Source organism: Melozone crissalis, unplaced genomic scaffold (assembly GCF_028551555.1).
Source record: "Melozone crissalis strain CALT ecotype California unplaced genomic scaffold, PUWL_Pcris_2 ptg000039l_1, whole genome shotgun sequence".
In the NCBI taxonomy this organism is placed as follows: domain Eukaryota; kingdom Metazoa; phylum Chordata; class Aves; order Passeriformes; family Passerellidae; genus Melozone; species Melozone crissalis.
This window is the reverse complement of record NW_026535817.1, coordinates 894,967-967,055: the sequence shown is the minus strand read 5'-3', so window position 1 is coordinate 967,055 and position 72,089 is coordinate 894,967. Positions and strand designations below refer to the sequence as shown.

The window sequence follows — 72,089 nt, the reverse complement described above, 5'->3', positions numbered from 1 at the left end:
AGCAGCACCCAGAAGTGCATTCCTCAGTGCAGATGTTAGAGATAGGAGTTGGCATTGCTTTGGTGAACATCCCTAAAAATATAAATCTAACTGACACATTAAAATATGAGGGAAGAATTGCAAGTTGCAGAAGTTATTTTGGGAAATAAAGTGCCAAGCACCGGAGAACACTGCCCAGTGACAGGACAGAATGGCAGCGTATGGAGGAGACCCATACAGGTCACAGGTTTGCAGTGGGTGTAACAATACAGGTCCCAATAACCAGACATGTCATGCTTGATTTCAGACCAAATTCACAAAAGTCATCAAGAATTATAAAATACTCATAAACACACTTTTCTTCATTGCTCCTTAAAAACAAAATAAATGCACACTCCTCACTCCCTAAAAAGCCACTAACCTGATTCTCACCCACTTTACCTGATGTAGTTTCACAGATAATTTCTTGCATTTCTTCTGCTGGTGCATTTTTAACAATACCTGATGTATCTTGTCATTGGGTTCTTTTTCTCTAAAACTGTTACTGTGCCAGTTTGAATTTGAAAAAAAAATAACTTCATCAGAACACAAGTTCTTTGCTAACTTCCTCCTGAATGATTTTAAAATGCACCTGTGCTCATACAGAACCATAGCAGTACCATGGCACCTCTGTTCTCCAGAGGCAAGCTGTAGCTCATGAGCTAGTTGGCAAGTCTGAAAGCAGCCCACAACCACAGCACAAGTGCTCTTGGAATCCAATGATGAGGCATCATTCCATGAAGTAAGAAATGCTTGTGACAAAAAGTCTCAGATCCCATGAACCGTAAAGCCAAGTGTCTGTGGAAGTGCCTCTGACTCTTCTTTCAATCAACTCAGTATTTCTTTATAAGCAATCCAATCAGTCTTTTGATATTTATGCTGTCCTGCTGCTATGGGATCACCCAGCTTGGCATCATCTGCCCTGAGACAGGAGCAGCAGGCATTTTGCATACCAAACAAAGTAATTCCTCTTCTCATGTTCTTCCCATTTAGTAATGTAAACTACTTCCTGAGTTGGTTGCTCTCACTGGGGCCCTGCCAGTTCTGTCCCAGGTATAAAGGGCTATCCATATGCAGGTGGGTCCAAGGTAGGGCTCCACAGACCAAAGGCAGGTGTCCCTAAGCTGTTTCCAACAGCAAGTGAGTGAGAACTGTTCTGTTAGCCATAGCAGAGGTCAGTCACCAGGTTAAGAGCATCCTCACCATCACTGTGGTTACCACTTCCCTTCCCCTTCTCACTGCAACACTCAGAAAAGGTTCTAGAGGCTCACAGCTTCCAATTTCTTTTCCTCCTCTGTCAAATCAAATCCATCAGTGATCTTTAAACTCCACAGCCCCTTTCATTCTATAAGCTGAATTTTGTTTGTCCTTACCCTGTTGGCCTCTTGAAGCCTTTTCCCCAACACTTCCATTATGAAAACACCAAAAACAAAAGGTCACATGTTATATGTGTCTATTGCATTTCCCAGGGCAAGAGTACACTAGGAAACCTACTCCAGTATATAATTTGGTCTTGAACCAAAAGTTGATAATCTTAATGAAAAGCTAACCCTAGTAAGAGCAAAGGAACCAGCCAGGAGAGGTGAACTAATTGACTCCAAAGTTATATCATCAGATGGAGTTATTCCATTTCTAGCCCAATGACTCACACCACAGAAACTCAAAAAAGCACAGCCTTTCTGGAAAATCACTCAGCAAACAGAACTAGCAAGTCACCATCATCTTGATTCTTCTGTTTTCCTACTACTAGGTATCAAAAGCTCCATAATGTGGCAGCACCAAGCCTACTGGCTGCAAGTTCAAACCTGCTTTTTGTCTGCATTCACAGCTGGAAAAAAACATCAGCTGTGCACCTTCACCTGTGCCAAATATCTTTTGTAAGCAAGCCAGACAAAATGCAAGGCACAACCATGGAAGTTTGGTAGCCTAATTACTAAAGCAAATCTCTCCTTGTGCCTCACTGCAGAAAAAGAAATGGAAAAAATCCAACCAATAGAACAACATTAACTTTAAAAAAAAATTAAAAATTCAACCAATAGGGCCACATAAGTCCCACTAGTCCCGGTGACAGTGGCTTAGAGTTCTACGTAAAAATTACATAGAGGGTGAACATGAATGTGTAGATATGTAGCAAAAGATCCGTCTCAAGGCAGTGTAATAAAATAAGGGGGGGGGAACCTCAAAGTAATCTTAAAGCTTTTCAAGAAATAATAAAAAAAATGAAATCCATTACCTAGTCCTTAAACTCAGATACAGCCTAAAATTAACTTTTGCCCATTAAAGTAAATGTAGTTATAGGCTGGGAAATTTAAACTGTATTACCCTAAGAGATCAGAACATCAGCAATAAGTACCAACATCTCATGTGTTCCATTGGCTCATTTCATGACAGAAACTGGGCTTCAGACATACACATCACATTTACAATTTGGTCCCCATTAGCAACATAATACAGCCCAAGTATAAGGCAATAATTTAACCTCAGTGCACAATTCTCTCTGTCTCTCATGGATACACACAAGAGAGAGGGATGTACTACAGCAATAGGCTCTTAAGTAACTCATAACTTGTGTGACTGATGCCTAAACAACAAATAACACTTCTGTCCTCCTTGCATCAACTCCACTGCTTCAAAGCTGATTTGCAGACTAAATCCCATTAGGAAAAGAGTAGCAAACAAATGCAGACTGTCATGGGGGAAGAAAGCTACCAAGTGCCACAAAGATGTGCTAGTGCTCACACCAGAGGGAATGCAGTAATTCCACTAGAATAGGACATGTCCAACTACTTCAAAATGTTTAGGCAAATACTATCAACATAGAAATTGATGTTAATTACATTACCTTATGTATTCCACAATTTTTAGTGCATTAAAGGATTGCAAAGAAAAGAGCTATAAGAAAACTCTTTTTGGCAATGAGTTGCACTATTTTTAACAACTAACAAGAAAATCCTTGCTGTAGGGGAACAGCACAAGAAGTTCATCCATCTGCAGGGTTAGGTACACACCTCACTGATCTACAGTGCTGCATTCCCCACTTCCCACCTCAGCAGTGCTCCTTTTTTTTTTTTATAACAAGCAGCACACTGGTAAAGCCCATTTGAGACAAACTCAAGTGTTTCTTATGGTATTGATTTCATACCAGACAATACAAGCACACAGGAATGTCATGGTCACCTCTCCCTCAGCAGTACCCACATGGCAGGAACTGCTACTGTGCTTGCTCACCACGGCTTCCTGAGAGACAGATGATAGTCATTCACAAAGGAAGTTGCATCCACTTCTGCTCCACTCTTATGCTCATCTAATTGCCTGTTACTCAGGAATTGTTCAAAGGACATGCTTACCCGTCACACTTGCACTGTGATCCCAAAGAAGCACCCTACAGCAGTGTTATCTCTCTTCCTGTATTTAAGTTCACGTTTGTAACATGTGAATTGCAGCAAGTTACAAATGAAAAGGCTTTCAATCAAACTTCTGCAGAAAACAGCTGTAGGAGAAATTCAGCACATGAGCTCAGACCAGAAAGGGATTTAAGAGGATCATCTTCTGAGATGTAAGCTGTCATGCTTTTATTTGCAGTGATGAATGACATCCAAACTGGATTGTGTATTGCTGCAGTTTCCATAGGGAAGGGACCTGCTCACACATAGCTTTGTTTGATTTACAGCACACCAAGCAGAGCATACAACACCAACAACAATGCAGTCCTGTAAATAAAAAAGTTAAGTGTGAAAGGGAGAAGGAAAGAATAAAAGAAAACTGTATGATTTCATGTTCAATCTGTTTCTCCCCTTCAATGGAGGGCACGGATCTCTGTGCTACTTGAATGCTCAGCTACCATTTTCCAAAAGCAATTGAATGAATGCTGAAGGACAAAGGTGTTGTTCTGGAAGACACAGCTTTTTGCAGCACAGTAGCCCTGAAATGTTGATTCAGTGTCTCTTCAGCTCAGATGAGTGATAGGAAATCCAGCTGTCAACAACTCTGTGACTTCATCTGTACTGCCAAAGCAAGGAAGGGAGGAAGTGAGTGGAACCCATGGACAGTCCATATCCTCGCTACTTAGGGTACAACCAGAACAGGATACACTACTAAATGAGGTAAAAAGCTCTCATACCCAAATTCACAGGCTGCAGTCTGCTTCCACTTGCTAAATTGTGCTTTTGAAGGAAAACTAGAGGCTGACCTCCAGCTGCTTTATTGTTTAGATGACCCAGATTGTGTTTTTAAACACATTTGCTCAGCTGAGCTATGAACGGGTTTCTTTGGGAAACAAGAATTATGCAGAGCATTAAGACTGATTATGAGACACCTCCTTTCATTTCAGAATTCAGAGAAGTCCCACAATGTTAAGAAAAACTGGTCATGAAGATCAAAGGAGAAGGGAAGGCAATTAACAGATTGTTCCTTTTGAAGAGGGATAAGTGCCAGTTTCCCAGCTTTTGTTGATAAGAATAAGCAACAGCCATATTTCAAGGGGCTCATAGGAAACCTCTGCAAATCACAGGGACATCAGTTTGAGGACTGTGAAAAATTTCTGCATACTCTAAAATCTGAATTTGTGTGAAGTATTTGCCTATTATAGCGAGGCAAGAAACTCAATATTCTAATGAACAGATACAATGCAAAAACATCAAAAGGACAGTTCAGTCTGCACAGAGTAAGTTTGGAAGGCTGACACTAAAGAAAGGACATAGTAGGCATTGACTGCTACTTTCCACTGAAAATAAACCAAATATAGCAAATTCTATACCCAGTCCATCTTTCTTGCAGTACAGATAAATATGTTTGATATTGAGGATTGCACTTATGCCTGAAGATGCATTTGGCAATGAGTCAGACAAGGAGGGCTTACCTGATTTTATACATTCTATAAAGCAGCAACAGCACTCCAGTTGTTACTGGAAGAAAGAAGAGCTGCAAAGGCATGTAGTGACTAAACACAGGTATTACAGAGTGATAAACCAGGACAAGGTGCAGAACCAGAAACAGCTGATAAAAAAAGTCTTGTTTGAAACATCAAGCACCAAGTTGTGGCCAAGGGTGTTGGTGGTAAAGAACACCAAGACATGACTGGGTACCCCACAGGGAAGTTTTCTGGGTGCAGGAAATCGCAGCTAAAAGGGAACAGGACGGTTGTAGCTTGTGCTGTTTCTGCACTCTCTCCTCAGCACCATCAGATGAATGACACTACAGCCAGGAGGAAATCTTGGCTGAGTTTTAGGCTATACTCAAAGGATTTAAAAATGTATTCAGCCAAGCTAAAATACAGCTGATTCTATAAGACAATATGCAAATTGAAGCAGAAATGCAACTACCCCTTACTAGCTAAGTGCTCGGTCTTCAAACATATGGACAGAAATGAAGTTCCTAATTATCTTTTTGAGTTTTGTCTCCAAGAAGAAATTTGTGGATATATTGGATTGAAAAATAGTAAGAAAATAGGTGAATTCATTATGCAGGAAAGGAAAAGGCAATGTGGAATACAAAGCTGAAGTTGGCACTTGCTATCTCAGGCACTGAAAAACATTATACATAGAAGACTTTTGGATTTCAGTTAAACATATATCTATGTAACAAAAGCAGATAATAGAATTTATGACACTATGTGAGATAGAGAAGAGTACTAACTTCTGAAAAATGTTATCAACACAAAACTAGAGTTAATAGACATCAGCTGCTAACTTTCAAAGTAACAAATTCACCTACAACTAAAGCGCAAAAAAGATCACAAAGGCTACGGGAGATGCACTCCAAGTGTTTGATCCAGGGTTTCTCAGAAAGGATCCCCAACAAATTGTCAAAAAGCTCCAAATAATATATTCCAAAAAACCAACTAGCTACCCAACACAGGAACTCACTCCAAAAATCCTCAAACCAACAAAACCAGTCCAATTCCAGCCACATTGCTCTTTTGTCCATGAAGTTGTAAATCAGGCCACAGTCCTTCCTTATTTATTTGTATAGACTTTTAATGTACCCTGATGAACAGCAGCTTTTCCATCGGGTCACCAGGCAGAGCAGCTTGTGCTGTCACATGACAAAAAGCACTGCTGCATCCACTAGGATGACAGATCTAACACTGTGCTCCCACATTATCTGTGTAATGCAAAGGGCAGCACCAAACCAGGGGATCATACAACAGAGTAACCACTGTGGGACAGGTAAGGTGCCAGGGCCAGGTTTTTTGACTTTGACTTGTGAGAAAAGTTAAAAATAGAGAGGATGTTTATTTTCACATCATTACCTTAGCAAAGGCCAGCAGCCTTTGCAGCAAGAGAATTACATGCAAGGGTAGAAAAGGGCCCAGTCATTGATGTCTGAGACAGATTCTGACTACTTGAGTGGCTTCAAAGATCACAGCCTTCAAGCCGCTGCTCTCTTCACTCCCACTGTTCTCCCAAACTGTCACAGTTCTGCCAAAAACATCTGAGGTACAAACACATACGTTTTTTTGTTTAATATGAAAAGTCACACAGGCTCAGTTTGGGCAAACAATCTGTACTGTCACAAAAAAAAATAATTCACGTAACTTGTTCCCAGCAGTGCTTCTCTCATCTTTCCACACAGTAACTGTGGAAAGCATGCAGAGTCATAAATCAAGAACTCTTCCAACTTGGCACAGCAGACTCACAACACAAGCACAATATCCCATAGCACTGAAAGCAAACAGGTGATGTTCAATGGAGTTTGAACATGAAATACATTATCTGTATGATGCTTCACTCAAATAACTCCATCAAAACACCTCAACCACATTACTGGTAACCATGAACAACACTTGCATTTTGTTGTTTTGAGGCATTAGCAGCAACATGGCTGAAAATGCACCTAAAACTCCCAGTTTATGGAAAACACCTAAGGTCTCCAACTCCTGGCCTATTCTAGACAAAGTGCATTTGACAGGGGAAATCCAAATAAGTATATTGATGGACAACTGGCCAACATGCAGTTGTTAATCCAGCTTCAGTTCAGGTGTTACCTTCTCATGACAAATGAGTTCAGAGCAAATTTAGGTTTGGAGGCCCACACTAGAACTGCCCAGATATAAAAGCTACAATACATAATAAAAAATTTAGCACCCCACTTATGTCGTAGGGCCCACACACCTACAGGATCCATATAATTTGCATCTGTTGCTGAAAGTGGTCTTTTCAGTTTAGGTATCTGGTTTAAGGATCAGGAGACAATTAACAATTGATGAGCAGCTCAAATAGCTCACTTGATATCTCTGTCTCTGAGCACACTCCCACACTGTCAGTGTCTCAGTTCACTCTCTCAGCTACACTGAACAATAACTCCAAATCAAAACAGAGGCAGCTGCACTAACAATGTCAATAAGAAAACTGCTTCAGTGCTGCCTTAAAAAACACAAGCAAATAAATCAGCATTTATTGGCTACATTTCCATTAACCTTGAAGCCTTAACACATACTCTTATAAACAAGTTATTAGCAGTAGATGGTGTTCTGCAATGCTTGTGAAATGCTGCTTAAATGCATTTTAATAATTGAGAATGGAAAATTTTGTCACTGTGTACTAGAACCTTGTCAGGATGTAATGCTGAGGAGCCAAAATTTGCTTTAGTTTGGTGTTTTATTTTAGAATAAGAAAGAATTCTAGACCTTTAGTTTCTTCTAATTGAATTACTTAAACTAGCTAATAGGCTTTTTAATTTTTTAAGGGCAATGCACAAGGTAAGTAACTTGTTAAAAAAAGGCCAAGTCAGTTGCCACAGAAATGACATCAGGGACAAATCCAAAGGCAATGTGTACATCCATCGGAGTCACAGCTCAGGAAACAGCAGACTGCAGTGTGCCAAGCAGCTTGGAGGCCATGGCATCTCCTGCATACACCTCTTCCCTCCTCCATGGGAATCAGTGTCTCACTTACTGAAAGGATGCAGCTTTGTGGAACCTGACGACCACATTTCTAGAGGAGAGGTTCAGAACCCGCTCTCCCAATGGACAGTGGTAAAGCACACGAACTGCCCCTGCTGTATAATTTTCCTCTCTTCACCCGTCATCACTCAATAAAATTAAAACACAAATAGTATTGATGTCAGTGATCAAAAAGAATTTAAAAACACAACCTGCTCTGATAATTAAAATTCCTCTAAACACGTACCCACTTGTCATCTCCCATTTGTTTTCCCTTCTGCAAGCCACAGACATCTTCCCTATGAGTCTTCCTATTTGATAAGGCAAGAGTCATCCCTTTTAGGAAATAAATTGCAAATAAGAAATGCTTGGATTAACCAGGCCTTACTGACCTTCCTTCATGAATAAACAATGAGTTTTTCCAGAACTGTGAGAGAAATGCATTCCATAAAATGAATGTGTTTCTTTGTTGTCAGACAAAAAAAAAATCCAGCACAGAACCAAAGCACTTTGTTCTAGGCTACTTGCACTTAGCATGGGTTTTAAATCCTGAACTTCTGGAGAGAGGAATTAACCCTGCCACACAAAGGAGCCTCCACACTCCACACAGGAGTCTCAAAAATGACACTGAAATCAGCTATATGGAGCCAATTTACCTTGCTGGAGCTCTGAAATGGGGTGGATTTAACCAAAAGAGGAGTACACTTATTTTTTCTCTCCTAGCTTTGGAGATTTTCAAGAAAGCTCAGGGCCTTTTGCCTTTTTTTCCTCACCTGAATTAAAGTGGGAAGGTGTTAAAACTAAATAATCCAATTATATTCATGACTCAGAACCTTGGATACAAGCAATGCAAAACCCAGTAAAAAGAAAACACAAGAGTGTTTTGGCTGCTTCTGTCATTAATAGGTTTTAGGCTATTTTCTAATGTAAATGAAGTTGCTTATTAATTTTCTTCTCCTCTAGAGTATTTAGAAAAAATTGTTGAAATCAACTTCTCACACAACTGCAAACAAAATTTTTTCTCTGAATATTTCTCTTTCAAAATAAAACTGTGGTAGAGAGGCACTACCTTCTCTGAAGGAAAAAAAAACACTGCTCAGCAGAAGGTGCTTTTCATGAAACAGTGAAACAAGGAGTGCCCAGCTCTTTCTCTATCAAGTCCCATGGCTACAAATCAGCTGTGATTCATGGAGCAACACTGACTTGCAGTGAGGATTTAGTCCCAAAGGACACAAGAAGGCCTACCTCAAGAACACCCAGCAGGATATGCAGAAACATACCCCAGGGTTAGTCCATGGTACAGCTTCCATAGCCTCACCCTCTACCTCCATGCTTGACATGGATTTTGAGGAGTCCTTTTTGGGGAGGTGTAGTTGGGGGGGTGGCAGAAGGAGGAATGAACAAGTATCATCCTGTTCTACCAGCACCTTCTGTTACTCAGATGTTCTCATCATCATCTAAAGAGCAGAAATGAAAATCCCAGCCTATACTTAGTGCTTGAATCACAAGCATCACTCAAATGATTAGACAGAGAGAACTGCATCAGGGAATATCAGGATGAACCAGCTTCTTGCAGAATTCATCTTCTATTTAATTCATATCATTCAGAGCTTGACACATTTTTACTCCTAATAAAGTAGTACTGCTGACATGCCACGCTTCATGAAACTCTTCTTCCATAATTACATGGTTGTGATAAATACAACAGGGAAAGAAGACCAACTGATTTTGTATCAGTAATTTGAAATGTATTCATAAGCAGTGCTGTAAAAAATAGATTCTGCAAGTTCCAGGGACTAAGTACATAATTCTATACATAACAGTTCTTCAGTTAATAAGCTATTTTTGGACTATGCTGGTCCAAGTTACAACAGGCATAAAAGGCAGAAAAGGACAATCTATACCAAGATACGACTGATTAGAAATCTGTTTGTCAAATCAAAGTAGAATGACAGGCAGCACATGTGCCAGAAAAACTGCACACCAGAAAGTCTACCTCAGGTACCCCCCATTAGTAACAGCAAATCTAATCCCCAGTTTCTATGGCAACAAACATGCAGCTTTCCTTTCCCATTTCTATCTGCAGGTTTTCTTTTCCAGGGCCATTCACTACACATGTTTCATCTTAGGACTCCAATTTCCTCTTGACGGATCATGAACCATGAAGAACAATTCTTGGGTCCTGGCCACTGACCATTTTTAAGTGCACAGTTAAAAACAGCACTGGGAAATCATTGTGAACTAAGGTTACAGCTGATTCACTTCCCCATTACATAGGGGCATCTATCAGCAACAGGCTGAGACTCTGGCTGGGAATTCCAGGCTGATGCTGAGCACACTGGAGCTGGGTTCAGTACTTCAGTGCTTATGGTATAATGGCATTGTTGCCAGAACACACTTGCACAATTTCAACTATTGCTATGGCCTGTACACAATTAGTAAGAGACCATGAATTATCTTGGATTGAATATGAGTCAGAAGAACACAAGTGGGCTTCCATTACAGCTCAAGTAACTTATCAATTCAAGAAGTAACTATTGCATAATTTTATCTATGGTTGTCTGGTTTTAAATGTGTGATGCCCAGCAGATTATGCTTTTCCTTATAGAAATAGCAGCTTAACATCTTCATTCCTGTCTTAGCTTCCTTGTAGAATGTACAGACCATGTTCTACATGATGTATTGTTATCGCTAATATTTTGTGTACACACACAGAGAAGTATTTGTGTATAGAACATTACCAGAACACAGCCTCTTTGGAATGACAGTCATTTTCCTATCCAAGAAGCAAAAGCCATAGAAATGACAAGCTGTTATTTTTAACTACAATGCTAACTCCTATTCCTCAGCAGCCTCTATTCCATCTGAGTTAGGCTGGAACAGATTGCATCTTAAAAATGTAGTTAACGCATATTTGCTGTGGAGCACTAACAGTGCAACAAGCTCTTTGAGCCTCCTTCACTTGCTGAATCTTCCACTGCCAGAAGAGAAGGTAGACAATACAGAGCATCACTTTTTATCAGCATGTCAGACATTGAATTAAACAGCAAGAAAATCTGAGGAGATGTCGGTTTTTCTCCTTTTCACAGCCACATAACTTGCAGTTGGACACCCCCATAAGGATTGAGAATTATGGAAACAACATTTGCACAGGAGCACACAGCAGTTTTAGCTCTGGAATGACCACATACTTTTAGGAAATAAGAACTGTATCTGCTATTAGTGCAATGATAACATTAATAAGATGCAAGCCCAAGATACGTGCTACAGAAAATATAAACCAAATAGCTAGTAAAAATAATTAAATCTTGAACATTTACATTGATCAAGTACTTTGTATACTAATAAGTTGATCATATCGCCTCAAGCCTTCAAGTCTTTTAAATGTGAACTAAGTATGTTTATTCTTCAAATAACATCTTTTGCTGAAAAAGGAAATTAAGACAAACATCATACCTTTGCTTCTCTAAAATGGATTAGTTATTGCTCTCATTTGCGTTTTCAGACACTCCTGGAACCCAGATACTGCTTTGCTAAGATACAAAAACACAGTTGAGAAGAAATGCTTCTATTTTAGGGTTCAAATTCTACTTAATAGTGTAATACTGGCTACTTAATGACAGGAAAAACAACTTCCATGTAATTGTTACTTTGCAACATTCTAAGTCCTTAATACCACATAATAGCAGAAATAATTAAATGCAATTATGTCAGTGATTGTTGCTGATAGATACAAATCACACATTAATCACAATTGTGACCAATCCCAAGTACCTCACCCTGGACAGCATGGCAAAGTTTATAATTAAAAGAGAAAATCCAATTGCAGAAAGGCAGCCCAGAGGCTGCACAGAACAACTTGAGGTCCTTGGAATCACAGAATGGTTTGGGTAGGAAGGGACCTTTAAAGATCATCTCATTCCAAGCCCCTGTCACATGCAGGGAAGACTTTGACCAGATCAGGCTGCCCCAAAACCCATCCAACATGGCCTTGAACACTTCCAGGGATGGGGTATTGACAGCTTCTCTAGACAACATGTCTCATCACCTTCATAATGAAAAGCTCCTCCTCATATCCCACCTAAAACTATTCCCATCAGTTTAAAACCATTGTTCCTCCTCTCCATTCCCACAGCCAGCCTCTTTCTGCTCTGGAACCACCGATACACAACCCTCAAGGAAGAATTCAATTTTCTGTACAAACAGCTTTTCTGAAAACTAATAAATTTCCCAATTGCTATTAATACAGACAGTACAGAAAAGCTCGCATACACATCATAACTCCTTGGAAGAAAAAGCCCAACTACACAAGTGGTGCTGAGAGACCTTGAGGAGTGACCTCGAGGCTGCTGCAATGCTGTGAGCAATTGTGCTACTCAGGCTGTTCAAATTAGGCTCTTCTTGCTGTGACAGCAGTTCCCAGTGCATGCCTGACTGAGCTTTCAGAAGGGATCTATTTGTTGTTTCAGGGTGGACCCTTTGGAAGCAACCAGGACTTCCAAATCCAAAATGCATCATTTTTTCACTAATCTGCACATTGCTGCTGGTGCTTGGAACCAGAGTGCAGCTGTACCTGTAATTTCCTAATAACTGACCTACACTGGTTTTATAGTAACTCTGCAATAGTAAGAAAAATTTCTGGACCATAAATCAAGGTCCACAGCTCAGAAGTTGACCAACTCACAACAGAGAAAATAAGGCATTTTTTAGTATTTCTGTCTGGGATAAGACAACAATTTCTCACATATGATAATATATTCCACAGAAAGCTCTTCTCTTTATTTCCCCAAACTAACCAGTAATAAAATACAGCACACCACACACAGGGTGTACATTCTGTGATGCAATCACCTAGATCTGTCATGTTCCTCAGGCTACTCTTCCAAACAAGAGCAAACACCTGCCTCCCCTTGTACCAACACAATATCTGTATATGCAACAGTGAACTCTGTCACTACGAACTGAATTCTGGTTGGAGACTGAGGTTCCCCAAAACTGAATATGCAAGGCATCTGTGACTGTAGAAAAAGAAGATAACACTTCTGTACAATTATTTTGCCATTCAGAAACCTGTTTTGGACAAACACAGAAGTAACTAAGCTGATCAATAAAACTAGTATCAGATCAGAGACTCAGAGCTGCCATACTGAAAACCAGGAGTTGTATTTTGGTTTTTAACTGAGAGATTATTCTCTGCTAATAACCATAAAGTGTACAATAAATTACTCACTAAAATGAGATCTTACATCTTCAGTGTAATAACATCTCTACTCAACTTCTAAGCACTAACATGGGTGGGAATGCAAACACCCCAAACTCATCAAGTACCAGGAAAAAAAAATCCAACATTAAACTAACAAAGTAGAAACAGTTTAGTTGTGTCCCAATAAGTCACCTTTAAGGTTATCTTGCCCTTTTTCTTACCCTTACACACGACCTCCCAAAACCACCCCATCCAACTCCCCAAATGCCAAGGAAAAAGTTGACAATTAAATCTATGCAGTTCATCAAACAGATAAAATGCCTTTCGATAGCTGTACGGGCACCTGCCTGAAGCATTGCATCACTTAACTGCATCACTTTCTACCCCGTGGTTACAACCTTGATTTTTTTCCCCATGATCATGAAATTTGGCTGAAACTAAGCTAAACACATGGCTTCCCCTGTGGAATAAAACTCCCTTTTAGGACGAGGCTGTCTTTGATCTGCCGATAGCAGGAGTGCAGCCGCAGTGCCTCCAAGCATCTCTATAGAGTCTCATGCCCGTCTCTCCCAGGACGCGGAACTCCCTGGCTAGCCCAGAGGCCGGCCCTCGGCACACAGCTTGCCCTCAGCTGGTGCCGGCAGCTCAGGCGGATGCAGGAATTCCCCAGGCTGCAGTTTCCGTGCCCTGGGGCCCCGGGTGACACTTGCTGCTCCGTACAGACTGCAGAGTGTATTACAAGCCCCACTGGCTCACGCATAAGAAAGGAACTGGTTTTTTTCTCAGCCTCACCTTCTGCACTGTTGTACCGTTGGAATCAGCCTTGCCTTGTCTGACAGCAAGCACAAGATAGCACCCAGGTAGTGACAGGGCAAGCCAAGCCAAGCTTCATACCACAGTGTTCTGACATTTTTAAAAGCAGCTTGTGGTCCCAGGAGGGGTCACCACAGTTTTAACAATGGGCCCTATTCACAGGAAATAGACCCAAATCTGGTTACTCTCCATGGACAGGGAAAGCTAGGACTTGCTGTCATCCCTGCTTAATTTCTTATTTAATTCTACATCTCTATTTCCCACAAAATGATGCCTAAAAGGGATACTTGCCAACAGCGTGGGACTCTCAATGAGGCATTAGCACCTCCTTGGCCACTGCGGGAATTGAGTAGAGGGGACATATTCATACTTGCCAACAGCAATAGCAGACAAGGAAATTACTTCTATTGCACAAACAGTACCTTTTGTTTGCATGGGGAAAAGATGCAAAGTGGAGGTACATTATTCAGAAGAATCCTATGTTTATAGTGCAACTTCTTTTACTAGATGTGACTGCCCTGCTCATCAGAGCAACACTTTTTATAAAACATCTTTTCAGGACCACATGAAAGGACAAGTTGATAATATTATTGGTACTTAGAGGTCTAACAGCAAAACACTTCAAGCCAAGAGCACGTTAAACTTTTCTGCTTAATTGAAATCTTTTCTGCTAATTGAACTCTAAGACAATCTAATTTACTTCATAGCAAAGCAGGGGCACAGGAAAGCTCTGTTAAAAGTTTTGGTATTGCCCCAAGTTGTACAATGTGTGTGGATCTAGCATCACCAATATCTACATTCCCATCTTTAAAGCACATTTTGAGATAGCACTATTTCAGGTAACTCCCAGAACTAGACCTGAAAAGGAAAGTACAGTTTAAGAAGTAAATGCATGAGATAAGAGAAGATCCCTTAGGGACTTACACTGCTGTGTAGTGGGCAACACCCACGAAAGTTCAGGTTATGAACAGTTAAGTTCAGGTTATACCTTGGAAACCACAGTTTGATTTGCTTCCCTCCAACAGCTCTAAATTCTGGAGAGAAGGCTAACTGAGCTCGTCAGAGGTTTGCATTAAAACCAATGGTGTCCTAAAAGCATTAATACCTACAAAGAGCTTTAGAAGCCTTGCTAAGGCAAACAGAGAAGGCTTCTCTCCTTTTTTTTTTCTGGAGGGAGGAACAGAGCTTTCCCAATAGTCAAGATGACCATCAGATGTCAGAAGTTGTGAACACAAGGTGTCCTTGGTCAAATTGTCTGAACAGGTGAGAAAGTTCAACATCTTTTTATTCTAAGCTATATTTTGGTAATTTTTAAAAACTATTTTTTTAACCATTGGGACAACTCCTCATCATAGCTACCTATATTCCCAGGTTGGTATTTTCACTTCCAACTTACTATCCCCCAAGCCTGTTACTCTTTTAAGAGGAACGTGGGCATGCAACAAAACTTTTTCCTGAACATCTGTAATCTTGAATTACAAGGAGACATGATCATAAAGACCTCATATAAGAAATCAACTTGCTGGGGAAAAAATAAATGTTTTCTTATTTTTAAACTAACCTGTCAAATAATTTGAAATTCAACAGTCATTCTGCTGCAAAAATCATTTTACTGATTTTCCTTTAGTGGATCCAGAGTATTTGAGACTAGAGTAGCAAAATCTGTATCTATAGAGGGAGAGAAAACCTTAATATCAACATTCTTAGAAGCTTCTCCATACCACAAAGTTCAAACAATATTTAATGCAAGGCCAGAGACACAGCTGTGAAAAATCACACAGCATAGGCCTAAAGAAACCAAAATCTTCAAGATTATTTAATACCTTTCCCCCTGATGAGTTGCTGCTAAAACTGTGTCTAGACCAAATGTGCTTGTGGTCTTGTGGGCACTGTACACCAGTCAACTAAAACCAGGCAGGCTGCCACAAAATATCCTGAAAGAAGGGGAACTCAGTGTAATAAGGAAAATAGATTAAAAAGTCTCAGTACATTATGTTCCCAGTTTTGTGGTCATAAACTCTCTTCATAAACCCGATTTCCCCATTGCATAGATAACAAGTCACCACGACCAAAGCAGCCAGTGGCTTAAGTTGCTTGAATCTCACCATCATAATTTACTTCAGTTTGCACTGGAACCTCCTGGCAAGCTCAGAAACAAGGAGAAACTAGCGATTTCAAGTACTCGATCTCTGTTTTGATTGTTCGTCCTCCCACTAAGTGTGCCTTTCCAACTGAGAAAATTGAGGAAGCTGCTACCTCATATGTATTTACATCCATTTGGAAATCTTCAGGGCTGCTACTTCACAGATGTTACACAGAAAGATTTTATTAGATCAGCTGAATGACTTGCCACTAATAATTTCCTAAGGTGACAAAAAAAGCCAGAAAAGAAACCTTGTTTTTTCCCATGATATCTGGATGACATAGTGCTATATAGTCTCTCCTTTGCAGAAGGGATTAAATCACCATCAGTTTGGGATCTGTGCAAATATGAAGCACCTCCTGTAAACAATGTGCAAATAAAGCTCTTTGACTTCCCAAATTGGTAACATGCAACAGAGAAATCTACTACATAAGAGGCAATATGAGAATGAAATCATGAAGCCAGGCACCTAAGGCAGCACCACCACAACACTTCAGACAATAATTGCCCAAAGAAAAACTAAACAGCAGTCTTCATTACCTACAAACAGCCTGACTAAATAGCCCATTCTGAGGGGTTTCTGATCAGAGTAATGATAATACCTATTATTTCACCTAATTAATATGTATTATTTCCTATGTTTGCAAACCTAGTCAAGGTTGTAGTCTTTATGTAATAACCTGTCCCTTGCCAAGCACAAACACTAAAACACCAGAGACTGCTCTGTAGAGCCATAGCTAAGGTAAATTCAAGTTTCTAAGAGTCCTGCTTAGGAGAAGTAGTGCTGGGAAAACGGCAAGTGGCCTTTTAATGGCTCATAGGACTGGTTAATGAGTGACATTTGAACACATCTGTTGTTTGGAAAACCTTGAGCAGTGCTATTTCCTTGTATCTAGTAAGGAATGCAGTGTTCAACAACATAGTGAAGTAAGAGACCAGACAGATCCAACAAAAGCCTTTCAATTAAACTAAAAAAAAATCCCATTTAGTAGAAAAATCTGAAATAGTATGACACAGATGGGATTTTAGATTTTGATTGCACATTGGATTATACTACTCTTACTGTTATTCTTCATAGGCCTAAAGACTACATACAATTAACAGCAGCAAGAAGAACAAAGAAGTCTCACAAGTTAAGGAAAAGATTGCAGACCTCCAGACACAAGTCCTTTGGAATCCCCAAAGAGGACTGACAACAGCCCTCTTCACCCGAAAGAACTTCATTTTTTGTCTGATAAGCATCATTAGAAGTGTTTTTCCATAAACATACAACCTAACTGGGTGACAGATTCACAGAAGTGAGCCAACTTGACCACACATTCCCAGTCCTAGTACCATTTTAGCTATAGGTAGTAGCTAGGTCACAATTTCCTACACTAATGCATCAACTTAGCAGAGCTATGGCAGAGAGTCAGATATCAAACCTTCAAAGCATAACTGATTTGGTCCTGTGATGCCCCTGTTCATGAATCATTAACATCATCACAGGCTGAAGTTGGAAGGCAACTCCTGGAGTTATGCTCTGATGCCTTTGGAAGGCACCTGCTGCTGTCCCAGCCTTGCTCTCAGATCTGGCTGTGACTTAGTGGATGCCATGCCTCTCTGGCCAACCTGCGCTGGTGCTCGATCACCCTCACTGCAAAAAAAATTTCCTCATGTTCAGAGGCAAACTCCCCTGTTTCATTTTGTGCCCGGTGGCTCCGGTTCTGGCACCCGGCAGCAAAAGTGGCCAAGTTCTGTCTCCTCTGTACCCTCCCCCTCCAGCTATTTATCCACTGATGAGATGCCCTGGAGCCTTCTGTTCTGAGATAAAGAAGCACAGTGCTCCCAGCTGCTCCCTGCAGACAGGATGGTGCTTTTCTTTGAACACCTTCCTGGCCCTAGGCTGCACACTCTCCTGTACCTCCCTATCTCTCCTGTGCTGAGGAGCCCACATTATCCAATGCATGGTCCCACCAGTGCTTACCACCTTGAAAAAACTGCTACAAGGTCAGGAACAGCTCTGCACAGGAAGCGTGCAAAACTAATTCAACTTCTCTTAAAGCATACCAGCACACAGAAGGTTTCCTGATACTAAAGATTACTATTGTCTGACACAGCTTTACAGTTTCAACCACATTCCTGACCCAGATTTTAAATTAGAAAAAAAAAATTTATCCTTAACATTATAGTTCAATAGAGAAAGCCCAAGATGTAATACTTTAGCATCAAGTTGCTTTCCAATAAAAGAGTTCTGAAAACACCCTGGATTCTTAGCTTTGGCCACCTTACATTTTAAACAAATAAAGGTTATTTAGCACAGAAAACATGAAGTTACTACATATTTAGAATCTCCTGATGTCGAAAGCAGACCTCCAAAAGGTCTATTCCATAAAGTTTACATAGCCTTTGATTTCTGGGGATCTCTTCCTGTTGCACACTGACAAGAATAACTATGCAATACACAGATGATGATACAATCTCTACTTTTGGCATTTGTCTCCTCAATAACTTTTCTGAATGACACCACAAAGTTAATAGCACTCCTTCCCAATCCTACTAAAGAGAACATCTGAAATTAGTCATTATCTTTTATGCCTCCACAATGGCTGGAAAAAGTTTAGGGAAGAAATAGGTGGGTTTATGTTAAATTCCAAGGCAGTAAATTGAGACAGTGAAAGATCAAGTAATCTGAATGAGTCACAAAAATTTGTCAAAGGAAGAAATTAGAACTTCATTTCCTGAGTTATGACCTGAAGCCTTTTGAACTTAAGCTACAAGCTTGTTGATTTTACCATCTGTATTCCAAATGCAACACACACAGAAGGACATGGAGTCAGCAATTTGAATTATGCATAATAATGTAGCTTCTACCAGAAACACATTAATGCTTTCCTAAGCTATGATTGTACTGCAGCAGCACTTCAGGCTTTGCTCTAAGTCCTCACCACGCTTTGGCACACAGACAAGTGGCTTCCAGAGCTTACCTGTGCATGAAGAGGTGCAGACGCAGGCACACACTGATGACCCTTGCCTTGGAGCTGGGCTATGAATGCAGCAGAGATGCCAATTGCTGCACTGACATCACCACACCCATCTGGGGCAGAACCAGCCCAGGCACTGTGGCCACAGGGGCACTCAGTGCCAAGGCAATTGCCAGCCTTTGACACAACCCAGCAGTTCTGCCCAAGAAGAGGCACCTCAAGCGTGAAGTTGAACAGAACCACATTTAGCATGCTTCTGTTCCCATACCATAAATAAAAGGAACTGAAATATTTGTCCAGAACTTCCTTGTGACGCACAGTGAGTTTCCCCAGCAGACTGGGTGACAGTTACTGAAAAGCCAGAGCAATGTCTGTGGTACCCAGTGCCTGATGTCCTGGAACATGGATTGTACAGGCAATCTGAACGCCCAGCATGGCTCACAGGACCTTGTTGCTGTAGTGTTCATTACACAGTGTCACATATCAGCCCTTGCCTTCCCCTGCAGAGTCTTACAGACTTAAAACAATGGATTAAGGCAGGAAGTTTGCCTCTGGTCCAAACCAGAGTTAAGCCCACATTTAACCCTCACTGAAGCCCTTGTGGGATCTCACAAAAAAGTCACCATCAATTTTAGGATTCTGTAATGAAATTCTCATCCTAATTTCACTCACCAGAAGGTTTCAGAATGAAGGGAGAAAAAGACTGAACACTTGTATCCAGATTTTCTTAAATATATACATATACTGATTCTCACACATATAATTATAATTTGTAGCTGATAGATAAGTTATAAACAAATTAAAATGGAAGCAATAGCAAGATGGATTGAGCTGGAAGAAGAATAAAGTGACTAAGTAAAAAGCTAGTGGCACAGAGATATAATAAAGGGGTATCTTTATTATCACAGAGAATAATAAAAAGAGGAATTGCATAAGAATGGAGAAACCCCATAGATAATGCTTCACACATTTGACAGCATTCCTCTTAAGGAGAAAAAGAACAGATGAAGATATTTTTCTCATTTACACCAGGATAATATCAACAACTCTGACTGGAGAACTTGTGAAAAGAATCATTTTGCTTTTCTTTAGTACATCTAAAAACATGTGAGACAATCACATACTAAAGACAATGACCATGGACCTACAAGCTTACCCTGAAGAATTACATGCCGGAAACCCCTGCACTAATGAATTCATTGTAGAGTTCTGTTCCTCAAATTACTGTAAAGAGCAAAGTGCATTCCCAAAAACCAAACCAATTTATGCTGCCCCAAATCCCTTGGTTGAACCTAATAAAATTTCCAAGTTAATTTTTGTGTTCTCCTTAATTGCCACCAACTTGTAAGGCAGTGCCTCAGACAGCTAATGGGATCTTCAGATCAAGATGTGCAGAAACATGTCCCAAAAGCTGTGCCAGTCAAGGATTTTCACAATAAATTGAGATAGTAATTCCATAGCTGTGGTCATCTAAGAGAGCTCACGCTCATAGGGACAGGCAGTCTCCTTAGGCAAACCCTTGGGCACACAGTCACAGAAAATTCAGTGAAAGGTCACCTTGATGAACTTAACTGAACACACTGAAAATCAGCAGAATAAGATGACTGAGCATGCAATGAATTCTTGCCTAATGTGAAACTTAGTAGTAGGGCCACTTGTAAGGTTGGCTCTGTATGTAAAAAGGAGTATTCATGTCCTATCAGCATTACAATAAAACTACAGATGCAGATGTTCTGGAAGCTGGAAAATGAAACCCTTCGCATACAATGACACACATGCAAGATATCATCTATCATATGTGACTTTTGGGTACAAAACCTGAGACTCCTTCAGGAGCCCACAACTCAAATGATACTTTGCTTACCAATTAACTTCTCATGGCACAAACGCTGCTTTCTTGCTGCTCACATGTGTTTTCAGTGCATTACATGGCAAATAGCCCCAAGCTATTTCTGGAAATTCACCCAATTTTGAATAGAAATGTATAGATATATTGCATGACTGTGCTTTGAAATATCAATATATGCACTTTTTATGTCAGTCTGAACACAACCACCACTAAAAACTACATTTGGGAAGCCCTTTGCCAATAAACACACTGCTTTAAAAGCTATCAGGTCACACAGCCAGATTAGTGGACAGTCAAGACTTCTGTTAGTCCAGCTGCATTGTAGTAGAACAGAAATCAGGGGCATGTGTCACATCTTCCCTTCCAAAAGGAGATGAGCAGCATTATGCAAAGAAAATAATTTGACAGCCATTACACAGAACAGTCCAAGAAAGGACAAGAAAAAAACCCCAATACACTGTTGTCATCATATTGCAAAAGTCACATACCTTCTCTGTGGTTTCTCACGGACATCTCCTCACAGCACTGGCTCCTCCTTCACAGCACAGCCAACCAACTCCAACTCTCCCCTCACCCAGCTAACCCACCCTTTTGTAGCATTCATCTGATTGGACACAGCTGTGGCCTGTTAAGGGCAGGCCTGTTCCTAATCTTTGGTGATTGGTACAGCTGCAACTCCGCAGGGTGAGGCTACCTTCTGCACTATTCTTTTACATTCTATCTCTCCACAACACACTAATACAAGTATGATTGGGAAACTCATTTATTCATCAACTACAATACCATGGCATAGAGGCCAGTGAGATACTGAAAATTCCACCACACAGATGAAATTCAACTCAGACTAAAGAAATGAAAAAAAAAATAATTGATTGACTTGCAAAGAGACGTAACCAAAGACAGCAGCAGTGATTTCTTCACCTTATTGGCATAAAAGGCCTTAAAATTACTTGTTTTATTTAGTCTTTAACCTGGTCAGAATCAGCAAATAGATAGATTGTTAGCTAGAAAAAGTAATTCCACCTTACAAAGCAAGTTTTTCTGGTATCTTTGGTGGGTTTTTTTGGGGTTTTTTTGGTTTGTTTTGGGGTTTTTTTGATTAATTGGTGGTAGGTTTTTCAGTTTGGGTGTTTTTGGAGTTTTTTTTGGGTAGTGCTTGGGTTTGTTGGTTGGTGCGTTGTTTGGTTTTTTTGTTTGCATTTTTCTTATTTGGGATTGGAGTGTTTTTTGTTTAGAGTTTCTGCGTGTATGTGGTGTACCAAGAGCAGAATACCAGCACAATACCAGTAGAGGTCCTTGGTTTTCAGGGCTAACCTGCACTGCTCCAGGCCCCAGATGTTCTCATACTTGACCAGGTAAATATAACCTGTATATAACAGGAAGTCCCAAGCATGAACTGTAACTTCCCATCTCATACAGTTGGTATCTAAATCAATACCTTTTCCTCACACATAACTTGACACCGCATCCTTCCATGGCCCTTTCATTAATGTAAATTGAATCCCACCATATCACCCAGCTTTTAGCATGCATTTCTTTCTAGTTGTGTCACTATTTACAAAATGCTTTATCTACCAGGATGTTGCAATTTTGGAATAGGAGCTGGTAACTTATTTTGGCAAGCTTCACATGCTTCAATTTCACTTACCTCAGCAACCTTCTAGGAGTGAAGCATTTCCACAATTTGCCCACTGTCCTTGCTGTTCCAATCTGTAGACTTTCTCCTCCTGTGTTTCCTTCTGGGCATATACTGTCACAATATGGAGTAAAACAGGATGTAATTTATGTTGCTAATGCCATGCATTAAGTGGTGGTACTGCTATGTACCGCAGACACAAAAAATTAGTTCTGTTTCACCTTCATTATCAGTCTGTAGTCATTCCCTCTATAGTCAAAACAGCTGCTCCCTCTTGCTTATTAAGTGTATCTTTGAAGCTAAGCTGCCTGTTTAAAAACCATCTCAGCTCTGTTGTAACCAGGAGCTTCATAGGGAAGCCTAACTCTGACAAGCAGCTTGTTTCCTTTCATTTCTAATGGCGGATTTTACCACAAACCTCATATCAATTGGTTGAAAACTGAATGAAGTTAGGCTGAAAATATTTCTAGAATCAAAAACATTAAAGGCATTTTCATCTTGGTAGTTATAGGTCATTTTCATGGGCCAAAAACCACAGGACTTCAAATCCCTTTCTATTTAAAGATGCTCAAATTCAGATTTTGCTCTCCAAATGCTCAAACAAGCAGGTTGTACCACCCTACAGGGCAAGTCTTTTATGATGGATCTGTAAAGATGCCACCCTTACATATTCACATATTTACTGGGCATCAGTAAACACTTTTTCCTTGATACTTTTAAGGAAATTCAAAGATGGCTCTTCTGCTCTATATTGGGACACTAAAAAGGGCAGGTAGTGTTAATCTGGGAGGGAAAAATAAATTTTCTAAGAGAGATTTTCCCATTATTAGTCACAAAGTGTTTAATCCAGGCAAGACAGCAAGGTGTGACACCATCTGCCCATCACTGTGGTTGTCAATGGTAATGAAATTTAGCTGTTCATGAACATTTCATCTGTTTTCAAGAATGAAATATGAATAATTTTACAGCGCTGCATGTATTTTTGTTTTGTTCAGTGACCAGAACAAATAAGTTATTGGCACAATGATGTCCATCCTGTTAAACCCAGGCTGTCATACGGACACAACACAGCAACTACTGCCAGCCCTGTCACCAACACATGCAAGTCATTTCACAAATTCTTTGATGACTTGTCCTGACTTCTCAATGGATTCTTCACACTGTTGTATTCACTGACTTCTCATTCAGATTCTCCATGATTTACCGCTCCTTCAGTTCCCCAATTTCCAGCTCCTGGTCACTTTCATACCTGTATCCCATGGCGTTGTCTGCTCTGCAATGGGTGGCAAAAGTTGTCTCTGTCTCTGCAGCAGCCTTCCTGGTCCTTGTTTCACACCCTGCTTAAGTGTGCACTCCTTGTTCCTTCAATGCCATCCTTCTTGCTGCAGAGAGGGCAATATCCTCCTTACTACCTGGCTGTATCCAAAATATGCATAAACCCCTGGGGGAAAACCCCAAACAGTTGGAAGAACAGCAGCTCTCCTCCACCTACCCCTCCTGCAGACTCATGTCTACCTCTAGAGCAGACCACAGTGCAGTACCACCTGTTTCTCTAATACAGCAACCATCTCTTTTACTTATCATTGATCACTTCTTGGAGATCAATCCATTTGATTTAAGCTCCTGTCAAAAAAGTTTTTAAAAAGGCGCCATAAAGGTGGGAGGATGCAGCCAAATTTTTCCGAAAGTGAACTAGGCTGGAAGGCAATCTGGAGAAATGTGCTTGAGCTTTATTTTTAGCAAAGGCAAAAGAAGAGACAGATTTACCCCAGAAAGAAGCTACATAACCTATTCCTTAAGGAGCTTGTACCACTAGATGGTGCTTTCTAGAGAACCAAACAAATCAAGTCAAAGAAGCAGACAAGCGCAACACACCAGAATGGAGAGAAAAAAGCACAGCAAATCAAACTACAAACATTGCCTTATGGTATTGAACTTGTGTTCTAGGCCAGGCTGTGGTTCCCTGGCAGAGAAAGGGAGCCTGAACACACCCTGCCATCACAACAGGGACATGACGAGCAATGACATAGTAATAAACATTCCAAGCTTCCAACTGCTTCCAGCAGAGGATACCAGGGCATAGAGAGAAGAAAATAGACTGGAGCACCCTCTGGGCAAGCAGATGTCCTTTTCAGAAAAGGAGATGAATTACACTCAAAGTGACCTGAAGCCATCTCACTTACCACCTGTCACAGTCCCTCCAAGCATAAGACTGGATCACTGGGCTCAGCGGTCTGAGAAAAAAAAAAAAGGAAAAAAGTTGGTGTTTGTCCTTAAGGATAGGCATGAATTGAGAACTTTTCTGATTATTTCCACCACTCAGAAGCTCATTAAAAAACCATAAGAAAAGCTTGGCAACTGCCTTGTTAATCATGTTTTAAAACCATGTAACATTGCTGTACAGATACACAGCTCAGCCAGCTGGAAGCTTCAAGAGGTTTTGTTTTGCCTCATGCTCCAATCAGGTAATGAATAGAACATGGCATAGAACAAATATATACATTTTAATTTCAGCCTTTGCACTGTTTTATTGTTTGTTTAAGCCAGCCCAACTGAGACTCCTTGCACTATACGCCCCTGGTTGCATTCCATTGGAAACAAAGGCATATTTGAGGGAAGTACCTCTCACAAAGAGGTATTGATGAACCAGAAATCAGAGTCTGGACAAATAACCATTTTTCTTCAAACACAGCTCTATTGTTTCAGCTGTTCTTCTCCAAGGGAATAAATATTTCATTATTCAAAGCAGTGGCTGAAAAAGAAGAACAACTCCTCCCCCTTCAACCAATAATCTTCCCCTCTACACTCTAGGAAAACCAAACTCCATGATATCCATGATGCTCCTCTTGCAATATTTGTACTCATTTTTTCACTCTGAACTTGCCCACAGGCATTATTGCGATATTAAAAAGAGAAAGTCTGAGCCAATTAAGGCAGTAGTGTCAGCAATCCCTTGCCCACCACAATTCCAACTTGCTCTTTGCATCTGCACCACCTACATTTAACTCTTGGTTTTGCTATTACCAATGCCTTCATTTTCATTAATCCTCTTTTTTTTGGCTTTCCTCCATCTGTCAAACTGCCACTTCTGCAATGAGTTCCTTCCCAAGTGTGCTCTCAGCCATCTCACAGATACAAAATCAAAGGGAGGAACCAGTTCTGTCTTCCCTCCAGCCCTAGCAGACTCCAAGAACTAATCCCAATCAGGAACACTTTCTTTTTGGGAATCACTGTTTCTGATCCACACAAACCCCACAGCACCAGAGTTACAAAACAAGCCAAGATTTCAGTAGGGGTAGAGGGATATCTCCATACTCTCACACAAAATCCCCACTCCGGCAAGACTGAAAAAATGCAGGTGATTAAATTCTTTAGTGTCCTATATCTCAAGGGAGCTGAGATGAGAACTCATTACCATCCTCAGCTGTCCAGTGGAGTTGGGTAAAGGAACAGCAAGGCTTTTTGGGAAGTGCTCAGCGATAGCATGAAAGGCAGTGGACACAAAGGCCAAGAAGAGCTGCCTAGATACTTGAAAAAACCAACATAGTTGTCAAACACCAAAAGAGGTTGCCCAGAAAGGCTGTGGAACCCTGATACTCTAATGTTCCAGACTGAGCAGAGCAGGCCCTAAGCACTCAAAACTAATATGATCAATTCCTGCCAGGGGTGGGACTAGACCTCCAGACAACTTCCAACCTGGATTATTTTAGGATTCCTATGCTCAAGGATAACTGTATATCCAAAACAGCGCTCCCAAATTTCTACAAGGGCAACATGAAGCAGCAGACTTCTACAGAAGGAAGATGAATTAAGGCTCCCAAATATTCAACTCTACATATGACAGTTCCATAATGGATTTTAGCATATCGCTCCATTCACAGCACACAAAATCAAAAATCTAAGTCTTAGTTAAAAATCACATGTAGAAAATATCTAAACTCTCCCTCAACCACAACAAAAGGAGAAAATTACATTAACTGCAAATTGATCAGCATTTACCATGCATTATCAATAAAAGAATCAACTTTCAAAACTGCTGGTAAAACAAGAGTGTAAGGGGAGAGGTTAATCACGAAACAGCAGATTTTTACTACCCCAAACATGCAGTTGGATCAGCTGCAGTTCAGCCACTACAGTTAGAGTAACAGGAAAATGGGACAAAGGGAAGTGTAACAGTTCACTGCTCCAAACGTTCTCATGCTTTTGCATATGTTGAACACACTCTCGATATGAAATAGGATCCAGGTTCTCTTAGCAAACCCTTCAATGCCTTATTTAATGCTCCTACAAGGGCATTAACATGGATGTACTCAGCAAAGGACAATAGCATCAATTAAATCACTGAGGGTTGAGTAAAGGACGAGGTCCTGCCGAGGAAGATCATTGATACAGGAGACAAACAGAAGAAACACGTCAAAGATCACTGATATGAGGAGACAAACACAGGAAACACATCATTATGTGATGGTATCAGCCCCAGGCTGTAGGGAGACAGGAGAGCTCTGTACTGGGACACAGCATCTGCTCTGCCCCACATCACAAGCTGGGCCAACACATCTGTCTGCAATTACATTTTTCCTAGCCAATTTTGGTGTACCTGGCACATCAGAAGCACAGATGGGGTTACATAGATACCCACAGATACAAGACACAAGCTAGTTAGCTCCATTTTCACACAACTATATGAGAAGGTAGTAATGAAAAAACAAAGCAACAAAAATAAACAGTGGATTTAACAGAAGGCAAATTTCCCTGCCAAGAGAAAAGTTTGCTAGAAAATAAAAGCAGATAAAAGGTTTATTTGAAAAGGAGAGAACAGATTTTCAGTGATAAAAAATATTAGTTTCCTTTTTCTGCAGTTGTTTAAAACTGACTTCCTAGAGCTGGTATAAATCATGTTGCTGATATTCTGCACAAACTTGCTACTTGCTTAAAGATATTTCCCCTGTTCTATTTAACACTGTTATTAGAATGCAGCCTTTAATGTTACATTATTCAGAATTACATCAAAATTGTTAAATGTGCTAAAAGTCCAAAAGTCAATACATATACTCATGAAGAACTTGGACAAATATACATATGATGACTCATTTGAGACCTTTGACTTGAAAGAAACTAGTATGTCACCAGGGGTACGACATGGCACACCAGTAGATTTCTAATATCTACATATATAATTAGAAATTTCTTTTCAGCTTGTTGGAGCACTAATTTGTTAAGGCTATTCTTTTCCCTAGTTTTGGGAGGAATAGAAATGGGTTCCTGACATTCTTAGAAATGCCTTTCCCATCCTTTTCTTGATATTTAGCCCATCTTCTAAATAAAAGGGAAGAAGAAAGGCTACACTGGGAACTAAATTAACAAGAGCAGTTTTGAGAGAAAATGACTTTCAATTTGTTCTCTCTTCCAAAGCCGATCGCCTGCCCTAAATGATTCATTCTGCACTTCAGCCTGCAAGCTCTCTGGTTGCCTTAAGCACAAGGGCAGCATGAATTAATTGAAACCAACCAAAAAGGAAAAACTTGACATTGTAGGAAATGGTACCGGACATACTCCTTAAAAACAGATAAACCAGTAAGAAGTGGTAAGGCCACAAAAGGGACAATGTAAAATGACTCAGGTATTTAGGTACCGTAAAAGGTGTAGCTATGAAAGCAAAACAACTTCAGCTGCAAAAGGCTGTGGTCTCAGACTTTGATGGTGGAATTGCACAGAAGGGATACATTTCTTAGGGCTGAGCAGAAGGGACACCTAAGTGAAAAAGGCTTCTGCAGCATTCAGAAAACAGATTGTCAGAACATTTTTATTACTAGGGCTACTTAAAAAGCACAGAAGAAGGAAAACAATTTGTAAGGCAGACAGAAATGCATAAAGATGAAAGTCTTACTGTAAAGATCAAATATAAAAACAGAAGATGTTCCTGGGAAGCCCGCTTCTCCACATGAAGCACAAAGAGGTCCTCTGATATTGGGTGCAATGGTTTCAGTATGACAGTCTCAGTATCACAATGCTTGCAAAACAAAACACAGACACGCACGCAAGGAACTAGTTTGGAAGATCTGGCATGAGGATGTGGTGGTGGCCACCCAAACATTGGGAAACAACTTCTTGGCATGTGGTAGGTACATAGAGTGACTTTGGCATGCTTCCCCATCACCCCCAACAGCAGAGCTACAAACAAGATGAACCAGCACTGCTGCTGAGGGCCCACAGCTGTGCCATGAGTTCCATGTCCCAAGTTCCTGCCTTCCCAAAGCACTGCAGATCTGAGACATGCTTGTGGAAGCTGCAATGCCATAGTCTCTCCCCTCTCTCCAGACTCACATCAGGGGCCATACTTGATCCCCATAGCAGACTGCATTCACCAGACTTGGGTTGCTCTGCTTCTTACCCATTGCTGGAAGTCACTGTCCCCAACCCCTCCCAGCTTTATATCCAAGTGTATTTACATCAGTCACCTGGCACTGGAGCTTAAACTCAGGACCTCTGCCCTGCTCCCAAGCATCCCAAAAAGAAGGCTGGAGAGCCCTGTTCCAGATCTTAATCTCTCACTTCTAAATATCTGATCAGCAATTCAGGACTGAAAGGGACCTCCTGGGCTGGGACTATTAATCACATAGAACCCAGCCCTACAATGGCTTTCACAGACCCATCAAACTGATCTTAAAATCAGAGAAGATTTCTGACAAAGAAACTGGTAGAACAGGTTAGGGTCATAATTAGTTTACCAAGTAGAACTTAGCACTAGTTGAGGAGACAGAACACATCCAATGAAGGAAGGACATGATGTCTTTTCAGCAGGCATGTAATACTGTTTAACAAGTATTTTCATACTGCTGCTTAGTGTCACCTTTGACTAAAAAGGCTCCAAAATGCCAAGGCCAGTAGGGCTTGACAATGGGAGGAAGAAAAGGAAAAAAGAAGGAAAAAGAGAAAAGGAGCCAATTGCATAAGACACAAAGGAAATGCAGAACTTCATTTGAAGAGTTTCACAACTATCTTTTGTCAAGCTTTTACCGTGCTATAGCCAAGGCTGTGAAGACTGTCCTACAATAATTTATGAATCAGAAAGCCAAACATGCACACACCATGCCACACCCCTATCACCTGTGTCACTATGGGATTACCAAGCAGATCTCAGTTCACTTAACTATTCCCTTGAAGCCATTTTGAGGTGCCGCCCTCTCACTCTGTCCCTTACTGCCCAGATGGGCTAAGGAGAGCAAACAAGATGCACAGAGCTTTGGCATTTGGTGTTTTGTTAATAGGTGCGGCAAGAGCCCTTTTATCAATGAGAAATGGTTCACAAGCCAAATACAATACACTACTGCTGGAGCAATACATTTGTTTGCTTTACTGCTCTTTTTATTCCTTTCAGTCAAACAGCAACACCTTTCAGTGGAGTATCCAGGCACTATTAATTATTTTACTTATTATACACAAACTAACCTTTTCTGCTTACACAGGAAAGATAGACAAACTATAGCTCATTATCATGGATGATTTAAGTCAGAACCACAGATGCAAAACTAAGCAGTGCTTCCTGAAGCCGCTCACAGGGAAGTGTAGAAACAGAAACAAGCATCTTGTTGGATTGGCTCACTTCTCTGCAGTCAGGTTTTGAATGCAGTACTTGCTCAAAGATATACATAATGTCAGTAGGGGCTGAAAAAGCCTCTTGCAAAGCTGGGCATAAAATTAGTACTAGCTCCAAGCTCGGGTATTTCAGCAACTTTTTTGCCTTGTGAAATAAGACTATTGCAGTAGCCTTTTGTAATTACTTCTTCCTGTCTAATGAACTAACTAGAACAAGCAACCCCCACCAGTTAACAGATTTGGAACACCTTTTGGTATCTTAAGCTGAAAAAAGACTATGTCCAATAACTACTTCATGTTATTTTCCTCAAATTTAAAGAGATGAAGTCCTAGTGCCTCTTTGAAGGATGATAAAGAAAGCTCATCATGATGTTATTTGCTGAGATAAAAACCTATAAAAGAGCAAACTACGTGTGCAAACATTTCTAACAGCAACTAAGAGAACACTGTTCTCACATGCAGGGTTTTTACACACTTAATGACTAATTTTATGAAATTGAATTTAAAACAGCTTTCACCAAAGCATGAACAGAAACATTAATACTGCTATTTCCATATTCCTTTTTAAAAGCACACTGAGGAGTATGTTACCACACAATTCAAGAAGTGACTAAGCAATTGGGGAGCAACAGTCAGGACTGAAACAGGGAGTGGCACAGGTTTTGAACCTCCTTCACTAAACCACCATTAAGCATAGGAACAAAACCAAATGAACAAAAAGTCACAAGAACAGCTGACATAAACAAATTTATTCAACTAAGAAGCACCTACCCCATACCTAATACTTCCTGCCTACTTTTGTTTTAGGAGTACCTAGAACTTGAAAGGGTTCTGGGATAAACACAGCCTAAGTTTCCAGAAGCAATTTCTGTAAAAACATGTTATCACCACTTACTAACAGGAAAGCCACCTAAAGGGTCTTTCCATTTTCTGGCTACATTTGCACATTTAGAAAAAGTCCTCTGCTTAAAGCAGTAAAAAAATACAAAATAATAACTTATTGAGAGTACCTACTCCTTGGACTATGGTTCTCAACACAAGAACTTCTATGAGGATTAATAAAGTTCTGGCAAGCCACTAATCAGCTTCTAACAGTGGGAAAAGAAGACACTCTCAAAAAACAGCACAACCCCTTCTGCTAACCCACTCCCTTGCTACTCACTCACAATGCTCAATTATTGCATTTGTACCACCACAGGATCAAAGGCAACCTCCAGAGCTGAAAGAGAGCACCCTCGGCCACAAACTGTTCACCCCACAACAAACCCTCCTCACCCAGCCTGCCTTTTTAACTTCTCGGGGGTAATCAAGGAAATCAAGGTCAGCTGCTTGTCATTAAAATCTTCCTCTCCTCTCTTCAACCTGCTTTGGTGCTCACTGCCCTGTTCTTGAATCACAGCTTCTAGTGAAAAGCAGCCGTGTAGCTGTCATCTCTACCCTCTTCATGCTTTTGCAGATCTTGAGCAAATCCCCTCTCAGCTATTCCCTTTCCACACAGAAGAGTTCCACCTTCTTTAGCCTTTCCTCAAAGGAGAGATGCTTGATCTGCTCAAATGCTTGAAGTGCTCCTCCCTGTGCCTTCTCTAACCACAGAACATGCCTTGCAACAAGGCAGAGCAAAGTGGGATTTTATGGTTTTAACATTTTTCTACATTAAAGCCTCCTGGCCCCATGGTCAACAAACCTGCTCAGAAACTTACTGCCAAGCAAGGAATAAACAAGACATGAGGTCTCACCTAAATTTGTCCATAAAGGATTCTTTCTTCCTTTGCTCAAATTTTTGCCCCAGGAAATAGAACGTTGTGCTTTGTAATTACACGGGCTGCACTGAAAGAACAACTGCAGGTGCATCACAGATTTCTCACCTAGGAGAAAAGCTGTCTGCTGCTACCCAAATGACATCGGCCAAGTAGAAATTACCATTTCACACCTCCACGAGCCACAAAGCATGGGGTGGTCGCTTTAGTTCTCTGTTGGGACCCGCCGTTTACAGCTGTAGCACACAGTTAAGGGCTCGCCCTTTGTGAGATTTAACCTCAGGCAGAATTAACTCGTGTGTTAGTGCCACTTGTGGCAGGCAATAAGGCCAACACTTGCCTACTGCAAAGGCAGACTCATTTGTACATTTTTCCCACTTTTGTGGGGATCTGTGAGCAGGTTCCAAAGACCTGACAGGCAGACCCAGAAGTGCTGGCTGTCTGGTAACACTGCAGTTAAATTGGCTATACATTTCCGATGATCAATTCCTTCTGGCCTATTTGGAAGGCTAAAGAACTACAAGCCCTATTTAAATAAATAAATAGGCTCCTTGTGGTTTTGGCTGCTTGTGACTGCATACCAAGTAGGCAGCAAAGGCAGCTAACACTGCCTTGGGATCTGAGTTACAAGGAAGGTGATGGTTGTACTTTGCTCTATAAAAAGGTGTGTGCATGTATAGCCAAAACAATCAAGGCTGAGGACAAAACACTTGAAGAACGCCATATGAATCATCATGATCCAGCAATCTATTGGAGAAATTCCTTCCTCTTTGGCCAGACCTGTGCAAATCAGCAGAAAGGCACGAGGGACATAATCTTCAGTATACCCTACACATAATGTCCAGTTCAATGAACTGGATTTGCAGAATCACAAATCTGGAATTAACAGTGTAGCATTTCTTGATTCTTATAAGCATGATAAAAACTTCACCAGGACAAAAACATGACAGGGAGCCATTGTCTTCCTCCAACACAAGTTCTAACCTCATTCTCTTGGATGAAGGCACTCTACAACCTCAGAGAAATATGTCACATCAAGAGGCATTTCTTGCTCCTCAGCGAGTAAAAATAGCTTTGATGACATCACTGTCCAAATTAAAAGCAAATTAATTAAATTCCTCCCTTGAAATATAATATGAAGGTGTCCCTTTGGACAACAATTGAAGGTTCTTCAAAAATGCTTTGAAGTGTTTATTAACTCTGTAAAACTTTAACAAAAATTAAGAACGCTTCATATTTATAGCATTTTGTAATTTTAATTGTTTTTATTTGAATGTGATTTCTGTATCACAATTTCAGATTTCAAGACTCCAAAACTTTTGCAATACAGAATTTCTTTGACAGGGTCTGGAACATACTGGAGAGCAAAAAATCCCTGTTTCAGTATTTTGCTGGATGCCTTATACACCTTAGAGTTATAATCATACCTTAGCTAATAATGAATGCCTCAAATTTACTTTGAAAGAAATACAAAATTATACACGTATCTAGAGTTGGAAATAAAATCAATTTGGCAATAGCATGGAACCATAACAGGTAGAGACAGGACACTATGATGTACATGTACCTAGAGTTGATGGAAACTCAAGGCAAGTTGCCATTAGAAGGCAAAGAAAGATGTCATAACAATAAGTGTAGGATGTTATGAGAAAATCATTAGTGTTATGAACAAAAATTCGGGTAATATTTTTTTGTGAGAAAAAGTTACAAAAAAGCAGCCAGACCACGGGTAGCTGCTGAAGTTCTTCGTGTTTTGTTATTGTAATCACGAGTCGTTGTGGCTAATCGCTCCTTTTGTATCAGCAGAGCCTCGCCCGAGGCTAAGTTGTACCTTTCCCAGAAGGGTGGGAACCTTCCCGAACAGTAGAAGAGACCTGAGAAGGTGAGGGGGGCTATGCAAAGTGACTCCAAGACCACAATGCAGCATGGGTCCCCCGGTGTACAGAGAAGACCCCAAAACAACGAGCCACCTAAGAGTTGAGAGACTGGAGTGATGTCTGGACGTGAGGAGCCGAGTGCTGAGCCTGCAGAGATGCGGAACACCTTCGGACCCTCTCGCCCTGACCAAGAGAAACGACCCCGACGGTGAGACCAGGCCGACTGAGTGAGTGGGACAACATCTGGCGGGGAATCACGCCATTAAGGCTCCCACGAGGCCTGGATTCCCCCAGCTCTGCCCCTTGTGGATAGAGCTGCGCATATCCTCCTCCTCTGAGTCCCCCGGGAAGACGACGGAGACTGCAGACCCGTCGAGCCACCCAATCCTGAGCTGATCACTTTTAATAAAGGCATTAAAAAGGAGAAGAAGTCTCCTGGCCCTTTGTTTATTTCAATTAGGTCTTGAACACTTTAATTTTTGGCAAAACATTGTGTCTGACCTATTCTCATCTGCTCAAGACAGGAAAGTGGGAAGGCAGAACATTGACAAAATCAAGCAAGTCTGATGTACTGACAGAAGAGTGGGTGGGAAATAATACAAAAGGTTTTAGAAGTAACATTCACTCCTGAGAATTAAATAGCAGTCAGTAATTAAATTCAATATGCTACCAGCACTGTGAGACATCTTCAGTACAATATTCCATGAAGAAACCTTTAATTTTTTACCAAAGTCTGGTAAATAATTGTAATAGAATTCCCCAGGTACCTGCACCAATTGCCACTTTTAGAGATTTGAGAAACTTTAATGATTTGTTCCATGTGTAAGAGACAGAATAGCTCTTAAAAAGCTGTATAACGAATATAGAGGAAAACTATATGCCCCAAATAAATTGGATTAATTTGAATGAAAGTTGAGTTTCATTTTCTTTTGTGAGCCATCTTGACTAAAATGGAAATCAATTTAAAGCTTATGCTCATTTTTCTTATCATGCTGTTTCATTAACCTATCATTCCAATTTCATTAACTTTTTTGTTTTGTCTGATGAAACTTAAACCTTCACTTTTATTAAAGGAGTAACCTGATCTGTCAAATCAGGAAGACAATCTGACACTTCTTGTCCTTTAAAGCTCATTGCAAGAACTGCAGTGAACGTGAAAGTGAAAAGAAACAGGGAAAGTTTGGACTTTGGAGTGTGTGAGAGGTGAGCGGCAAATCTTGTTGTTTTTTAAGAGCTTTACTGTCTGTCAGCTATGCGATAACAGCTTTATTATATTTTGACATATCATTATTAGATAACGAACAAATAACACGGGAAAAAACCCCAAACCCGCATCCACCCAAACCACACAGACGTGAAACCAACAGGGTAATTAGTGCTTGTATTTAAAGACGGTCGGGGAAGCGAAATCGCGGTAACTACATTAAGTTGGTGCTTAATTGGCTGAACAGTTGAACGTGGCTTGGAGCAAACAGGTCCGGCAGAAGGTATCTCGGCCCCCAGCGAAGGGCTGGATCTGAAGGGCAGCCGCGCTGGGGCCGATTGGTGGAGGCGGTCCCGGTCCCGCCCGCCAGAGGCGGGCCCAGGGGAGCTGCCCTGTGCCGGGAGCTGCCCGCCGTCCCGGCAGCGGGGCAGTGCATGGGGCGGGAGGGCAGCCGAGCCTTTCCCCGGACGCGGGGGCGAGCAGCAGCGCCGGTGCATGCGGTGGGGCGGAGCGGGGGCGGCCTGGAGTGATGCGAAGTTGAGGGAGGACGGAGCCTCCTCTGCTCGCAGGGCAGCCCAGCCCCGCAGCAGGTGCAGCAGAGCCCGGGCGGAGGCACCGGCGGGCCCGGCGCTCTCGGCGCCGCAGCAGCGCCGCAGCCCGGGCCGGGCGGACCCGGCTGAAGGACAAGAGCCCCGAGCGGAGCTGCGCTCGTCGGCCCCTTACCAGAGGCAGCGACGCGGAGGAGCGGCCCTGAAGGGAGAGCGGTGAGGGGCCTCGGCGGTACCGAGGGGGCCCAGAGGTCCCGGCTGCGTTGCGGAGCGGAGGGTCCGGGTGGGGAGGTGGAGAGGCAATGTCGTTCTACCTCGCTGCTTGTCCTAGCCTACCTTCGCCCTCTTCCCTTCCCGCAAGGGGAAGGGTGCCTGCGATGGAGGGTCTGGTGTAGCGGGAGGAGGGAAAGCCGTTCAAGGGGATGGGGTGGGTGAGAGTCGAGGGGCTGAGCGAAAGAGCTGTGGGAGGGGGAGGAGGGCTGAGGGGAAGAGCCGTGGAAGTCGGGGTGAGAAGTGGGGAGCTGAGGTGAAGAGCCGTGCCGTGGGGTGAGAGCTGAGAGAAGGAGACGCAGGGGAGCCGCGTCGATGCGGTGCCTTCGAGCGAGGGGACGGTGTGACCTGAGGAGGGAGTTGAGGGGTGAGGGGGAACGCCATGTCCTGAGGGGCGCCAGAAGGACGCGTCCCTTCCCGCCCTTTTCGTGAGGGGCGCTCGGGCGGGGACACTAGAGGGGCCCGGGGGCGGCGCGCAGCTACCTGTGCGGCGCGGTAGGCGGGCGCTCATTAGCCGGGCTCTGGCGTGCGTGGTCCTTGTCCGGCGCCGCAGCGGCGAGTGCGGGGAAGCCCGGCAGGTGCTGCCGCTGCTCCTTGAGGGAGTTGGAGCGCCGTGAGGGAAGAGGGAGCCGGGGGGGGGGGGGGGGGCTGAGGGGGCGCCCGCCTGCCCAGGGGTCCCTCAGCGGCGGCTCCGCAGCCCTGAGGGGAGGCGCGCGCGAGGGGCTCGGCGCGCGCGGGGCGCTGAGGGCGGGAGCGGGGCCGGGGGGGAACGCGGGCAGGCGCCGCTTTTCGGACGCCGAATTCTGGCCGGTCTCGGCGGGTCCCCGTTTACTATTTGGTGTCGCCGTGAGGGGCTGTCGCCGACAGCGGCCCCGCGGTGGTGTCAGCGCGGGCAGCACCGCGCAGAGCCCCCCCTCCCTCCCTCCCTTGTTGGGTTGCCACCTGGCTTGGGGACGCGGTGTGAGGGACAGCGGGGACCTGGGATGGCTCCCAGAGCGCCTGAGATGCAGTGCCCTCGCTGGATGTTCGCTCCGTTTCCGTCCCAGCCGCTTCTGAAGGAACAGCGTTGCGTAATTGCTGCTGCGCCTCCCGGTTGGGCTCAGAAAGGAGGAAAACGGTGAAGCGTGAACTTTTTGGGCGACACATCGCTGAAGTTGTGGTATTTAAGCGGGTATCGAGTGGCATCTTGTCTCTTATTCTCTAAATAACCTACTCGTTTGAGCCCTGGCTGTGGAACAACAGGGAATTTTTGGGAATTGCGTAGCCCGTTTTGCGTGCTGTTCAGAGTTCCCTGGGGATGGACAGCAGGGAGCAACTCTAGTAGTAGGCATCCTTGAAGGTCTTCTCCTCCAAAGCAAACACCTTGAAATAAATGGTTTTTTATGTCTTTTTCGTGTTATGGCCAAATTACTTAGTTTTGGGAATAATTCACGTGATATTACTTATTTCCAGACTTTTATGCCAACATTTTCTTAGTGTTTCCAGTCTGAAGCTGCCTGCTTTTCCAAGCAATTATCACACAAGGTCACTTAGATTTTTAGCTGAGCTAGTTTTAAAGCACTGACACTACCTAGTGTGCAATTAACCTTTGCTTCACATTTCCTTGTTTTTGTTCGCTTGTTTCAGTCATTGATCCAGGCCGAACACTGGATACTGCAGTGGCTTTTCTTTTCCAAAAGACCAACCAGTTTGTGCTGGAGTCTTGTGCTCAGAGACAGCTTTCATGCTGTTGTGAAAATATTTCAGCTGAAGTACAGGGAAATGATTATTTAGCACAAAATACTTGTGACTTATTTTTCCTTTTTTTTTGTGTGTATGTGTATTTCCTGTTAACAGAAGCTGTTTATAGAACCTGAGAAAAGCAAATATTTGTTTGGTGATGTGTCTGTTAAATATTGAGACTCAGAGGTGAGAATCATGTCAGCGTTTTATAAACAGTAGATTTTATTTTCTTAGGATGCTTCTAAACAGTTGGGTTGCTCTAAAGCAGCATTTGGGTGGAGAAACCCATGAGATTAACCAGGACTGGAGGGGAGGACATCTGAAATGATCCTGCATCCTTCTTCTGTGCAGGGTGATGTCACCTGAGCTCTGAGTCCTCTCCTTGCCTGTGTGAGTGACTTGCTGAGTAAGTGCTAATGGAGCAGTGGGCTGGTTTTGGGCGATGGAACCGCGGCAATTGCAGCTGGGTGCGTGGCTGCTGTGCCTCGCTGGCATGGCTTTGTGTGGGGGGCCTTCCCTGCCCCTGCTGAGACATGCACAGAGGACATGATTTGCTGGAATACTCTTCCTACTACTTGAAGAGTGTTCTGAGCTAATTAAAAGAGTAACAGCCTCTGTCCTGTCTTGGTTATTTTCTCATTGATGCTCTTGACCATGAGATACGTTAGTTTTGACTTAAACTGCTGAGCGTTTGACACCCTTGCCTACCTTTCCTGCTGTTTTCCACTTAGGGCTCTTTAAAGTCCCTTTTCTCCACATTGCTCTTTCTGAAGGTTTCTCCCTTCAGAACAGTACAAGAATTTACCTTGGTTTGTTCCTTATTGGTCAAATCTCTTGTCTTTTACTCACCAGAGAAATGCCACTGCAGTATTAAAGCATATTGGGTTGTTTGTGGTGAGATCAAATTCATGACATGATTAGCAAACGAATTAACTTTTTTCCTCCGGCTCTAGACTTTCAACAAATATTTTTATTTCTTTTTGATTATTACAAAGTCATATTTGTGAAGGGAAGAGAAGTGTGTTTGAGAAATGCTGACACATGAGAAGCATTTGACATCATTCACCCCTTTTGTTGGTATTTCTAGACCTCAGAAAAATTTCAGCATGGATTGACTTCTTATTGTTGTTTCAGAAAGTATCTTTGGGCTGAAAATTGACTTTCTGATATAGCTCCAAGTGTTTGTGAATAGGTATTGTGGAGGGCTCTTCTCCCTGTTTTCCAGGAAGTAAAATCCACTGGAAGCATTTAATAGAATTCTCTGTCCTTCCTCCAGGACAGCTTTGCTGGGAGGAAATTTCCAAGACTTGTGACATAAGGTTTCTTGAACCTTTTGATGAATTGTTTTTGATCTTTTATGACACTTGGATGTATGTCTGTTAAAATGCTCAGGGTGTGAGGTCCTGCTGTTCTGTGTAAGAAATAAGCATTTAAATGATTTGTAGCCCAAACTGTGCCTATAAACTGGTTTGTCATGCCCATAACTTTATTTGTATAGGGAAACAAACATAGCTTTCTTCTTTGCTCTGTGCTGTTCTTTCCTCCTATGAATGATTCAGCTGCACAAAAAATAAGCAACTTAAGACTATTTTCCCTTCTTACTCAGTAACTAAAGAGAGTTAATGGGAAGTCTTGAGTCAGCTTCTGATTCTGAGCTGGAAGTGAGCCTTGATGCCCTGCAAAAACAGCATGCTTTAAAAAAAATGAAATATTAAAGCTGTGTCTTATACTTAGAAGGCGGTAACAGTGTGAGTGTAGAAGTTTGAGGACCTTTCAAGTTTCTTAATTCAAGACTATATTCCATTAGAGAAATTATTTTTACCACCAGTCCTGGAAAAAGTTGTTTATTTCTTATAACTGAAGATGGAGTGCATAAGTGTAACCAAAACTTTCAAACATTGATTGTAGATGTCCAGGATTTAATCTAAACTGCATTTAGATTGAGATGCAGTTACATATTTTGTATTTTGTTTTAGTTTTTTTTGGCAGCCCCCATCTGGTTTGAAAGTTATTTGACTTAAGTCAAATGAATAAGGTGCTTTAGTGCCAGGAGTACCAATTCATGAAATTGATGTTTTTAAAAGTATTGAAAAAACTTTCAACAAAAATTAAGTACTGTCTTTGAAAAAAAAAAAATCACAAAAAAGCTAGCACAAAGCAAACAAAGCTAGCACTTCATCTAGTAGCTGCTTCAGATTTGTGAGTGCTAGGGATTTTTAAAATGAGATAGTTGTTAGAGATCATTGCTGCTGTTTGCAAGGAACTAGATTTTTTTTCTTTTTTGTTTGCTTGGGAAGCCACTTGTGCCAATTGATCAAAATGCAAACATCTGTGCAGCAGTAATTCTTTTTAACAGCATGGTATCCTGAGGTGGACCTTGCAGCAGTACCCTTCTCTGGAGTGTTCTGGGGTGCTGCCCCTGGAGAGCTGGCTCTGGCATGGTCCAAAGTCACCACAGCTTGGTTCAAACCTGTACATCAATGTGCTGTGAATGCCAGCAAAGCTTTACTGAAGGATTACACCCCTGATGAAGCCTTGCTGGTCCGTAGAAGAAAATTATTTCTGGAAACTGAGCTTTGAGGGGTGTGTGGTGATGAGTGTGGTGATTGGTCCCTGGACACAAAACTGTATCACTTTAATCAAGCTTAAAGTGTTCATGTGAAGCTTTGTCCAGACACGTTTTGCTTCCCAGCAGCACAAAGTGGAAAATTCCACGTGTGTTATTTCAGTAACATGTCTGGATACGCCAGTCTAGTGCTTGGGGCATCCATGACTTGGGGGGCTAAAAGGAAACGGGAGCTGTTGCTGTCAGTCTTGTGAGGACTTGTGTGGAAACTTGCCCAAGACAGTTGATGGTTATCTGGGTTTTTTTTTTTTAAGTTGAGAATCTTGAGAAACAGATCTGAGTGTGTAAAATATAGGAGTGGAGCTGTCATATTTCTTTAACCACTCCTAATAAGTCATTAATTACTGCACTTTGTGACAGTTTGGTAATTATTTGCTTGTTTATCAATTAGTTTTATTTTTATGGAAGTACACTTGAGGATTGGAGTATTCCAAATAATTTTGTTGAAGACTATACTTTTATTAGATAAGTCTTGCCTTAAACTCCTTACCAAGGAAATAACTACAGATATAGACTATGAAGTTATTTCTGTTTTAAACCCCCATCAGTAATTTATTGTTCTGTAGTCTTCATGTTGAGAAAGGTTTAGTTGCTTTCCAGAAGTGGAGGAATACCTGGCAAGTGCCATTTTGGTGAGTAGGAACAGACATATGCATGTGTAGAACCACTTAGGTTGTACCTGGATGGATTATTGTTCATTTGTTTTGGTTTTACACCCAGGTTATTCTGGGAATTGTGGTCTTGGAGATGGGAATCATCTTTGTCTTGATCCCGTGTAATCTTTGGATTTATTTTCTCTTTGCCCTAGTGTTTGTGAATTAACAGATTGTAGTTAAGTGTCAGACTGTTTTGGAAAATCGACAAACCTTGTCTTTACATTTTGAATTATACTCTAGATTTTCCTTTCTTGAATTATACTCTAGTCTTACTCAACTACTAGTGCTAGAAATTTGCAGGAAGCTTATGTGTGTTTAAAAATTTTTGTACAGCTGCAGAAACATAAAAAGTCCCAACCCTTACTGGAGTGTGTTTTGTCCCTTCTGAAAGATTCCCAAGTTGGTTTCTGTCCCCTGTAGCTATGGTAAGTGATGTGGTTTTGCTCTTAAAATCAGAATCTCAGGATTAAACTCTACAGGAAAGCTGTTACACTACCCTTTTATCCTTACTCTGGGCCCAGATTCTACCAGGAGATAGTTGAAAGAAGGCACTCAAAATACAAATCTGAAAGCAACACACAACAAGTGAATTTGAAGAAAACCGACCCGTAAATTTCGAAACAGAAGCTGTTAATTAGCAGACTGAATAAGCTAAATGTTTTTGGCATGTGTGGTGGTGTTGCAATTATTTTAATGGAGATGAATAAGAGCAAAGCATGATGAAATGCAGTGTTTTTATTTTATTCCAGGTTGTATTTCCCACTGCTGAAACAAACCTGTGATAGTTTCCTTTGTGATTGTGTTTGTGTGGCTTAAATGTGCTTATTTGCTATAGGATGAAGTCAGAAAAGGAACAAAGAAATTCATTGAGTGCTTCTGGGTGTCATGTGATGGCGTGACCAGGGAGAGCTTGTACCAAGCTGAAGCCAGCTGGAGTGAAAAGCAAAGCATCCCCCCAATAATTATTGAAGTTAAGTGAAAATCCCAGTAAAATGGGTTTCAGTTTAAAACTAACGTTGTCTCAGGGCCTGGGGCTTGTTAGTGAGCCAAAATTCATGCTTGGGTGATGGTAGCACATAACTACAGGCACCAAGGAATTAGGCTCACAGCAAAGTGCACTGCAATTCTTCCAGCCCCTTCTTCAGAGGGTCGTTATAGCAAGGGAGATCCAGTCATTAATTCAAGTACTGAAAATCAGAGTGAGGTTTTTTTCTTTTTTCCTTTTTCCATCTCTTTGGCACTTCGTTCATCTGCTCTTTGAGCCTGTCTTTTGATGCCAGTGTGAGAGCAAAGACACCATGGGCAGCTTTGACCCTTCAGTGGAGGCATCTTTGTCTCCATCAACTCCTGTGGCACTTATGCCTTGTCCTCTCTGCAGGTAGAAAGTTTCCTTTTATTTTCAGCACTTAGTCCTGTGGTGAGTTATTCTGTTCCTGGGCTCTTCAGGGCACAGTGGTCACACAGCAGGAACAGGGATGGTAAAAAATGTCTTCACCAGCACTGGTGTCCCCTGGAAATGTGGAATAAGCTCTGTTGATCCCTCCAGCCCTGATGTCACAGGAATATTTCTGGTTCTTTCTAGTGCAAAATGGCTGCAGCAGGTGGAGGAACTTAATGTTTCAGGTCTGGGTACTTGGAGGGAAGCTCTCCAAGGAGCTGAGGAGACTTTGTCAAGGGACTTGGGTGTTGTTGCCAAAACACAGTGAGCGAGTTCCCAGGAGCTGCGAAGGAAGAGGTGCAATTTGTCAGGGAAGGTTCTCCTGTTGTGTTGGTGAAGCAGACAGATCTCTCCCCCAGGAGTGTGTGTGTCTCACTCACAAGCAGATGGCTCTGGGCTGTGTGCAGGCAGCAGGTGTCTTTGCAAGGTGCCAGGGCTGGGATATCCATGGGCAGCACGGAGCAGAGCTGTGTCACGGAGAGCGCCAATGCGGAGAAATCCGAGCTGCTGCTGCACCCAGTCAGGCTGCCCTGGTGGAAGGCTCGCTGGTTTTGGAGCAGTGTGTGAGTGCTTGGCTTTGCTAATCCTCACCTTGGAAAGTGTTACAAATTATAGGGATCTTGAAATGCCCTGTTTGGGATGCCTGGTGCAAAACAGGGCAAAAAGGACTGGCTGTTCTTGCTCTATTTGCTTTTATTTGGGTTATTGAAATGACTCAAGAATGTGTTTTGATTTGTTTTGATTACCCTACCTGGTAGGTCTACAGAGGTTAATGTTTCACAGGTTTTAAAATCTTGATGAAACTCAATTCCATGCAGTTAGTTGGGCTGAACTTGGAAAATGGATGCTCGTACAATGCTGACCTTCTGTAAAGTTTATAATTTTTGCTGTGCGTTGTTTGCTCAGTTTTAGTGCGTGGAGTGTTAAGGAATGTAGGTCATGTGGAGTGGAAGGTGCCTTGGCCCTGTTGCAACTTAGTTCACCTTATGAAAATATTTAATTAAACTTGAATCCTTTACTCTCAGGGAAATCCGATTTTGACTGATACAGTCACTACTGCCAGTGTTATGACTCCAAAGCATGCACGTTATAAGGCTCTTGATTAAAAGATCAAATTGTTGCTCTTAATAGATTTGGAAATCCTGAGTAGATTTAGAACAGAACCATTATAAAGATAATATTTGTAAGTATTTAATCTTTTTAGATATGATCAGTGTTTTCAGAAGTTTGGGGCAGTTTTCCATAACCATGAAGAACCACAGAGCACTTCTTTCCAAAAGCCAGTGGTGAAGTGTTACCAGGAGTGTTATACTTTGGTCACTTGCTATAAAGTTATTTCAGTAGGACAGAATGCTTTGCATAGGAGTTCTGTTCCCATGGACTTCTGAAAGGTCCATCTACTGGCATGCATTTTGAAAATGTTATGTATGAACTGTAGAACCTTTATTTTGAAGAAGTGCCTCTTCTGCCATGCTACCTGTGAAGTGAGGATTTCTAAAATCCTTTTTCTACCATGGTTGAGTACAAAAGCTTAGGTAAAACCCTTCCATGTTTGATAAAACCTGTTGCACATACAGTAAGTGGTTACTAAAAGTGGTTTCATAAATTGCATATCCTTTGACTCCCTCTTAACAGCTCGTTTGCTGTTTGCACAGCTGACACAGTAAGTCTGACATTGTAATGCCTATAAATCTTCCTCTTTTGTCTGTGGATGAGATGTTCTTGTACTCATTGAAGTGTTTCAACCATTGGATAGGAGCTGTTGTTTGGGAGACTCTACAAAGCAAATGCAGAAACCTGCTCTTGTTGATACATGTGTCTTACTAATTTCTTAATTTATTCATTTAGTTGAAAAAAGGAGCCTGTGGTTGGAAGCCAAATCACACCACTCATCTAAAACATTCCAACACAGAATAGCAATCACACATACACTGTGCCTCAGCAATTAGTAACAGGATGTGTGATAGAGAAAATCTAAGGACATAAACCCAAAGGCTGTACAATGCCTTGTGCCAGAGTCTCTTCCCAGATGATTTCCTGATTTGTTGCTCCCAGGCTCTGCACATTTCTGCATTTCTGGTGCTTTTTTGCTGCTTTTCAGCACACAGGTCACTTAGTACCAAGAGCTTCCTAACCTTAAACTGCAGTTTGCTGCCTCAAGTCAGCTTGTGCAGTGCTGACTGTAATGTTGTAATGCTCCTAAAGGATTAGGGTATTTCGGATTGCCTGTGGAATATGTACAGCACAGCAAACAGTATTATGGGCTAAGAACATGTTTTACATTTCCCTGCCTAAAGGAATGGTTAGGAGGCAAGGTGTTGCTTGAAGATAATGGTCTTCCTTACTGTTGTTTGTTATGCCATTAATTAAAATCCTCCTGTCTCCACAATAAAATTGTATTCTGAAATGTACTGTCAGACATAATGTGGTCAGTGTGTTTTCTCACATAGGTACCATTTCTGGGTGCTCAGCAAAAAAAAAAAAGCTGATGTGGAGTTCTGTTAAATCTTAAAATGTTTGGGGGAAATGTGAAAAATCAGACATGTTGAGGGATGTGCAAAAGAGAAGAGTTTTTGTTTTCTCTGGTCACTCCTTTGGTTTGGAATCAATGCACTTCATGCATATTTGTGTGTATTTGTATTTTGCCTTTATTATCAACTGCGTGTATTTGGCTGGCACAGCTAAGATTTGGGTTGAGTACTGCATTTTTAGCATAGAATCATTCTGTACTCAGGACTAGTGAAACCTTTGCTTTGTCTTGAAGTATTTTATTTGTCTTTCAGCATTATACCTAACTGCAAGTGCCTACTGTTAGTCATTCCTGCCTATCTGGGGCTTGATAAAAGGCTTTGCTTACAGGGCCTTTGGTCAGGCAGCGTGGGTTGTAGGGCTTGGCTCTGTGTTTGTATAAGTGAGGTGTTCACAAGCCTCTGGAGGATGGGTATCATGTTTTACCTGTAAAACTGTTTTTAATAGCAGCTAAAGCAAACAGAACTGCACACAAAGTACGCTCATGTCAATGGAGTTTGGAGTGGCACTCAGTCGGGTAATGTCAGGCAACAATTGGGATCAGTGGTCATTTCCTTCCCTGTTTTAATGCTTCCTTTCTATTGAGAACAGTAGTAAACTATAATCAGCTAATGCTTATGGGTGTTTTTGGTTTTTTCCCAGAGGCAGTTTGTAGTGCTCTCTGTGACCAGTTCTTCTGCAGCTTCCCTCAGCGTTTCTCTTGCTGTGCTTTCAACCACGTGTCTCCTCCTACAGCTACAGTACATTGATCTTGAGAGGAATGAACACCCTGGTTGTGTTTATCTGTGGTGAAGGCTGCAGTTGGGCATGGTGGGGTAGGATTGGCTCTTGAGGTGACACTGCCCTGCTCATGATTCCAGTTTTTTGACCTCAGGTGGGATAACTAAGGCCAAATAGGCCTCACTGGGAGAAAACCACCCTGGCATGGGTGGTTGCTGTATTTAACTGAAAACTGGTCAAGGTCCCTCTACCTGTGTGAAAACTGCATCAGATCTGCAGCTTTTAATGCAAGTTAGTTGCTGATTAAATACACCTTTCTTTTGGAAAAAAGGTAAGATGAAAAAATGATGTTTCTGCCTTTTTGTTCCAGTTGGCTCAGACAGTAATGTCAAGTTTTAGGGAGTTTACAGCTCCAAGAGCAGTTTGTGTTCTTCCTTCTAAAATAAGGAGTTTTGTGTAGTGAGCTGTAGTAAAGGGAGGGGGACAATACTGAGACCAAGATGAGGGAATAAATCTATATGTTAGCACCACAACTGTGGCAATTGCTGGTTTGCTGAATTACATGAAAATCTCACATTTCCCTGCTTTAAAAAATAATATTCCTGGGATGCACACATTAGCCTTCCATTTGGGCATAGTCATTTCATTGCTAATCAGCTCCCAGATTTGGGCTTGCAGAGGTGGCAGCCTGTTCCTTTAACCTGTGCTGTCTCTGGGGAATGGTAATGAGTAATTTGAGCCCTTTGGGTAAGGTGAGTGATCAGCAGCTCGGAGATTGCTCTTTGCTGTCAGAGAGCCGCTGCTGTTTGGGATGAAGGGCACCTTTCCCAGAAGAGGTCCTGCTCAAACTGCCCAGGTAAACCTAGCAAACCTCAGATCTCAAAAAAGGCTGAATGGGAGGGAGGAACTCAAAAAAGCAGATTGAATCGCTGAACTGAAGCTCTGTCAAACTTCCTTTGCTGCTTTTGAAGTCAGGAGTGTTCTTGGTTAGTGAATAAAAAGGACACTTTATGTCCTTATGTATAAGAACTGCTTAATCTTTTGAGTAGTGATAAATGTGGGTGCAGTTTGCATTCAGGCTGTGCTGGATGGAGGCGAGTGAGAGGCTCTTCCGCTTCTGGATCTCTCTACCATGGAGGAAAATGTGGATAATGATATTGCTGGCATGAAAATAGCTATTTCTGAGTTTCAGAAAGAGCAGGTAGGCAGCCAGGAGTGTAAAGCGGGAGAAAGCCCTCAAACACGCCAAAAAGTTCTATTAGCAGTGATTAGCAGATTATTAAGGATTGGCAGCAAATCTAAATGTAATCTTGGGTACGTGTTCTAGGACTGTAATTGACTGTTATACCAATTATTACTTGGAATTCATCTAAAATAATTTAGGATTGATGTTTATATAAATGACATTAAGTCTTAATGTTTAAATTAGTATTCTACAAGTCAGCTAGCACTACACTTATTTCAAAGTCATTACTTCATTTCCACATTGCCCAGCCTTCAAGTATCAAACTTTGTGACAAAGGGGGGAGAAGATCCTCCCTCCTATATTTTAATTCTGAAAGTCGTTATTTTCTGTGTAGTCACACTTCTTGTTGTAGGTTCTGCTTGGTTCTTCTGGGTGAATGGAAAAATACTTCCTTAAAAAAAAACTAGTTGTGATTTAGAAGTGTTTTGGTCAGCTGAAAACTGCTCCAACAGTCTGACTGTTCAGGAGTGTGCTTGATTTTCTGTAACACTTTAAAACTCATGCTTCCTCTTTCATTTGAAAACCCCCACACAGAAGTCATTAAACTTACTCCAACAGCTGCTCATAAAGTTAAAGGCATATCAAGAAGTTAAACATTAACTTTTTCTTGTTATGCTGCAATAGGAAAACCCTTTACAATGAGTAGTTGATTTCACTACTATAATGCCACTCTGCATCTGGCCTTTCTCCATATCTTTGTTTTTGGGCCTTTTTGGCTGAAAGGAATGGCTTCAATTCAGTGATGATTTTATGGATGTTGTTTAGTTGGGTGTTATGTTTTGGGGTTTTTTTTAAGTGTTAGCAAATTTGGATTTTCCTTTTCACCCTCTTGGTTAGTGAATACCCTCTGTAATAAAAGAATGTTGCATGCCAGCTCAGATGCCAAAACAGTCACCTTTAATGGAGGCAAATCCTAAGAAGAAGGACTTAAGATAGAAGTACAAAATGGTTTTATATTGTCAACCATCTTAGAGAAATGCATCATTCTGTGTCTCTGGGCTTTTTTTTCCTCTTTTCTCTCAGGACACCTGACAGTTGCTTTCATGCTTCTGGTGTGCAGAAACAGAAGGCAGTTGCATTGGATGTTGATCCTGTTTATTTCTTTTGGCCAGTGATTTGTTCTGGGAGTTGACAGCTGGATTGTGGCTGGGAGTTAGTAGGAAGAATCCCTGACCTCTGGTTTTGACTAGCTGGCTTCAGCTGAGCACCGCCTTGGCCTTGTCCTGACACTTGTAAAGACTTCTGTGCCTGGGCGCTGTCTGCTGCTTGGGGAGATGGGCTGAAGCAGAAATTCCCACTGGAATAGGCAAGTGTCCCAGGGGAATACCTGCTGTGCTGGGGGAGCTCACTGCTGAGGGCCCTTGGAGTGGGGGAGTGTCTGGGAGAGAGCCTGGAGCTGAGCTTGGGGGGTTGTGTGTTGATTCCGTGCTGATGGCACCAGGCACCCACCCTCCCCAGTCCCAGTCTGCTGAACGGGAATTAGGCTGGTGATGAATTGGCTTACAGAATGCTGTTACTATTGCCCTTGTTCCTGCAGAATTCAAACCTGAGCTCCCTGCTTCGGTCTGGCCAGGGTATGAAATGATGAGGCTGCAGGTTCCTGCCAGAAGTTCAATAGAAGGTCAATGCAATTTTCCCCAGTAAAAATGTCACTTAATCGGCCTTGCTCTAATAGCATCATGTGTATAATATTGCTATGGCTTGGCAGGTCCTGTACATATATTTTCCAGCTCCTGTGGCAGCAGGTGCTTATGTTGAAAAGGGGAGTTGCATAATAGGTTTTTGAGAAGTGGTGATTGTTTTACCAGTTCTGAAGATATCACAAGGTAGAGACTGCCAGGGAAGTGTGTTGTGTCATCTCTTGACAGTGATACACTGCAAGGGGATAAAAAAATGTTTGGTAAATGGTTTTAGTTATATTGCCAGGTTTTCATGTTAGTATTTATAATGCCCTCACAAGGAGTAGCGTGTGCTGTGTGGTTCCTGTTTAAAACTTGGCTGCCAGGTAAGTGTGGGGACAGGAAGCAGTAGGGAAACACTGTCGACATCCTAGGGGAAGGGTAGCTGTAGTTCCATGGCTTTTGGTGACACATGTGTCACCCCAGCCATGGAAACTATGCCTTAGGGCTAAGGATTGTCTCTTCTGTGCTGTGCTCTAGGCCTTGCATCAGGACATGGAAGTGGAGCTGGCCTGTGGCAGCGTGTTGGATCCTCAGGAGCCCTCAGGCTCCTGGAACCTTTGATTTGTGCTGCTGATAAAACATAACTGAGTTTCTCAGTCCTGCGCCTCCGTTCATGCTTTTGTAATATCGCTCTTGTTGACAGGAGCAGTAACTCAATACCGTGGGAACGCTTCTAGCATGGGGACATGGAATCAATATTGGGGTTTTTCTGAGTTTGAGTCATCATTTTTCTTGGATGTTTCATTGGTGAACTGTGTTTACTTCCTTTTCCTAACACCTTTCTCAGCTAAGGAGCATTACCCTCCAGCCGGGTCCTGTTCAGGATAACTGAGCATGGGCCAGGGCAGTGATTCTCCATCTGTGCTTGGCCCTTTGAGACCACACCTTGAGTGCTGTGTCCAGTCTGGGCCTCTCACCTCATGAACCATGTGGAGGTGCTGGAGCACATCCTGACAAGGGCAATGAAGCTGGTGAAGGATCTGGAGAGTAATTCGTGTGAGGAGTAACTGAGAGAGCTAGGGGGAAAAAGAAGCTCAGGTGAGATCTAACTGCTGCCTACAGCTACCTGAAAGGGACATCCTTCAGAAAACTCACTACAGAGTAATAGAACTCAAAAAAACCCTTAAATTTTTTACATAATAAGCATATAGGAATGTAGTAATTTATAAATAGCTATAAAAAATGCTCTATTTGTTAGCTGGTAACCCATGTAACATTAACTAAGAGAAAGTCCTGAGCAATCTCAGGAGGGAGGAGGGTTGTAGGAGGGTTATATGGCTATACCATAAGGAGATAAGAAGAACTGAGTAGCAGTGTTATCTGTTGTTTTTATTTAGAAAGGACACTGCAACAGACTCAGGCTTCCACCTGGATTGGTTTGGCACGAGGCAAGAGCAGATTGTTTGGTTTGGCTTGTACTCATTTCTCTGTCCTAGGAGGGTGATGGTGACTGAGGATTTTCTGACATGTCCTTGTTGTGCTTCTGAGGCACTTTGCTTTCCTCTGCTGCATACAGCATTTTAAATCATCCAGCCATGTGTGAAAAGTATTTTCCCTTTCCCCAGCAGTGTGCTGCTGTTAGGAGCAGTGCTCTCAGGATGGCAGTGGGGTTTTTCAGCTGGTGTTCAAGTGGGTGTTTAAGTGCTGATTTAAGTAGGTTGAGCATCAAGTGCTTCAGTGGAAGTTGCCGTGTTCATGTGTGCAGTACTAACTCCTGTTAGTACACTTGTTCTTGTAGGCAGAATGTCATTTTTGGAGGCTCAGAGTTGGTTCTTGCTCATTGGTAGCATCTTCCTGCCTGATTTTTTGCTTTCCACTCCTATGTATCTGATCATCATTGATACTAAAGAAAAACATGGCAGGAATTTGCATGTCCTTTTAGGAGGAAAAAAGTCCTCTATCTTCTCTGACCTGTTAGCTTATGTGAAAACAAAACCCCAGATAATGTTATGCTAAAATCAGAGTAAAGTTGCAGCTTGAAGGAGGACAACTTGAAGCCTGTGGGTAACTATCAGAGAAAAACTTTTAACCATGCAAACTGAAGGGTGGTGTGCCTAAGCAGCAAAGTGCAGTCCTGTTGTCTGTGGTGTAATGCTCTGATTTCTCCTTGCAGCTATGAAGCCGTACGCTCCAGCCTTCATTCTCCTGTGGAGTGCTGTTGGGATAGCGAGGGCTGCCAAAATCGTTGTTGTGCCGCCAATTATGTTTGAAAGCCATCTTTATATTTTCAAGACTCTGGCCTCAGCCTTGCATGACCAAGGTCACCAGACAGTGTTTCTCCTCTCTGAGGGCAGAGAGATTCCTCCATCTAATCACTACAGACTGCAGCGCTACCCAGGGATCTTTAACAGCAGCACCTCGGATGATTTCCTCCAGTCCAAGATGAGGAGTATCTTCTCGGGGAGGCTGACCGCCCTCGAGCTCTTTGACATCCTGGACCACTACTCCAAGAACTGCGACATGATCGTCGGCAACCGCAACCTCATGCGTGCCCTCAAACAGGAGAACTTTGACCTGCTCCTGGTAGATCCCAACGAGATGTGTGGATTTGTTATAGCCCATCTTTTGGGGGTTAAGTACGCCGTGTTTTCCACTGGCCTCTGGTATCCAGCAGAAGTGGGCGCTCCGGCTCCCCTGTCCTACGTTCCAGAATTTAACTCGCTGCTCACGGATCACATGAACCTATTTGAGAGGATTAAAAATACTGTTGTTTATCTTATTTCAAGATTTGGAGTCAGTTTTTTGGTTCTGCCAAAATATGAAAGGATAATGCAGAAACACAAGGTTCTTCCAGAACGGTCCATGTATGACTTGGTCCATGGATCCAGCCTGTGGATGCTTTGTACTGATGTAGCGCTGGAGTTTCCGAGACCTACGCTACCCAATGTTGTTTATGTGGGAGGAATCCTAACGAGGCCGGCCAGCCCTCTGCCAGAAGTAAGGTTTGCTGAGTTTTACAGTAATTCGGGTGCTTTCTGCTTGACTTCCTGTCAGTGATTTTTCAGGTGGGACCTGTTCTTGCTGCTTGGTGAAATATTCTGTGGAAGTCACTTCTTGTGGTGGTGAGGGGAACCGTTGGTTGCAAATTCAACAAAATGAATCACTTTTGGATGCAGGAAGTTTGCTTTTGAGTGAGGTGTTTAATGCTACACTGGAGGTGAGAAACAGTGCACTCTGCCTTGGAAATCACATCAGTAGCTTTTAACCAGACATGGTTTAAAATGAACCTGAGGGAGAATGTTTGAATACTGTTTATGCTCAAGAAGCCTGCTGATAGTTTATGCTAGGTAACTTCATGGTATGGGTGTTTTTATGGTATTTGTTTTTGTACCTCCCTTAGGTTTGATAATGACTCTAAGACTAGGAATACATGAGCCTGGAAAGACTGTACCAAGTGAGAAATGGAGCTAAGAGTTGGCCAGAATACCACCAAGGCTGCACTCAGATATGAGTTGTTACTGTGCACGTGCACAACATCAGGCTCAGAACTTCAGACTGAAACAGTGATAGTGACTGGACTGGCTCCAGAAATCCTGGCTGCACAGATTAATTATTAAGTTTGATTAGTTCAGTGATCTGTGATATGTTGTACCTAAGAATGCCTCTGTTGAGCAATACAGTGGTGAGTGACAGAACAATCTCACAGAAAACAATGTCATTTGCACTTTGGTTTATGTGTCCATAAACTAATAGATCTTGAATTGGAGGGGATTTTTAATGGATGCTTTTGGCTGGATGACACAAAGGGCTAGGTAGACCTGCAGTGCTCGACAATTTGCTTCTTAAAATGGCTGTTTCAACCTTCGGTAATTGTATGTCTGTTCTCCAGGGTGTCATCAGAGATGACCATAGCAGTGCTGCTTCTAAGCGGCTGTTTCCACATGTGTTTCAGTGTGTTTGTGTTAAGGAAGGGTCAGGTATCCTGAGAAAGCAGACTGAAGGTACCCTTGTGCTATCTAAATTTCATCCCTATTTTCCCTCCAGGAAAACTTTGCTGGCTGGATTGACTTTTTCCTTTGTTTTCCAGACTGATATTTCCTTTTCCTCTAAGAGAAAAAGGATATTTGAGTAATTGATTTGGGTAATGAGGTTAATGCTGTCTGTTTTGTGTTTTTTGATGTTCAGTGTAACAGGAGTGGCAGTGACCTTGAAACAGACCTGTAGTGTCTGTTTCAAGTAAATGGTGGGAAATACTTGTCACAGAGGGGGAAAGAAACTGCCGATAATTATTAGTGAGCTGAGACATTATTTACTTTCTCAATTTTATCAGGCAATTATTTCTTAGTGTGTGAAGCTTGAGTTTTCATTGAAAGTGAGAGAGGGACAAAGTGAGCACATTGCTTTTTTATCCTGTCATTTGTCCATGCCTAAGCTGTTTCACATCCCCCCATGGTGTGTATTGTAGGTAAATGACTGGGCAATCAGTTGGTGTTTGCTGAGCAATTGGATGCAATTCCCGAGTGTCCTTCTGTCCTGGCAGATGAGAGCTGCGAGTGTGGGTAGCGCGTGCTGTGGCTGCTCTCTGCTCCTGCTGCATCTCCAGGGCAGCAGCCTTGGCTAATTTATTTTCTGCAGCTTCTAGTTTGGTGCATTAAGGTGAGCCAGAAGCAGAGTTCATGTTTCTGGGCTGGAATTGGTGATGCTTCAGCAGCTCTCTCAAGTAATTTTCTTGTCCATGGACAATGATTAGAAAAGGGGAGCATGTAGCAGGACACAGCAGCTAAAATGTGCCCACTAAAGCTGTTACTAAAAGTCTTTCAGGTGTCTTGAATTCACCAAAACTGCATGTAAGTAGCCTAACTTTGTCGGCTAGGGAAGTATTGGGAAAAAATCAGGGGTGTTCTTTCAAGTCCGAAATACCTGCTCAGACTACCTGGGCACCTCAGTAGTGGCATCCCTGAGTTATCAACAGTTTTTTCCTTTTTTTCCTCCCTCATCAAAAATAACCAAGTAGTTTGTTTAATCATAAGGAATGCCTACATGTAAGTTAAAAGTTCTAGCTTTCTGCTCATAAGCAGCATCTTAAAAATAGGAGGCAGGTAGTAACAAGCAGTCAATGAGGAGATAAAGGTAAAGATCTTTTAAGGTGTTCCATGGCAGCCATTCTTTCATTCCAGGGGATGGGGTAGCTCTGGCTTTTTTCTCAGATTCTGCACCTGTTCCCTGAACTTTTTGAAAAGAAAGTTGGAAAAGCACAGATTTAAAGGTAGCATGTAGCAGTGGGTGCTGAATATTCATGTCGTGTAACAGTGTGAGGGGAAAGAAACCTGATGCAGCTTTGCTGGTCGTCTGTGTTAATGTTATATATGTAAAAATACATAACCTGACCCGGCTTTGCTGTCCCATCTGCATTAATATTTCGATCCTGGGGCACATGGTCCCTGCTGCTCCTGCAGTTAGCGTGTGCCAAGCACGATTTCCAGTCGCTGCTGAGCTCTGTAGCAATTACGCTGCAGCCCTCGGCTGCGGCACACAAACTGCGAGCGCGCCTTTGGGCTGCCGCTTGCCCAGATGCCTCGGGAAGGCTCCGATGCCGCTCGCTTCTCCCCTCCCGGGCAGCGAGTGCCCCGGTGTCGGGCTGCGCTTGGCGCAGTGTCCCTCGGCAAGTCGCAGTGCTCGGCGTGCCAAGGAGGGGGAGCCAGCAGCAAGAGCGGCGGCTCCTTTGGAGGTGACCGCTCTGCCCGCTCCCTGCGGCGCCCTGGGCAGGGCAGGGCGGCCCCACCCGGGCAGGCGATGGCTGCAGTGCCCGGGCATGGCACATCGCCCCTGGGATCCCTGCTGCGGGGGCGTGGAGTGAGCGCGCCCTGTCACTCTGCTCTGCCGTGCTGGGAGCGCCGATGGTGGCTTTGCCAAGCTCTGCATAGGCGATTGTGGTTGGGTTCTGTGAGAGCCAGTGTGACATTTTCACCGGTGAAACTGGGTTTGGATGGTGCTTCTTGCACGAAGTGTGCTGTGCTGCTCAGTAAAAGACGAGGAGATGGTAGAGGTGACTTATCCCACGTGCCTGTGAAATTGTATTTTGCTTATCGGTGGTGGGTGCAGAGTCCATGATTTGTGTACATATCTCATGAAACGATCTGCTGAATTAGAGGACAGTGTGAACAGAACTAGCCTCAAAGGATGAAAAGCTAGAAACAGACTGGCTATCAAGTCCATAAGGTCATCAGTGCCTTAAACTATTTGAGGGTATGCTGTTCCCTGGCAGCATTTTGCAGATAACTGTCACTGGCCATTAGGAAAATCACAGACTCCTCTGCCTCTTCCTCACTACACTTCTCCAGAGGGACCTGTATGAAGCTGGCTTTTTAAAGGGACACTCTTTCGGGAAACCTCTTCTCTGGCATTTCTACCTTGAGACCAGGTTGGTGCTAACCAGGCATTAGTCAGCCTGCTAAGTCCCTGAATCAGGGAGCTGAGGGGTGCTCCAGGCAGCTGCCTTGGGAAGTACTGAGTCCATGAGGAAACTGAATTTATGCTGCAGAGGAGGGTGCTCTCATTTTGGAGTAATAACTTGTCCTTACAGCTGCAGCTGTCAACAGATAATTACAGGAACTTCCTCACTCCTCCATGGACATATCTTATCTGAGCTCATTATTATACAGATCAAAGTCTATGCAGCAAATTGGTGCCTTTGAAATATCTTCACTAAAAAGTATTTTGGTTTTTTTGGTTTGTTTTCTTGGGTTTTTTCCCCTCTCTGAGCCTTGCTGACAGTTGTATGTTTACTCGGTGTGTTAGCTGATACCGATATGTGTCTTGAACAAGGGGTGAGAGAATCAAGAGATGTTTTATTCCTTAAACCTGGCTTTTCTCCTTCATTCAGATTCAAGGACACATCTATAAGCCCTTGCAGACTGTAGCAGTGGATTGTTGTGCATGGCATAGCACCATCACTTTAGTATTATTTTTCAAGTCCGGGGACTGGTTCTTACAGACCTGTTTGGACAGTAAATTCCTGGTGATGTAAAGCAATTCTAGAGCTGTTCGGAAATGCATGTGTTTGTCAGCTGGGGAGGCAAAAAGTCTTTTAAGGATGGTGGAGATGATGCAGCACTCTGTGAATTCTGTGCTGAACTGTATGATCATGTCTTTTGGCTCTGAAATTTGTTTTAGATAAAGCTTCTTCCCCCCAGAATTTGATGTTCCACAAGAAATTGTTGTACCCACCGTCCTAAAACTGTAGTGTCCAGTCTCAGCTGCTCCAGCAGAACTGGGTTGGTGAACCATGTCTGGTCTGCTGTACTGCTGCATTTTCAATTTGGGAAGAAATGTGACTCAGCATCTGTTTAGTGCAAGACACAGGGAAAAGGACACAAGGCTGACTTTGGAGCTTTGTTGTGCCTCCAGTTAAATTTGTGAGGAAGGCAGGTTCTCCAGGTGCATGTGCCAGGCATAAAGCTGGCATCCCATGAGCTGACCAAACCTGCAGTGAGCCTGTGCTGTCCCTCAAAAAGTGAGTTTACTTGGTTCATGGATTACAGTCCAGGATGGTGATTTGTTGAGTTCAAGCAGTTGTTTGTATTGGGAATGGAAAGTAGAAGTTGCAGACCTTAGATGTTGGATAGGTCAGATGGTGAAAGCTGAAAGCTAAAACCAAGAGAAGTGACTCTGTTTTTTTTCATTCACACAAAAAAAAAAGCCCCTAGCAACCCAACACTTTATTAAGCTACTGCTGTAAATAGGCTTTGTGGTTTTAAATATTCTAGTTTATCATGTTCATATTGGAACTCACAAACTAACAAGATTTATTCATTTTGGGAATGCGCAGTGGTTTAACTGAGCGTCTCTTGGAAATTTTGAGGAATGACCTCCGTTGAGGACAAATAACAAGCCAGTGTTTTCCCCATATTTCTCCCATTTATAACATAAAACAGAAGATAGGAATTTATTTGAAAGGGTTTTCTTTTTTCCTGGGGTATTTGTAATATCCTTGAGTTTGGGTACCATATTCCTATAATTTGGCAAGTTGGGATGTGCTCAAAACTTGACATTTACAAAGTAGCAAACCTAATTATTGATATTACTGACTTGAAAAAAAAATCATTAATCAAGACAGCTTTTCAGATGTCCTAGTTGCTTAAAGGTGAAGTGGATAATTTGTTTATGGCTAATACCTTGCTTTGGGGGATGAGGTTTCTCCAGCTTTGTGAGGAGACATCTTCCTGAGCCTTCCCAAGGGGACTTCTGCAGGCAGCATGTTCTGCTGCTTACCCTGAGCAAGGGGAGTCCGGCTGGAAGATGTGGGTTTTACACAGGCTCAGAAGCCAGCTGACCCAAACATTTTCAAAGGAATTGTGGGGACTGATGGCTTTTTAATGTAAATATAATATAAATATATATGGGTTTGTGTATGCATATTTATATATACACACTTTACATGTATTTATAAAGCTGTTAAAAAAAAGAGAAGGGAGGAGGTAAACCCCAGGAAGAACAAAAAGCTGTTTCATTTCCTCCTCAAAAGAGGAAAATGAAGAAGAAATTTGAATTATTAGATTAAAGGATTTAAGGCTCCAGTTTAGAGTTCTTATGTCCTACCATCCACAGAGCACAGGTGTCATACTAGAACAATGACAGATAAAATTTCTCAGTTAAATGAGATTATCATGTGGATTTATGGGTGGGGGTGTATGTCAGTAGCTGTAGTACAGAGGTCTGTATTTATAATTTCGCTTCTTGTCAATTTCCTTCTTACCTGTATTTTCACCAGTTTAATTTGACTTTATGTAGGCAGAATAAGTAAAAACAGTCTCCATACTTGGTACTGTTTTTTCTTAACGCCTGTAGAGTTTTTTCCTCCATATGGAGCAGCTCAGAGTGTTGGGAAGACCTTGGTTTGCATTTCCATTTGATAATCAAGTTTTCCATTCCTGCTTAGGAAGGTGGTTTTGGGGGTGTTTTTAACAGAATGCTGCCTGTGGGGTAATGCCAGCAGGGTTTTCAATTGGAACCCTGGGTGTGAGGATCCCTCTGCAGTGATTTTAATAACCTCTCCTGAAGGGCAAGCTCCTTGTTTTCCACTCCTCCCATTCATTTGAAAGGCAAGGTTGCTTTCCCAGGGTGCTTGCCAGAGCTCTGGTGAATAATGGATTTTTGCACCAGGGAAGTCCTTGCGTGGCACTTTCCTGCTTGACCTCTAGCTCTGGGTAGAGCCTGTTCCCAGAGCTTCACTGGATATGCCTGCAACTCCAGAGGGGGCTCAGGTGAAGTAGCAAAGGCTTGAGGGACTGCATTTCCTCACTCTGGTTTGGAGTGTGAATTACATTCCTCTTTAAAGTTAAATGGACTTAAACTTACTGTCCCTCTTGGATGCTAAATGGGAAAAGGCAGTTAAGGTCTGGGATCAGAAAATACAACATTCTAGGTACTGGAAAGCTTTGTAGGATTTTAAAGCCTTTTTTTTTAAATCTAATTTTATACCTCATATGTTTTGGAGAAGGCAGATGCACAGTGTATATATAAAACCAGCAAATAATTAGTTAAAATATATGGCAGGAAAATGTCTGTATTTCAGCAGGACTCAATCTGTGTCTAATATTGGAAATGCTAACAGCAATGTCAGGTTAGTATGTGGTGACTGTACTTAGCAATGTTTGGGGTTCTGATAGGAAACAGTTCAGATTTTAAGAGTTTGTTTCCCAACAGGTAGCAAAAAAACCAGATTTAGTCTTCTTAGCAAGAAAGCAGGGATTTAGTGTAATGCCGCAGTCTGGGTACACTTCTTCAGTGGGCACAAGGTATTCTTTTTGGAGCTAGCTCACTCTGTGCCAGTATGAATTACAAAATATGAAGAAATTGTGTGAATATGAACTGCATGCACTTTTTGTATATGGCAGAGTTCATTAATAAAGCCCAGGGAAGAGAAGGATTAATTGTCATTAATGCAGAGGGACGTGGGGGCGCGGGAGGGTGCCGTCCTCATTGGGAGCTGCGTGTCTGCCCGTAATTGAACTAAGAACTTAATTAGGATGGCTGATACGGAAAGGAGCAAGTCCTGATAAAATGAGACAATGGCTTTTGCCTGGTGGCCCCTGGTTTTTACAAGACAGGAGTTCAGGCAGTGGAAAATCACCTTGGGAGTGCAAGCAAGGCGCTGGGCGATGCAGAGCCAGCAGAAGCAGCTGGATGTGCGGAGTCAGGGAGGCTGACTCCATCCTCTGCCTCGTGCCTTCCGTGTGCACTGGCCTCTTCTGTGTCCTTTGCTGCTCCAAGCAAATAAAAACTCCTATTTTTGGTTCTAGACTGACTTAAAATTCATGGCAAGTAAATACAAACAGCTTACTTTGCCTGGAGTGATAGTTTCTCTGAGTTTGCTGTGGAATTATGGGATTTTATAACTTTCAGGTTAGATGGCGTGATTCTGTTTGTTTTGTGATAGTCAAGGTTGTATAAGTGCACCTGTGTGACCTTAGACCACCTGTTCTGATATGTTGAGTTAGGAAAATCTGAAATAAAAATGTATTAATACAGATTTGAACTGTCACTACTCAGAGGACAGCAGTAAAGTTTAGGCACTCAAAAAAAATGATCTTTATACCTTTCTGTTAATTTATCAGTGAGTATCTCCTTTCTAAAGATGGCTTAATGTGGCTTCTTAATTTAAAATAGATCTGGTTTTGTCTGCTCTAAGCAGCATTTTGTAGAAGTTGCATAGGATGCCTGTGCTCTGCCTTGGGGTAAGGGTGGTTTGCAACCATATCCGAAGAACAGGCGTTTGTGCTATTGCACATTTGAATGGAGCAGCTGAACAGGGGGAGCTTCGGATATTACACCCGGTTATGTTTGTATTTGTGCACTTTGTTTATCTGAAACAAAGCTCAGTATTAGGCACCACTGGTTACTGCCAGCTGGGCCCTCGCTCCCTGCTCACAGCTGTGTGCTCAGCACTGGGGCCTGCAGAGAATGGCTAATTAGACAACCAGGCAGAACAAAGCCCACACAGTGGGGCTAGCATAATAGCATTTCTGTCTCACGCTGGTCAAAAGATGGATTTTATGTCTTTATTCCTCCCCCCTCGCTCCTATAGTACAGCACGGATCAATAAGTGCTTCTTGTCCCTAAGCAAGCACGGAGTCCTGTACTATTTCTCCCAAAGGACATGGATTTGCACAGAACTTGCATGGAAACAAGCAGAGACCTGGCAGGGTTGGGCACAGTGTTTTGAGTAGAGGCCCTTTAAGTTTTTTATGTATTTAAGTTTTTTAGTATGCAGTTTTTATTAATTTTTAAAGTAACTTTGGAGAAAATGGTAATTAATATGGGAATTGGGTGATATTTGCATTATTTATTATTAAACTGTTTAAGTGAAAATTTTAATTGGTTATAATATGTGTATTAGGTGGTCCTTTATTATGAATGTGTATGAAGCTGTAACTGCGTGAAAAGCAATATGGAGCTGGAAAATACAGTTTACAGTTCAATTCAGAATGTGAATGTGCTGTATTGGGCTTGCCAGGCCTACACTTTCAATGGACGTGATGTACTCAAGCTCTGGGAGTCTGTTCTGATTGTTCATTATACATTTCTATTGGCAGCTTTGTGTCAAGTTCATCCAGGTTTGAGGGTTATAATCCTTCAGGTTTGATTGCTGGTTTGGAAGGGAAGAGCTTGATTCCTGTTTCTAAGTCACTGCTGGGTTTGTCAAGTTGGCAGTGTAGCCTCAGCGAGGCAGTGTTGTCTCTTGTCTGTGCTAGGACTTGAAAAGAAAAACCCTTGCCTCACTTTTAAGAAAACCTGAAAATTACCTATATTTCTGTGTGAGGGAGAGGGTTAGGTGTTCTCTTCCAGTCACTGAAAGAAAGAGCCATTTAAAGAAGTGCATGTCCTGATGACGTATATCTTAAGTTTGCATTAACTTCTCACTTCTGTGCTCAGTTGAAGTTTGAATCAGAGTTTGAGGAAGGCTCAAAGCAGCTCATCATGTAACAAACTCCCTCCCCCGACTTTTTTCTCCAAAATGGTCATTTCCTTTCCTTGTGTTAAAAGGAAACCACCCTGAGTTTATATGAAACCTGGAAATCCTTTAAAGTGGGCAGAAGGAGGTGGGTGTGCTGCCCGACCAGGGAATGCTGATTTTAATGAGGGTGGCTCTAATGACTCATCCTGACTCAGTGCCTTTTCATACAGAGAGTAATTAGATCGCAGGGCAGCATGTGCTGGAGGTCAAAAGTGTAAGTGGATTTAAGGGGAAGAAAGGGATGAGTTCAGGGGGATGAACTTGGCTGTCTCTGAGGGCTTTTTTGTGGGTTCTTTGAGGCTGCTGTGGGGGATGTCAGGGCTAATATGGCCCTGGAGAGTGGAAAGGTAGGAAGGTGACTGAAGGCTGCTGAAATTGTAGGCGGAAAAAACTGTTCTGTGGCATCAGTGTGTGCTTTTTCTAGTGCTCAGGGTCTGTGAGCCTTGCTCCCAGCTTCTCTTTGGTGATCATTAGGAGTGTACATGCAAGAATGAAGTGACATTCACAGCCATAGTCACAGTGCTGCTGAAGTATTCAATCCCTTTCAGAGATGTGCCAAGAGCACAGCCTGCTCTTTAAGTGCTGTGGGTATCACAGCTACACCTTGTATACTGCACAAAGAACAGGCAAAATACAAGAAAATACTGAGGCCTTGTGCCATGGCCTGGCTGATTGTACCAGGACACTCAGATGTGTCTTAAAGCCAAAGGCCTGGCAATGCCACTCACTTGGATTCAGTTTCACTTGATCCTTTGTGTAGAGACTCCATGCTAAGGAGCTGTCACAGAGATCATTACAGTAAGTTTAAGGAGCTGGGAATAATGGACTCGTCCAGATCACAAACTCGAGGAGCTCTAAGAGGATGCAGTGTAAGTTTCCTCTTTTCCATAGCCTAATTTTTACCCAGCTCCCTACATTTGTAGTGATCCCCTTGAATCAGGGCTGTGTTATGCCAGGAATGACACAAATGTTTGCAGGAAAAACCTTCATCCTGACAAGTCTGTAGCTGATGTTCTGCAGCAGTGATATCTGGCACCCTCTGGGGAAGCAGGCTGGGAAGGGGCTGCAGGTCAGAGGGCAGGTAAGCAATTCCTCTTGCTAACAGCACCGTGTAAAACACAGATAAAATCTGGGGTAGGAAAGAACTTTCCAGCTGATGTCAAAACACACCAAGCTGAGATCAAACTCTCTGGGTCTTCCTGAGGTTGGCACTGGGCAGTTTTGACCCTGAGGAATAAATTGCATTCTTTCTAATTTAGCATTCTAAAGGATACTCCATGAGGTTCCTCTGCTTCAGCTTTGGCCAGGCATCATCCAGCTCTGGTCTGGATATTGAGGTTCTGTTGATAAAAACTATTTTATTTTCAGTATTCCAGCTTTTTTTTTTAATGTGATCACATTTTATATGGCAAACAAATCCCATTCCATGCTTTTGGCCTGATGGTAGGATCTTGTCTTGCTAAGACAAATCTTGTCAAGATTTTGAATTCACCTTTGTCCGTGTGATGTTCCACTGAAGCAGTGGGATTACCTTCAAAGGGAAGGATTACAGAGGCTTGGCTATGAAACCACCATAACAACACAGGGCAGGTTGCTTTCGTGTTGCACAGCAAAATGCAGAAGTCTGTAGGTGATGAAATTCCTTTTTTAAAAATTATTATTCTTCTACATAAAATTATAAATACTTAGCAGCTATTTGTATTATATATGGGGACTTTTTGAATGCTATTTTAGAAATTCCATTACAGGCAAATATTTATACTTCCTCTATGCTTCTATAATGAAGTGAAATTGTTACTGTGTGAATACGTGGGCTCTGTGAATTCTCCCAGAATTTCTCATTAAGCACAGAGGAGCAGTGGCATGGGGAGCCAGTTCTCAGCTAGAACAGGCTCCTCTCCAGCAGCAGAAATCAAGTGTCTGGCCAAGGAGAGGTAGTCACAGGTAGGACCTTCTGATGCCAGGATGGTCCAGGATTCTTTTCCATCACTTTCTAGGGATCAAACTGGGGCTTGGTAGACTGCTCCATGGATTTTCCTCTATAAAAGCACAAGTGACACTTGCTATTTTTCCTGTTTCCTCACCCATTCCACACCAGTTTCCAGGCACCTGGCATTTCTGGGTTCATCCTATCAGGCCCTGTGTAAGCAGTCTATGTCCAGTTTATTTAGACTTTCCCTCTGCTCTGAGAGACCTGGCATTGCCAAAGGTCAAACCAATAAAGGCTGAAATGAGGAAAGCAGGAAGCACTTGGAGCTTCTTGACATCAGGTCCTTAGTCCCATTCACCTTTGGCTGGATGAGTGCCTTGTGAAGACCGGGACCTGTGAATATTGAGCTTTTCAGGATGGTTTGTCCTAGAGCCCACAAAAAGTTTGTTTCTCTTTAGTTTAAACAGCTGATGGGAAAGACTTGAAGATGTAACTAGCTGAAGCACTACAGTGACTAATATAATGACATTTGCAGTGTGCCTTAGGTCCTGAAGTAAGATTCAAGGACGAGCTTTAAATAAATCAGAAAACCACTTGGAAACTTTGGTGTCAGAAGTTCAGGCCCTAATAAATGATTCAGCTTCGAGGCAGGTCAGAGCCGCTTCCCCTCCTTTGCCTTCTCTCTCTCCCTCCACATGAACAAAAAAAAAAGGAAAAGAATGCATTGGAGAAGGACAAGCAGTGGATTTAAAGAAAATGGAAATTATTTTGCTTTACAGCAGAGAGCAGTACACAGCCCCCAGTTCAGTGTGCTGGATTTTGTGCTGGGATACGACAGCACGGCGTTACTCCATTACTGTCTGCCCTCCTATTGATTACCAGGACAAGAGGCACATTGTGAGCAGGGCTCTTCACTTTCTCTTTGCTCATTTCCTATTGCTGCCCTGGTGTTGAGCAGGCTTGTGCTTAAACTTGACGAGACCAGAATTAAACCATATCCTGAGATATTCTTCTTCTGACTGATATGTGTTAGGAAAAACCCAGAGTTTAAATCTATGCTTTAAAAAGTAAAAGGTATGTTTTCTTTACTCCTTGTGCAGTAGGAACTGACAGTGTTTTTAGAAGCTCTGGCTTCTTTCAAGTGGTGTTAATTCTTTTTATATAGATGAAAGCAAAACGAGGCTTTTGAAGCACTCTCCCATTGCTGAAGGCTGGAAATCATGCAGCTGAGTCCCGGGCTTCATTCGCGCTTCTCCCGTGCAGGGCTTCCAAGCTGATACTATGAGATGGATCTGTTTAAGCCTTGCTGAGTTAAAATGCAGCCTGGTAACTTGTGAATGTGTGTCAGCTGCTCGTTTAAGGAGGGACAAATTGTCTGAAGCTGCTGGTGGTTAATAGTGCGGCTAAAACAAACAGGGAAGGGTTTTGCTTTTTGTGGTCTCTGCTCTGGATTCTGAATCTCGAGCCATTGTTCCCGGTGACTTCTAGGATGTTTGGGATTTGTGGACCTTAGCTTCTGAAGCATCAAATGCACCACCAACTGCTTCTTCACAGCCACATTTCTTTATTGTTCCTGTGCTTTGCCTGCAGTGCTCAGTGTGAACTTTGTTTCCCACAGGATCTGCAGGCGTGGGTGAGCGGCGCTCACGAGAACGGCTTTGTCCTCGTCTCCTTCGGCGCTGGAGTCAAGTACCTGTCAGAAGACATCGCCAATAAGTTGGCACACGCCCTGGCAAGGCTGCCCCAGAGGGTCATCTGGAGGTAAAGGCAATGTTGGAGCAGCTTGGGGGGGTTTGGAGAGTGCTTGTTTCCCACTCGAGTTGAGGCTGCCTGGGTGGCACAGACAATGTGACACTCCTGAAAAACACTTGACATGAAAATACTGCAATATCCTGGTAACAAGGAGAAGCAGTTACTGTTGTGGCAGAATAAGGCGTGGTTACACTCCTAGGCTGAGTTTGTGTCCTTGGAAGGATTAAGGGACAGTGAAAACAAGCTAAGCTTATACCGTTAAGGACACACTGTCTCTATTTTTGATGAAGGAACTACCCCAGGGCTCAAGAATGAATTCTGATGATGAAAAGCCTCCATTTTCTTTCTTCTTCCCCTTTTCTCTCACTCTTTTTGGCCCTTTTCCTCTTTTATGTGTAAGCACAGCCTTTCATTATTAATTTTCCCATTTGCTTGTTCTCTGTGAGAAATTGAAGGAAGAGAAATTTTCTGAAGTCAGAGTCAGTAAGAAGCATTCTTAGTTCTAAAAACATCTTGAGTGGTGCTCACAACTCCCTGTAAAAGTCCAAAAACTGTTTAGTCAGCTCTGCTTGGTGTCAAGCATCTCTGATATGATTTGGTGGAGTTCATGTGAACTATTTCTTTTTTCAGATATGCAGTGTCTTAGACTTCATGTAGGTGTCTCACAACCCTGCCACACTCTTGGAGTTGTATTAATAGTTTTGGTGGCCTGTTCTCCACAATATTTTAGCGAATGTCCTTGCTGCTGTCTGTAGTTCAAGGATCAAATCTCACTAATGAACAGGAAAAACAGAATTTTTTTCAGGCTCTGGCACAGAATCTGTGGTAGAGAAGGTAACATCAGTTTTTGTTAGGAGTAGAGCCATTGTTTTCTTACGAATCTCACAACACTTCTTGGCTTCTAATTAATAATCCCACTTTATCTTACTGCTTTTCTTCTGTCCTTTTACTATGTTTTCCCTGGAACATACCTCTTTAGGAAGCATCCGTGTTTTGTAGTAAATAAATCTGGAGGATTTTTCATAAGGACAGCATTTTTCTTTTAATGCTAACCCAACAATTTCATTTAAAGCCTTCTATTAAAATTTAGGTATTTATAGATCAGTCAGTGTAACTTGGAATTTTTGGGGATTTGGGGTTTGGTTTTGTTCCTTAGATCATGGACCTGTGTGTTGGGACCTGTGTATGAGAAAAATAGTGAGTACTACTTGGCAGTCTTAATGTCATAGTGTTAAATCAAGGGATTTTTGTAGTTTTTTTATGCCCTTCTAGTTAGGGCATTAAAAAACTATTTATCTAGTTAACATAATTAATTGCTTTTATTTAACTTAGCATAAATAATTTAGGCTTTTTTCAACGTACAGAAGTACAAGCCATTTACAAAGATGTGTTGTGGATTCTTTGTTCAGTAACCAGAGTTCCAACAATGTACATTTTGCTTCATTGGGAAAGTGTAGCTGGTTCTTTCTGAAGTTGCAGTTCCAGTCCTCTGTAATGAACAAAACAACCCTATCCTTTAGTAGTTACTTGGGAGGGTTTGATAACTGTTTCCATTTCATGTTACTGGTTTAGGTTTTCAGGAAACAAACCGAGGAATTTAGGCAACAATACCAAGCTGATCGAATGGTTGCCACAAAATGACCTCCTTGGTGAGTATCTGTTTCCATTATTTATTGCTTATTCTCTCTTGAGTTCAGTTTGTTCTTCCAAAAATACTCTACTGAATTAGCAGTTATTATAAAGCCAGGATAATTCCTTTATGGAGCAAGAATATGAAATTAGGATCTGAAGAGAGATCAACTTCTCTCTGTTAATTGTCTTTTTCCCTGATGCAAATTGCATGTTTTCCCTAAGTTCAAGCACTGTTCACGGAGTCCTGAAGCTGAGCATCAGAGTAAGTTTTAGGAGTCTGTAAATACTGTTTTATAAAGGCAAGAAAGCTCTACCAGAACCTGGGTATGTGATGCAAGCTGATAACCTTTCTGTTGAACTTAGGTGCTTCAGGTTCTCAGGGGAAAATTAAACTTGATATTTTATTTTTCTTTCTCTTCCCTGTCAAAGGGTGCCTGAGCCCCTTGCAGATCTGAGAGACTGCTGAGTATTTGACTGCTTCTGGTACACCTGGATGTCTGTGTGTTCCCAAAACAGCTCTGATGGGAGCTGATGAGTGCATTAAACATCAGTGTGTATGAGCTGGAGAAGGTAGTGAGTAGGGAGATGACTCCTAGAGCAGGTAGATTTGTTTTGGTTACAGGGTTGCTCTGAGGCAGCCAGGCTGCTTTTCCCATCACATGAGGCTGTTGCTGTGATTGTCAGGTCTTGCTAAGCTCAAGTAAGGCATGTGAGACTTTAGGGAGAGTGTGACTTCAGTTGTCCTGCCATTTAAAAAAGTGATATTCCCTACAAAAGTGTGCTTCCCCTTGCTCAAATGTACTGCTGGACCTGCTGGAGTCACCACCTGCAGCTCCTCAGGAGTGGGCAATGCATATGAATTACTCCATTAATCATTTTACACTACTCATACACATAAGAATTTTCTTTCTTTACTTTGGCTGTTCTCTCTCTCAGTGTGTAAGGAAATGATTGAATGCATGAGGAATTTCAGCAGAGTGAGTTTAGGTAGAACTTCAGAACAAGCTGCAGTAATTTTAATCTGCCTGAGTTGCAGTTATAGAAACGTGGTGATCAATTTGTTGTACCCAGGTGCTTCAACAACAGGAGATAAAGTGCATTTTGTAACCTTCATGCCTCTTGTGGTTCCAGGTCACTCTAACATCAAAGCTTTCCTCAGTCACGGAGGCTTGAACAGCATTTTTGAGACCATGTACCACGGGGTGCCGGTGGTGGGCATCCCCCTCTTTGGAGACCACTACGACACCATGACCCGTGTGCAGGCGAAAGGGATGGGAATTCTGCTCAACTGGAAGACCATGACTGAGAGTGAGCTCTATGAAGCCCTAGTAAAAGTTATTAATGACCCCAGGTATGGAATGAGCCATTGTGTTTGTGTGTGAATGGATAGGAAACCGTTGTGCAGTGGAAAAAAACTGCCTTGTCTGATTTGTGTGTGCAGTTGGGGCAAGTCTGGGTGTTTGTCCTATTTCCCAGGATTACCCAACAGCTGAAGTTTCTGTGTGGGTGCTGGACCAGTTGCTCAGCACCAAAACTCAATTATCTTGCTTGCTCTATGTAGTAGTTGCCATGTGGAGGGCACAGAGGTTATGGAAACAAACCTGTCCCAACTTATTCCGTATTGCAGACCAAGGTCCCTTTGTGTGTGTTTTGATTACTCCACGCGAGCAGTCTGGCTGTGGTGCTGCCTGGAGCAAGATACATGTACATGATTTGGGTTTTAGCTAAAATGGGGAGATATTCAGGAAGAGTGACTCCAAGTTCTGTGATTTTATTATTAAAAAAATTATACTTAGTGTTATTTTCATGTTCTGGCTGATAATACCATTCATATCCAGATAAAAATGAGTGAGGGGTTATCTGGCAGTATATTGTATTGGGATAACCCTAACTTTGGAGCCTGGTGCTACTGATGCTTCTTGCTTTCATGGCAGCTGAGTCTTTCTGGGAAAGGAGATTGCTGTCGGGAGCAAGCAGCAGAGAGGGGGAATGTTGATAGCAACCTTGATAACATCAGTTGCATCACCTTCCCCTTGTGCAATTATCCTTGGTGTGAAAGCAAGTCCTGTGTAAATAAGCTGCAGGCAGGAGAGGAAGAAATTGGCAGGGTCATCTCTTGGGGTGAAAACCCAAAAGTTTTGGGCGAAACTCCGGACCTGGGCAGAACTGGTTTATTGCAAAATCAACCCCAGGTTTCTCACTGTTGTCCATTTCCCTGGTGATCCAGTAGCACAATGAGATGACAGCTTTTCCTTTCTTCCTTGTTTGCTTCCCTCCCCCAGCTATCGGCAGCGGGCACGGCGGCTGTCGGAGATCCACAAGGACCAGCCTGGCCACCCGGTGAACCGGACTGTGTACTGGATCAACTACATCCTGCGCCACAACGGAGCCCAGCACCTGCGTGCTGCTGTTTACAGCATCTCCCTCTTTCAGTATTTCTTACTGGATATTGCCTTGGTCCTACTAGTGGGTGCTGCCTTACTTTACTATGTTTTGGCCAGGATGGCCAAGTTAATCTGCAAGCAGAGCAAACATCTCTGGTCCAATGACAAACATAGCGCTGTTAATGGACACTACCAGAACGGGATCCCCAATGGCAAGTATAGAAGGAACGGCCATATTAAGCATGAAAAAAAGGTGAAATGAGCCAACAGCCCCATGTAAAGTAGTAATGAATCAGATCAGTAATCGAATTCTATCGCTGTAACTTAGTCTAACAACTACTTAAAACCTCAATAAGCAGTTCTAACACTCCCCTTCAGTATGTAATATTATGTGACAAAATTCTACAGAACTAAGAGAGGTCTTTAAAAAACAAAACAAAAAAAAAAAAAGGCAAGCACAACCTAAAATGGAAAATATTTTATTCTTAATACTGATATGCAGAGAGGTTATTTTGGCACTGAAGTTTTTAGAAGCCTTAATTCTCTAAAGTTCTATACAATGACCGTATTTATGAATTTTCAGCTTTTAAAAGCTCAGTGTGTGTGTCCTAAATGAGGAGAGGTTTCTTTTTATTTGCAGAGGTGTTCTCCTTTTATTTTTTTATTTTAATATCTCCATCCTTTTAGCTGAGAGAACTCTCTAGTGCTAGTTCTGTGTTTCCTTTGTGGAAGGTTCAACCTGTTGTAAGAATGCTGTTTAAAACACAAGTGATTTCCCCCAGTCTTTATGTGAGAAATAGCAAGTTGTGGACCGAGAAAACAAACGTTAAAAAAATAGGAATAATCTTAAAGAGCACTGAAGAAAAATGGCAAAAATATGTACTCGTTTTACTGATAAAGCTGCATGACTCTTCTGCTCGCTACCAGTACTTTGGAGAAAAGGGTCCTGAGTGAGTCTACAGTGTGTCCTAACTTTAACTGAGACAAAATGTTGTCGCCTTTCTCTGCATACAGAATTTATGCCACAAAAATATTAGGGAGTCTTATTTCAGTTCCAAATACGGCTGTGTGGGAAGTAGATTCGCATAATTAAGAAAAATAAGTGAAACAACAGCAACAGAAAAAAAAAAAAACTTACAAAAAATCTAGCTCTGTGCTTAGTGCAGGAGGTTTTGTGATGGCCCAGAGCTGTGCAAGACTTGATCCACTCCTTGGGGTTTGTTTAAAGGGAATGACCCCCACACAGCACTCCCCCAGAGTTGAATGTCTTTCCTGTTAATTCTCATTAAGTTCTTTCTGAATCGCAATGTTTGTAGATGTTCTCTTTCAACAGTTGTCTCTGGAGAAACAGAAACATTACCTTCTATTAGTCTGGGCCACGCAATCCATGTTCCGCCTAGTTGCCAATAGGAATTCTGTGCCGCGGGCTGTGTCCGGCCGTCCTGCCTGGAGCTGGTGGCATGTGTGGGGTGAGGCCTGGTCACCTGGCTGTGGAGGTGGCCCCGTGTCCCCCTGCCCCCAGTAGCTTCCTTCAATCATTGTCGCCGACACAGGGCCCCGCGCTCCCGGGGTGGGAATGCCGGGCGCGGGATCCTTGCTGCCCTGCTGAACCAAAGTTGGCAACTCCGAGTTTTATTTCTGCGTCATTCTGTTTACTTGGAATTTGCACTACACACGTTGTGAGTGTACGCTTTATTTATTTGTAGTTCGAGGTCCTGTGGCTGAGAGGGAAAGGAGGGAAGTCCAGAGGTTTTGCCTTGTGTCGCTCACTAACATGGGAGGAGTTGGGATGATGACGGGATGCTGAGTTCATCTTCATACACAGTGATGCAAAATTTCATCACCATTCCATCAGGAGCCTCGGTCCTACAGCAATAAATAACAGTGCAGATATGTTTCTAATATGCAGGGCAGCTCCTCGTGCTGCTCTCTGAATACTTGAACACAAAAATGGTATTATAAATATAAGCCTCTTAGCTATACCTTTTTACAATCTCGCAGCCCGTGGCAACTACAGGAGCACACAGAGGCGATGAATGGTGGGATGGTGAGAAGACTTCGAGTGTATGAATGACTTGGTTTAAAATGTGGGGGTTTTTTGGCATTAAAGAAGGTACAAAAGCACTGACCGGATGATTAAGCATAATTTAATCTCCACTGTGATAAAACTTAAGCAATAAACATGGATTTAATAGAGAAATTCTGTTGTTGGAAGTATATTTTTGTTCAGCTGGATGCTGCTTGTCTCCAAGTACCCACTGTATGTGTGTACTTAAACGTGGATGCTTACTGGGATACACACAACTTTTCAGTGTTTACTGTGGTGCATGATATATATTTGAAATCAAAAATATTGCTGGTTTTTGTGAGTGTAGCTACATTTGCTGTAGGAGCTTTGAATTGAAAGAGAAAATGGTTAATTATGTTTCTTAAAAGCAATTCAAATTTTTTGAGGTTGGTGGACATAGCTGGCACAGTGGTTTGTTTTGTTGTTTTCCTGTACTTGGTAAAATGTTCACTTCAAAAGCAGGGCTGAAAAGTTTTTCACAGTGATGTTAGCTGAGATGATGGATTGGTTTCTTGAGTAGTCTCTGTAGGTAAAAACATGCTGCAATTCTTTTGCAGGAAGAGGCAGTTGCTGTGTTCATTGTATTGCCAAATTCCTGATGAGGCTGATCCACCTCATGTCTAGAAATGCCTGTTGTGTTTCAACTTCCTTCTAAGTTCAGGCACAAGCTGTTAGTGTGGTTATTTCAATCCTCTCTTTGCCACAGCAAGCAAATTGTTCCTGTGTTTCAGAGACAGAATGGAGCAGTGATTGCTGTTGATGCCCAGCCAGTGTTGGAATCAGCCAGACGGCTGAAGGAATGTTAAAGCAAGGGTTTAAAACACATGTGTATCTCCAGAGTGCATCACAGTGTCAGGGCTGAGGCTTTAGTCACCCCTCTGATCAATATTAGTTGCTAGGCATTGAACAGAGAAGATCCTTAAAAGAAACTGAGTTCATCTTCCAAGACAGTGCTCTGCCACCAATTGGAAAATACCACAGTTGGGCCTTACTTATCCTAATGAAAACCACACCTTTTGGAAGCTATAAACCTGATTTATTTATGGGTATGTTTGTGTTTTCTCAAACAGAGGCCAGCAAATGCTGAATCTCATTTCACTGTAAAATGAAGAAGCACACTGTGTTGGGCAGTCATGGTTGTCCTGTAATGAAACAAAAATTAGATAGAAAAAACTGTGTTCCTCATATATTGAGAGGATGGAAGGATGAATAGTATTTAGGGAAAGCTTGGAAATTCCTGTTCTGCAATTTACTATTAGAGTAGGGGACAGAATGATGAGCTGCAGTGGGCATAGGTATGTTCTCACAGCATTCTCTGCGATGTCTCTGTGTTATTTGTGCTCCTCAAAGCTCACCTGGTCATTTTCCAAGCTCTCTGCAAAAAGATGCGCTGAATTCCTGTGACAGCCTGATGGGAAGGAATTGTTCTCATTCTAAACACAAACAGCTCTTTGCTGCTTGAATTGAAGCAGCAGATATGTGATCATCTCAGAGACTTTGAATACATTCCTAATTTCTGCTCCTGTGAGATTTGTGGCAAGGATAGGAGTTTTCAGCTCCAGGAGATGACCACTGAGGAAAACTTACTGAGACAGTAAATGTATATGTAGAGAAAATAGAGTTCTGTAAGGAATTAACACATGTGCCTGTTTTTGCAAGAGGTTCTACTGTGTTGTGCCCTGCTTTTTTGTGCATTTATGCATCTTTTTGAATGTTTCTGTATTTTCCCTTTTTGGTTCAGCAGCATTTTTACTGTGTGTTAGTTTCTGAGCTTGCCAAGTTTTGATTTGCCATTTTCCCAAAGCTCCCTTGGTATTTCCCTGCCTTCCTGGTTCTGCCTTCCAGGGTAACTCACCTGAAGATGCCTTAACTCTGCCAGAAGCTGTTCCAGTAGCTCCATCCCAGCTCTGCTGGTCTGGAAAGATCCTGTGAATCCTGGATGTCCTCCTTGGGCTTTGTTGGCTCTTGGGTCGGGGTGGCCTCGCCCCA

The 72,089-nt window shown here is 42.3% G+C and overlaps 1 protein-coding gene across 2 annotated transcripts; it reads left to right on the top strand.

The window, feature by feature from the left end:
* The first annotated feature begins 35,563 nt into the window (after window positions 1-35,563).
* Window positions 35,564-70,225, top strand: UGT8 (UDP glycosyltransferase 8). 2 transcript variants are annotated; one of them, XM_054283787.1, is made up of 6 exons: window positions 35,564-35,705; window positions 50,492-51,315; window positions 63,883-64,025; window positions 65,589-65,665; window positions 66,780-66,999; window positions 67,931-70,225. In XM_054283787.1, the coding sequence occupies exons 2-6, from the start codon at window positions 50,494-50,496 to the stop codon at window positions 68,292-68,294; spliced, it is 1,626 nt and encodes a 541-aa protein (XP_054139762.1). In that variant the 5' UTR covers window positions 35,564-35,705; window positions 50,492-50,493; the 3' UTR covers window positions 68,295-70,225. The 2 variants fall into 2 exon arrangements, with proteins under 2 accessions (XP_054139762.1, XP_054139763.1); XM_054283788.1 differs by lacking the exon at window positions 35,564-35,705 and adding an exon at window positions 37,612-37,667.
* Window positions 70,226-72,089: the final 1,864 nt, after the last annotated feature.

Excerpts from the sequence above, each read along its gene's own strand:
- UGT8 (XM_054283787.1), top strand. The coding sequence starts at position 50,494 with ATGAAGCCGTACGCTCCAGCCTTCATTCTCCTGTGGAGTGCTGTTGGG. Across the intron at positions 65,666-66,779 it reads GCCACAAAATGACCTCCTTG|GTCACTCTAACATCAAAGCT; the intron begins GTGAGTATCTGT and ends TTGTGGTTCCAG. Across the intron at positions 67,000-67,930 it reads AAAGTTATTAATGACCCCAG|CTATCGGCAGCGGGCACGGC; the intron begins GTATGGAATGAG and ends TCCCTCCCCCAG.